The sequence below is a fragment of the Papaver somniferum genome, chromosome 8 (genome assembly GCF_003573695.1).
Source record: "Papaver somniferum cultivar HN1 chromosome 8, ASM357369v1, whole genome shotgun sequence".
Taxonomy (NCBI): Eukaryota; Viridiplantae; Streptophyta; class Magnoliopsida; order Ranunculales; family Papaveraceae; genus Papaver; species Papaver somniferum.
In genome coordinates, this window is record NC_039365.1 from 21,678,033 (window position 1) to 21,750,121 (window position 72,089).

Consider the following 72,089-nt stretch of genomic DNA (forward strand, 5'->3'; position numbering starts at 1 on the left):
TACATCACACAAGAAACTAAACTAGAGTTACAAAAACTCTAGTAGCAAATTCTTCAGATCTTCACACCCAAATTCTCTTCTTTCGTTCTCAAATTTTCCATCAATGGCTGTTTCTGAATTTCAACTCATTGGTCCTCCATCAATCCACCGCCAAACTATACCATCTCCTCCATCACCAAACAAAACACAAACTCAACAGTACCTGCTGCAGCTTTCATAGACCTAATGGTTTCAAACTTCAACAATCTAAGCACAAATTCTGCACCTCATCATCTCAGAGGATTCACAGAGAATGGATCAGCAACATATGTTTCAAGTGATAATCCGTCACTTGATTTCTTCTTCCATGGAAACACGATCCATTAACAGCTTTGAAGTTGATATGTAATTTGAGAGGTGTTAGAGGTACTGGCAAATCAGATAAAGAAGGGTTTTATGCTTCTGCGTTATGGCTTAATAAGAATCATCCTAAAACCCTAGCTGTTAATCTGAAAAGCATGGCTGATTTTGGGTATTTCAAAGATTTACAGATTCTATTCAGATTACACGAAGGGATTCACATCCGAACAGAACGAAATAATGAATGGAGGGTTGAGAAGTATCGTTATCCAGTTGATCCAGAGACTGGGAAACGTACTTATAAGAAGAATCAACTTCTGACGATGTGAAACCGGTGCCGGAGTATTCAGATTCTGAAGATGAATATGAGGAGGAAGAAAAGCCAAAGAAGAAGCAGCAGAATAAGAAGGATAAGGGGATAGAGGTATCAAAAAGATCACTCGAGAGGTATAACAATGACGCGGAGTATAGAAACTTGCATGATAGAGTTTCTGAGATTTTTGCCGAGTTTTTGATCTCTGATTTGAAGCATTTGAACTCTGGTGAAACTGGAAAGATTACTTTAGCTTCTAAATGGTGTCCGTCTTTAGATTCGTCTTTCGATAAGGCTACTCTCTTATGTGAAAGTATTGCTAGAAGAATTTTTCCCCGCAGCTCATGTCCGGAGTATGAAGGTGTTGAGGAAGGCCATTATGCTTACAGGATTCGTGATAGGCTGAGGCGGGAGTATTTGGTTCCGCTCCATAAAGTGTTGGAATTGCCTGAAGTCTATATGAGTAGTAAAATGTGGGAGTCGTTGCCTTATAACCGTGTTTCTTCTGTTGCTATGAAGAAGTATAAGAGATTTTTCGAAGCACATGATGAAGAAAGGTTCAATCAGTATTTAGAGAGTGTTCAGAAAGGAGAGACAAAGATTGCTGCTGGTGCATTGTTGCCTCATGAGATCATTGCTTCTTCGTATGAAGAGAAGTATAAATATGGTGATTGTAATGTTGCAGAGCTGCAATGGAGACTGTTAAAACTTTGGTAATTCTTTTCTTATTTCATTCATGATACTTTCATAGATATTTATACAATACGGATTGAAGACTCAAAACTTTCCTAAGACACTGATTTGAGACTTTCCTTATAAGTCTCACAATCATGACTTACATAAACAATCCTTTCCTAATATATTACCACTTACCTTCTCAGTCTCAAGTTCGTGACTGATATGGGCAATACTTTCCATAGACTGACCACTACGGTCTTGGAAAGTATTACCATTCCTAAGATACACTTTCCTTAATACCCCCCCTCAAGACGGAGCATGCAGGTCACAAATGCCCATCTTGGACAAAAGACCTTGAAACTGAACTCGGCCTAATGATTTGGTGAAGATATCCGCCAACTGTAACCCCGTGGGCGTATACGAGGGAGAAATAATTTTCTGTACTATCGCATCCCTGATGAGATGACAATCCACTTCTATATGTTTAGTTCTTTCGTGAAATACGGGATTCTGAGCAATATACAATGCCGACTGACTATCACAAAGAAGACTCATTCCCTGTGTATGACGAATTCCCAAATCACCTAGTAATTGCTTCAACCACTTCAATTCACAAGTAGCTGCAGCCATAGATCTGTATTCTGCTTCAGCTGAACTCCGAGAAACTGTGTACTGCTTTTTGTCTTCCAAGACACTGGTGAATCTCCAAGAAGCACAAACCATCCTGTCAACGATCGTCTAGTCAAAGGACAGCTTGCCCAATCTGAATCACACCATCCTTTTAAACTTAAACTACTATCAGAGCGCAACAAAATTCCTTGCCCAGGATTCTTTTTCAAATATCTAACTACCCGAAGTGCAGCTTCCCAATGTTCTTGTCTTGGATGCTGCATAAACTGTGACAAAATATGCACAGAATAAGCTAGATCTGGTCTAGTCACAGCCAGATAAATCAATCTTCCGATCAATCGTCGATACCTTTCTGCATCACTCAACAACGGCCCTGTTGCTAAAGCCAAACGATGATTAGTTTCCATTGGAAACTCTGCTGGTTTTGCTCCTAATAACCCCGTCTCCATAATAATGTCTAATGCATATTTCCGTTGACAAACATAAATGCCTTGTTTACTGCGAGCTATCTCCAAGCCCAGAAAATATTTTAATTTTCCCAAATCTTTCATCTTGAAACACTGTCCCAAGTATGTTTTAAATTTATTTAGCTCCACTATATTATCTCCTGCAACAATCAAATCATCCACATACACCAAAACATTAAGTTGCACCTTTCCTTTTATCATAGTGAAGAGAGAATAGTCTGAATAAGATTGCCGAAAACCATAATTCTTCAAAGCTGTTGATAGTTTCGCAAACCAACAACGTGGATCCTGTTTCAAACCATACAATGATTTCTTCATTCTACATACCATATTAGGATTGCCTTTCGCAAATCCAGGTGGTATTTTCATATACACCTCTTCCTCCAAATCTCCATGTAGAAACGCATTGTGTACATCCATCTGATGTACTTCCCAATTTTTAACAGCTGCAACAGCTAGAAAAGTGCGCACTGTTGTCATTTTTGCTACCGGTGCGAAGGTCTCTTTGTAGTCTAAGCCTTCCACCTGATGATTTCCAAAGATCACCAATCTTGCTTTTAAGCGAACCAAATTCCCATTTTCATCATACTTCTCTGTATATATCCATTTACTTCCTAGTGCTCTCTTGCCCTCCGGCAATTCTTGCAAAACCCAGGTATCTTGTTCTTCTAGTGCTCGTATTTCTTCTTCCATTGCTTTCCGCCATCCTGGATGTCTCATTGCTTCTTTAAAATGGCGAGGTGCTGAACTCGCAGTTATAGCTGCAAGAAATTTCTTATATGGTGTAGAAAATTTTTCACAACTAACATAATATGTCAAAGGATACGGCGTACCTGAGGAGGATGATTGTGATGTATGAAGATGAGATGGACCATTTTCTCTAGTGGTGTGCGTCACAAAACCCTTAAGCCTACTCGATGGAATTTTCATACGCTTTCCTTTACCCATATCACCTTCTACTGCAACACTATTGCCCGGACTGACTGCTTCAGCAGATCTCTCTTGGACTGTTACACGTTCTTCTTCCGTCGCAGTCATATCTTGAACTATTACACCATCTCCGTTTGTCGCAGTTGCATCAGGTATGCCTACAGCGTCTCCTGCTGTTGCTGTTCTGCCTACAGCGTCTCCTGCTGTTGCTGTTACACTTGGTACTGCCACACTCTCACTCGCTGTCGCTGTTGCTGTTACCTCTTCATCATCACTCCAGTCAAATGTTGGATGCAACTGAGCAGTCTCAGCTGATACACCAATCCCCTCGGTCTCAATATAATGACCAGGCTGATCACTCTCGGTGCGTGGTGCAACTGTTGGCTTCTGCACCACAGACGTTGCATTCTTATATGGGAAACTATTCTCACAAAACTGGACATCTCTTGACACTAAGAATTTCCTTTCATCCAAGTCATATACTTGCCATGCCTTTTTACCAAATGGATATCCAAGAAAAACACACCGCCTTCCTCTACTTGCAAATTTATCCCCTTTGTTATTTTGATCATGCACATAACACAGGCATCCAAACACTTTCAACTGATTATACGGAGGTTGCTTTCCAAACAATATTTCATACGGTGTTTTATTTTCCAGAATAGGTGTAGGAGTACGATTAATCAAATACGCAGCTGTCAATGCGCATTCTCCCCAAGACCGTATTGGCAAGTTGGCTTGAAATCTTAAAGCCCTTGCCACATTCAATATATGTTGATGCTTTCTCTCCACTCTTCCATTTCTAGGTTTATCTCCCCACCATTCAGGGTATCCAATAAGCTGAAAACAACCTTCATCCGAGTGTCCTTGTCTGCTACAGTGCTTGCAATATTTATTTGGATCATAAGTGTTATTGAGAGGACGTTGATCAGATTGTACCTTGAACGCCATCACATTGTCATGAACTTCCGGTGTGATAATTATACCTGGACAATCACTTGATCCTAGGTGATATACTGGATTCTTCTTTTGCGTATCATATTCTATATTCTTGTCTTTGCTTGATTCTCCATCACCACCCATTCTTCTTTTTTTTTTTTTTTTTTCAATCAACTGGCTCGTGATGCCATGTTAAAACTTTGGTAATTCTTTTCTTATTTCATTCATGATACTTTCATAGATATTTATACAATACGGATTGAAGACTCAAAACTTTCCTAAGACACTGATTTGAGACTTTCCTTATAAGTCTCACAATCATGACTTACATAAACAATCCTTTCCTAATATATTACCACTTACCTTCTCAGTCTCAAGTTCGTGACTGATATGGGCAATACTTTCCATAGACTGACCACTACGGTCTTGGAAAGTATTACGACATTCCTAAGATAACACTTTCCTTAATAGAGACGGATGGTAGATGATATGTCTAAGATCGGAAAGCTAAGTGATTGTCTTGCTATTGCGGATGTGTCTGGCAGCATGAGAGGGACTCCAATGGATGTCGCTGTAGCTCTTGGTTTGTTGGTGTCGGAGACAAGTCAAGAACCATGGAAAGGAAAACTTATCACCTTCAGCAATGATCCTCAATTCCACACGATTGAAGGTGACAATCTGAGATCGAAAACAGAATTCATCAAAAGAATGGATTGGGGATATTCAACAGATTTTCAGAAGGTGTTTGACCAAATATTGCAAGTGGCTGTTGATGGCAAATTGAAGGAAGACCAGATGATAAAGCGGCTTTTTGTGTTCAGCGATATGGAGTTCAACCAGGCTTCAAAAAAGGGTTGCTACAGTTGGCTCGATCAGTCGAGCCCGGCTTCAGCTGAGGAATGGGAGACTGATCTACCAGGTGATACAGGATAAGTTTAGGGAGAAGGGATACATGAATGTGCCGGAGATTGTGTTTTGGAACCTTCGAGACTCTGAATCAACTCCTGTGTTGGGTCAACAGAAAGGTGTGGCAATGCTTAGTGGGTATTCGAAGAATTTAATGACTCTTTTCCTTGAGGGTGATCTTGGTGAATTGACACCCATTAGAGTGATGGAAAAGGCAATCTCTGGGGAGGAATACAGTAAACTAGTTGTAGTTGATTGATTCTTGAAAGCAAATATGCTCTGTAGGATTTTTATATTCTCTGATTTTAAGTTATCGAATTTTGCAGTTTTCCAACGAATGTCAATTTAAATCAACTTCTACAATTGAATCTACAATTTCATTAGATGAGATGAGAACGATTTTTTCTTATTCCAATATAATATATATATATATATTAAGTAACTTGCAGACCTTGGTGCTTTCCCATGGCTAAAATCAATCTTATTCCCCCTTCTTGGTGTAAATCCCTTCCTCATATTGCTAAGTCAGAGTATGGAGCCATTGCTTCCGAGATGCAATTTTCACTAAACTTGCCTCTATGTTTAATGTCTATTAAGAATCCAATCCTGCGTACCTAGTTCAGTGCAAGTGCAGATGTGACAACTTAGGATTATCCCACTAAATGAGTCAGAGAGTGCAAGTGATGTGACAACTACCAGAGGACCCTTAGGATTATCCTACACAATCCCTTCCTCGTATAGCTAAATCAGAGTGGGGAGCTTGAGTTTACCAAGCCATTGCTTGACAGACAAAATTAGTCTGTCATCTGTCTCAATGCAATTTTCAATAAACTTGCATCAATGCAATTTTCACTAAACTTGCAACATCTGTAACACCTCCGTTTTTAATGTCTATTAAGAATCCAAATCATGTGTATCTAGTTCGCTGCAAGTGCAGATGTGGCAACTACCAGAGGACCCTTGCATAAGAATTAACAAAGGGATGAATAGATGCAGCGGGAATGTAACTTGCAGACCTTGCACAAATGGCTAAATACTTCGGAATCAATCTTATTCCCCCTTCTGTGTGTAAATCCCTTCCTCTGACTACCCGATCCCTTCCTCGTATTGCTAAATCAGAGTAGGGGGCTTGAGTCTACCCATTGTTTGAGAGACAAACGATTCGCCCGTAATGCAATTTTCACTAAACTCGCAACATCTGTAACACCTCCATGTTTTAACGTCTTTAGTGTCTATTAATCCTGGGTATCTAGTCCAGTGCAGATGTGGCAACTACCAGAGGACCCTAAGGATTATCCCGCTAATGCAGCAATCCTATATGAGTAATCAGAGAAACATATTTTAACAGCCTACCAAATAAAAAAATATGTATGTACCACTACTTTAAATACCATGACCTATATGATCTGGGGACAAATACCATGACTTATGATCTGGGGACAGAAAGTGCAAGCTAAGCAGTCAAAATACTACCATAAGCTCCAAAGGCCTGTTAGGCGCCAAAAACAAATCAAGGTTAGCAAATAATGACTGCAGGAATAAAATACTAATCAATTTTTATCGAAAAAAAGTGTGACCAATAAACCCCATTCAAACAACAAAGCCTCTGAATTCAAATGGAGAGAGCTGAAAAGGACTGATTGAAACTACTAGCTGCAGGTCCATAATATTGCACATGACAGAAGGATAAGACAAGTAACCTAGGTGAAATGTGATTCCTCTATTTAAAACTTTACGACTGAGATACAATCTTTTTCAGTTTCTACGACTACTCTTTAAGTTTGTAAATAAACACATTCCATGTGTTATATCATTTCGACCTTCATGTTGGAAAGACAGAAATTCAATGATTTGAGCTCCCAGAAAACAGAACATGGTGAACACTTTCATCGAAATAACTAATCTGCTACAAGCACTACAACAAGACTTTGGTCATAAGGAATAACACAGAAATGAAAAATGTAAGTTAGCAGCCTAAAGTTATGCATCTCAGATCTTAAGGTAAGAAATATAAGTAACCCAGGTGAATTGTGATTCCTCCATTTAAAACTCTACTACTGAGATATCATCTTTTTTAGTTTGTACAACTACTACTCTTTCAGTTTGTTAATAAAAACATTCCATATGCTATATTGTTTCGACGTTCAAGTTGGAAAGACAGAAATTCTATGATTTGAGCTACCAGAATACTGTACTTTGTGAACACTTTCATCGAAATAACTAAACAACGTGCATAGGTTTGAACACACAATCTATTACCTTGCGTTCTCTATTTAACATAAGCAAAAAGTTTAATGAACTACAAAATAACTCTGCGATTAAACTCAATAGGAGAAGACTACCTAAATGAAAGCATACCATTTTGGTGATTTTCTTCCTGTAGCCACCCACCCCACTGGCTGTTTGTCTGTTAGAAACTGCTGAAATTCCTCGTAATTATCAAATTCACCAACTTCTCCTCCTTTAGGAATGAAGGTTTTTACTGAAATGATGTTTTCCACCTGTGCGTGCAGCTGGTAATCAATGCAGGGGCAATGAGGAACATCATCACCATCAGAACCAGGGTCCGTGGCCATCCCTTTCAACTTAGCCTTAAAGATATCACGGCGATCACGCCCAGTACAAGGGTTGGCGCCTTTTGCCACGTTATGATGGTTCATTCGCAAATTGTAGAATATAAGACATCCCCCATCAAACCAGTACAACATCACTTGATCAGAGAAACTGCACATACGTGTACGATGGGACCGATGGTCATTAGAACGCCTAGTTTTGTTAAAGTACCGATCAAAGGGATCTCGTAACAAACTGTCGAGCTCTACACCATCCTCCTTCAACCTAACATTGAAAGTCTCCTCCTCTATCCATATTTGGTCGACCTTGTCCTTCAATATAAACAAGTGAACCTTAAAATGATATTCTACTCTCTCTCCTATCCAAGTCTTTTCAGATCGTGCAACACAAGGATATCCTTTAAACTCCAGAAGATGATGACGAAGTTCATAACAATTATCCTCGGCTGTATCCAAGTTATGAATCAGAGAATTACATTCAGGTGGGAGCTGAATGAACTGAATTTTCTCTGTGCAGATGTCAAATGAGAGCAACATTTCCATCTCATCATCACCACCACTAGTATAATTACTTATCCTCCATAAAAGATCACCTCCACAAATGGTGGCTGATATATCATCATCATCTCCCCACATTGTTGTCACCATTTGACTTGGAAAAGGAGAACAACCTGGTGGTGGCAAGATATCACAAGTACTAGTAACAATCTTTCTCCATGTTCTAACTCCCAATGTAACAACCATACAAATAAACCCATGTTCACCCGCTGTTGTTGAAGTTGTATAGATGACTACAATCTTGTATACTTGCGACGATGAATCAAAACCAAAACCATGACACAAATACTTATACTCAAAAGATCCCCCACTCCCAATCTCAGGTGTTAAACAGGTGAGAGTAAGTGATTCCCTCTTAAGCGGATTAATGACAACCATTTCTTCAAAAGCATCTGAACTCTGACATTTTGTAAAACAAGCTAAACCATTACAATTACCAACTGGTTCAATCGATCCGAGTGATTGTACTTGCAATAACAATTCAAAAGTATAGAATACGCTGTTATCTTTTTGCAAATTGAAGAAGTAATTTCTAAGAATCCCATCATTAACATCTTCGTTTGGCACATTAAGAAGATTAAAACTCAAATTTCTCCTATTCTGATGATGCGCAAAGTGAGAGAGAGCAAATCCTGTGTCATTAACAATAGAATTGTACCAGAACTTACTGACAGAAGCGAATCGAGCAAGATCCTTGGCTGATAATCTGGTGAGAACGTTTTCGAGTATTACATCCCCAGGAAGGTATGGATGAGAAGCATCATCTGATTTGTCATCTTCATCGATCATCACGCTTTTCCTCTTGTTCGCCATCACTGTACAAATTTTCTGCAATTTGAGATGTGTCTGAACTAAGATGCTTAATCTGCCGGAAATTCGAGAGAGATGTAGTAAGAATCTATGAAATTGAAGAAAGATGAATGCCCTAATTTGACATCAAGAAATCAAGATCAAGAATTCGAGAGAGATGTAACAAAGCTTGAGGCTGAAATGAAGGTTTTGAAGAGATTTTATATATGGGCGCCTGATAGAAAGATACGAGCAGGCTTAATAGTAAAATCTCACCCCGAAAGCAACAGAGGGCTTGTTTGGATATCGGACTTCGAGGTCGTGGGTAGAGTGTGAGTATTAAAGGTTTATTTTGGAAATTCCAAACAAGAATTTGTTATCGAAGTCATGGTCAAACTCAAATGGGAGAAGATTTTATCAAGGTCAACTACCGGTTGCAATATTTTTATCAACGTCATTTATAAATTTTGAAGATTTTCCTAGTTGATAAAGTAGGAAATACCAATAGGTCCTAAAAATAATATATTAGGTTCACACATTGATCCATACTTAAAGGAACTAGGGTGTTATTTGTTGGAAACGAAGGAAGTTGTTCTTCAGTCATCTCATCAAGGAGCTTTTGCTGAATATCACTTGCATCGACTTCAATATAAGGATTTCCAACAGATAAGACAGGAAAAATATTATCAGAACCAGATCTTCCAACAGCTTCCATATCATCAGTCTCAATTCCTTCATTTACATCATCTGGTACTACTTGCATTCCTTCATCTACAGCAGCATCTTACATTCAAATTCCTCCAACAGCTTCCATATCATTAGCAGCATCTTGCATTCCAACATCTTCATTCATATTTCCTCCACCAACTTCCATGGCTTCATCCATTGGTTGATCCAATATAATGTTTATTTGATCACTCAACAATGAACTCTTGTTCTCATCAATGAAAAGAGTACGCATGAACTCTGATATTTGGTCTGCCATGAATTTGGCCATATTCCCACCTGTATCTAGCAATGCATCAACTTTTGTTTGCTTAGATGCCAAGTGTAAGACAAGGCATTTCATCTTTCTTTCAAAAAGTGTCTTTGAAGTTGTTGCTTCTGCAAGTGATTGCTCAAGGTCATCCTGCTTTAACAAAAGATTACTCATCTTCTCGGCATGCTTTGTTGTCAACTGTTTTATCTCTTGAGCATGTTTACCTCTCAGATTCTCTATCTCTTGAACATGTGTAGCTTTCAAACTTTCTATATGAGTGGTCATTTGAATGAATTCTTCCTCAAGCAACTCAGATTTTGTCTTGGCTTTTTGCTTTTGCAGTAGCTTGTTTTCAGCATCAATATATTCTTCCAAGAATTTTTTTGATAGTTGCACACACAAAATTCAAATAATCAGATATTATCAACATTTTTTAGAGTTCATTTCACAAAATGAATCCTCAATTGCATACTCATTAAACATTCATAGTAGGAATTCATTACAAGGAATGAACTACAACGTTAGAGGAATCGACATTAACAGTCAGAGTTCATTTTGTGGAATGAATTCCCAGTTTTATCTTAAAGTAGTGTAGTTTAAATATGTGAAAATGAATAGCAACACCATCTTAAACTAGTTTTTTACCTCTCCAAAATCATCAACATTCATTTCTAAGTGTTTGCAAATGGTATCGATAATCCACCTTGCAAACCTTGGACGGTAGTCTACTATTTTCTGCACCTTCCACATGGGTGTTAATTTCTTTGAATGCTCAGCAAACCAAGGCTGTAAAAAAAAGAACTACACTAGTCAGTTCTCAGCAACAATTCATCAAAACATCAAACATCAAAATGAAGAAACATAATTCGGAACAAGTATCTAACAGTTTTTCATCTTACCAACAAGTAAAGGTAACATCCTTCATAAGAACCTCTTCTCAAGCTTTCCATCAAATGCTTGTGTATGAGATGCAGCAAAGATATATACTTTATTTATTGACTCTAGGAAAGTTAGGTACTTGTTTTGGATGGAACCTCCATCACCAGTAGTAAGAAAAACAATAGACAAGACAAAGCTTTCAAACATGGTTACAAGACCTTCAATCGATCCTCTATTCTTAATCAACTCAATGATTTTATCTTTCAATCCTATGTTCTTTATATCAGAAAGTTTCCTTTTTGGTGGAACAAAATTGTGGGTTGTATATAACCTCCCACAAGTGTAGTCTGTCAGGTTTCTTGAGTCCAAGAAAGATTCTTCTATTCCACCTCCAGGGATACATGGTACTAATGACAACTCTTCATGTGAGGATCTTAGCAAATATGTTTCTCCTCTACTTTGAAAATGAACATATCATTATTTGTATCAGGAATGAACCAGTGTGCACTGCAGAGAACTTGGACAGCAGATGTTGACTTATTCCATTCAGTAGCAATAATGTCCTCTTCCAGAAATACTTTGGCTACATTCCCCAATGGACTCCCATACAAAGACTTTCTCTGTTCTTCATTCAAAGCCTCTTTTTCCTCTAGTGTTTTAATCTTATCATCAAGAGAAATGACTCCAACAAAGTTACACGTTATCTTTTTTTCTACATTTTTTTTAAAAGAAAAAAAAAAAGATTAATGGTTAATTTCATAAATATTAGTTGATAAAAGAAGATAAAGTGTATCTTGAGAAGGACCAATACTTCAGTTAATTCTACTGGGTGAACTCTCAAGCAGTTCGAAGTTCATTCAATAGATTTCAAAGAAGAACCAACACAAGACTGAATCTAGATAATGGACTTCATTATAAAAATGAAGTTCATTCTATATAATGAACTATAAAATCTAGATCTATAATTTTTTTAGACTTCATTCTAAAGAATGAAGTCCATCAAACATCAAAGAAGAAATATGTTTCATTGTACAAAATGAACTTAGTCAAAGAAAGACTTATTATTCATCAAACATCAAACAGATATACACCTTCATTCTAAAGAATGAACTCTGACAATATATATGTGTTTTACAACTTCATTCAACAAAATGAACTCCGACAAGATATACCCTACCTATATAACTGAATATAACTGAAGTCAACATGCAGATAGCAGAAATCATGATGAATATGCATTCATATGAACATTCAATATCAAAAATCAACTTCTATTACTTCGAATTAGGGATTTTTATACGTTTCGCTGGTTTCTTTGCTTTTGATTTCTTTGAAACTGGTTCTTCTTCAACTTGATTAACACCTTCAAATACAACTAATTAGTTGTTTGTTTCTTAAACTTCTTCGTTTGTAGATGATTTTACTATTATTTTCCTCCTCGATCTCCTCATTGTAGGGCTTTGATTTCATAAATTTTTCTATGGTTTTGTTTTCTGATTTTGAAGATTGATTCGTTTTCGATTGCAAAGATTTCGACTGGTATTATCAAGATCCTTACTGTTTTTGGTGGATTTGAGTTGATTCTGTTCGTTCTATGGGTTCTTGAAGAGAAGTAGACGAAGTCGTTTTCTTCTGAAAATGGAAAATAAAAAGACTGAATGAGAGAGAGAGAGATAACGCATTTTTAGGCGAGTTATTGTGTTTATGGCGGTAAAAGTTAGAGAAGGGTATTATTGTCTATTTGGTATTTTTAAATAATTATGGACCAAATGGAAAAGATGATTTCTAAAAGAAAAAAAATGATGTGGGCCCGGACATAAATGGACCAAATGATATTTTTATCGTTGATAAAAGACAATGGTATACCGATCAGGCAATAGGGAACCCATAAGAACTAGATCCCTGAAGGCCGATATATACACCAACCCAGCAATTTTATGTGCCAGTTGTTTGAGGGTGATAACAGTTTCTGCTGGTTTCGGTAATTTCGTGTGATGTGGGTGAGAAACAAGTCTAAACCCTAAACAATGTACTGCAAGGGAGTACTTTAGATTCGAGAGATCAATCTGTACAAGTCCGGCCTAAACCAAGAAATTGCCGTTCCAGACTTGCTTCGGTCACAAAGTGGAGGAGAAGGGTAAGTTTTGGGGAGGGAAGCGAATAGAGTGTTGAGACCATGATAGTTGATTCTGGAAAATTATTTTTTTGACGACTTGTATCAGAAAGTGGAAATCTAACAGATGGAAAACTAGCAACTGTTTTCTGAGTGTTGTATGCTCCTGACCAGAACTTGTTGTTCGGTGGAAATAGGTAAAACCTATTTATACAAGTCGAAGTGAAACGTACTCTGGTCTCGTAAGAAATGGAAACGGATGAGTAAGTGGGAGGAGGTGGTAACCGGTAACGCCTGGAATTGATGTTCCATAATGAAGGAAAGCGTTTCACCATTACTCCCTGTATTTAGTAACCGCCTCATCCTTATGACACTATCTTGTAACGGGCGTAGTGTACGCCGCACGCTATAAACCGCCAAACCAATACCCCAATGAGCATCCCCCATTTTGTGACATGTGTTGATGTCTCGGGTGTTTTTGTGGAAAACATGTAGCATGTTGCTGCTATTTGGCAAGTTGGTCTTGGGAGACTTGTCGGCTCAGTGGTGACCTTCGATGGTCGAGATTTTGCATCTTGAAAGGAATGGTAGCCGTTTATTATTGGAACCCTTCGTTTGGTAGCTAGCAGCATGAAATCATGGCCGGCATGGCTTTAACATGGTTAGGCATGGCCAAGCTAGGATTTTGGCATAGTTTAGGTGCGGCCAAAAAACTAGGGTTTTGGCATTGTTTGGGTGCGACCAAAATTTGGGATTGGCGCCAGTATAAAGGTGGCCATGTGTTAGCTGGTAACTTTGGACGGCTAAGATCTGCATCTTAGATGGAAAGGTGGACGTCGATTATAGCAACCCTTCATTTTGGAAGCCAACGTCGTGAAGGAAAGGCTGGCATGGTTTCGGCACAGTGGTGTGGTTGGCATGGTTGGCATGCCTTGTCGCGGAGATGTGGCTGGAACAGCATGCCATTGGCACATGTGGCATGGTTGGCATGCCTTGGCGTGGAGATGTGGCTGGCACGGCATGCCATTGGCACCTGTGGCATGGTTGGCATGCCTTGGCGTGTAGATGTGGCTGGCACGGCATGTCATTGGCACATGTGGAATGGTTGGCATGCCTAGGCGCGGAGAGGTTGCACGGCATGCCATTGGCACATGTGGTGCAGCATGGTCAGCATACCTTGGGTGGCGAACTTGGACGGTTGAGATCTTCATCTCAGATGGAAAGGTGGCCGTTGATTGTTGCAACCCTTTGTTTTGGCAGCCAGCGGCATTTAGCGGGGCCGGCATGGCTTTGGAATGGAAACGTGGCCAAGTTAGGATTTTGGCATAGTTAGGCGCGGCCAAAAACTAGGGTTGGGCATTATTTTTGGACACGGCCAGAATTAGGGCTTGGCGTTGGGCCAAAGGTTACCACGTGTTTGCTGGCGACCTTGGACGGCTAAGATCTGCATCTCAGATGGAAGGGTGGTCGTTGATTGTTGCAACCCTTCGTTTTGGCAGCCAGCAGCATATAGCGGGGCCGACATGGCTTTGGCATGAAAATGTGGCCAAGCTAGGATTTTTGGCATAGTTAGGCGCGGCCAAAAACTAGGGTTTGGCATTAGTTTTGGGCGCGGCCAAAATTAGGGCTTGGCGTTGGGCCAAAGGTTACCACGCGTTAGCTGGAGACCTTGGACGGCTAAGACCTGCATCTCAGATGGAAGGGTGGTCGTTGATTGTTGCAACCCTTCGTTTTGGCAGCCAGTGGCATATAGCGGGGCCAGCATGGATTTGGCATTGAATCGTGGCTGACATGGTTTGTCATTGGCACGGTGGCGCGACTGGCATGGTTGGCATGCCTTGGCGCGGAGATGTGGCTGGCACGACATGCTATTGGCACATGTGGTGCGGCTGGCATGGTTGGCATGCCTTGGCGCGGAGACGTGGATGGCATGGTTTTCCATTGGCACGGTGGTGTAGCTGGCATGGTTTTCCATTGGAATGGTGGTGTGGCTAGCATGGTTGGCATGCCTTGGCGCGGTGGTGTCGCTGGCATGGTTGGCATGCCTTGGCGCGGAGACGTGGCTGGAATGGTTTGCCATTGGCACGGTGGTGCGGCTGGCATGCCTTAGCGCGGAGACGTGGCTGGTATGGTTTTCCATTTGCACAGTGGTGGGGCTGGCATGGTTGGTATGCCTTGGAGCGGAGACGTGGCTGGCATGGTTTTCCATTGGCACGGTGGTGCGGATGGCATGGTTGGCATTCCTTGGCGCGGAGACGTGGCTGGCATGGTTTTCCATTGGCACGGTGGTGCGGCTGGCATGGTTGGCATGCCTTGGCGTGGAGACGTGGCTGGCATGGTTTGCAATTGGCACGGTGGTGCGGCTGGCATGGTTGACATGCCTTGGCGCGGAGATGTGGCTGGCACGGCATGCCATTGGCACATGTGGCATGAGAATTAGGATTTGGCATAGATGATGTCGGTCAATGCTAAGGGTTCTTCCGTGGAACATGACACATGTATATAAAAAAAAGGTACCCTGGTAATTATTACGTAGGCATGCTGATTGATTCAATAAATGCGCTAATGATCAAAGTGACGTCATGTCAGATATGCGGTTTTACGATTTTAACCCTAAGCTAAAAACCACCATTCACATTAAGTCCCCTTCTTAGCTCGGAACAGGAGCATTGTTGCGAGGTAAGCATAAGATGGTGACAGGCCAGGACAAAATCGAAATGGCAAGTCATGAAAAAATGGTTAGGAAGACCCGGCTAACCTTTTTCGAGAGGTAAGGAGAATTCGTGATTCTTGTGTTGGCGGCCTTGTGTAAATTCTACTCGTGGTGTTGTTGGCTAGACCGTGAAGTGGTGAGATATAGACTGTCGACTTGGCTTGGTCCCACGTCATCTGTGCTGGGCTAGGGACTTCGGAGGTGATGTCTTAGCGAGTTGTTGGTGTTGCTCGGCTCGGAATAGGATCCGTCAGCGTATTATTGTCCTGGAATGGAGTTTCCAGCGTAGTGATGGCTTGGAATGGAGTCGCCAGCGTAGTATTGGCTTGGAATGGAGCAGCCAGGTGTAGTATCGGTTCGGAAAAGTGTCGTTAGCGTAGACCTGGCATGGGCGCTGGCTCGGTGTGGCGTGGGCGCTGGCACGACCTGGTGTGGGCGTTGACTGCTCGGCACGGTGTTGGGTTGGCATGGCGGAGATTGTTGGCACCGTGCGGCTTGCTATTGCGGGTCCGGTTGCCTCTTTTCTTATATAGCTCGGGTAGGAAGTCTCTTCTTTATTCAAATTCCGAAAGTGTTATGTTCATAAAAGGGGGCGTTACTCCTTCTCCTCATATTACATTGCCAGTTTTTTGGTTTCAATTCTCGGTGCTGGCGGCAGAGAAGCAACAACGCGGGTGAGTGTGTCTTAAACATGCAATTCTACGTTTTCTCACCAAACCCTAATTATCTCGCATGGCCAGGCATGAGTCATTTCCTCATATTCGCTGGTAGAATAGGGTTTGAATTAAAATATGATGTCACGCCTTAATTCGCGACTATTAGGAGGATTTCCTTTTCCGGAATTCATCGCTCTGTTGGATATAAGAGATGATATTGAAGCTTTCATTCGCACAGGCCGTCCTGAAATCGTGCTCATCCTCTCTTCTTGTGATTTTTCCTGGTTTCCCATTTTGTCTTCTTTCTTATGTAAGTTGCTAGTGTAGACAGGGTGAAAACTTGCCCCCCTCTCTAGTTTTGTAGCGCATAATGGGATCTTCCAGGGACAGCCGTGCCTCTAACTCTTCGGAGAGAAACTTTGGAATCGGTGAAAACCAGTTTTCTTCTCATGAGGAGGCATTGGATAGAATTGAATCTCTGTTCCGTGAAGCTGGCGAAATTATTCGTGACATACCTTCTACCTATCTAGGTGAAGTATGGGTGCGTGTTCAAATATTCTTGGCTTTGGTGAACATGGAGGAGGAATGGGAAGGTGACGAAGCATTCCAGTGCATTGAGAGGCTTCAGTGCAACAAAACTTCTTCACGGCCCACTGCTAGGGAGGGAAAGTTTTCTTCTCAGTTGAAACGGTGGAGGACTGAGTTTGTGAAACTTTTAGGGGAAAATCAACGTAGCTTCCCTGTCCGGTACGGTGTCATAATCCTTGATTCTAATGTAGATGAATCGGGAAATCCTCCTCGAAAGATCGTTGAGAAGACTTCCGAGAAAGATGATGATGTTGCGGTTGGTGAAACTGAAACAGCTTTCCGAGTAGACAACGAAACTGTTGTCGGTGACATTGGGGGAGTCATGGTGGCATATGCTGGGTCGGTTGTTGAAGCGGATATCGGGAAAGAGAAGGATGTTGTTGCTGCTGAAACGGCTTCCGGGTGGGATGTTGAGGTTGCTATTGCTGATGCGGCTTTCGGATGGAATCTTTATTGCCCGAGAGATTGTTGGGGAAAGTGCTTGAAAGATTCTGACCAAGGCATTGGCAATTCTCGCATTAGCTTTCGATGACTAGCTTCTCCTTTTTATTGTTTTTATTTGTTTCTTAGTCGTCCTGATGCTTTGCAGACTCATTTTTACCTTCTTTGTATTCGTGGCGAAGTTAGGGTTTCTCCAATTAGCATCCCGCTTGCGGTTTCCATCTTTGAATAAAACTTCTCATTTGAAAGACCCAAATCTTTCATTAAAATGGGTTGTTCGACTTTCCATGTCTATATATTTTTCCCTTCATAGCTTTGAATAATTGAATAAGGTATTTCTAGTTGTGATCTGATGGTTAATGGTTTCTCAATGATTTGGGGTTTATTTGGTATATGTTTTTTTTTTTTTTTTGAGATTCGGAAGACTCATTTGGAAGGAAAGGTATGCCTTAAATGAAAAATGAAACCCTAATGAAGAATGCAAGTGGTGCATTCATCTCGGGGGGATACAAATATTGAGTGGAAAGAGAAATTGCTGAAGAAATACTAAAGGGAGAGTGTTGGAAGAGAAAGTAGTACATCGTTTTAGGGATTGAAAGGCTTGAGCCATCGCGAGTGAACTATCACACCCTCCATCTTTTATGTGTTGACGAGCTTGCAGTAACCACCCAGAAGGACGTCTGCCACCAGATATGGCTCGTCTTCTTTTTCTTTGGGTAAATCGGTCCGAACAGTTATCTTCACCGTCATATTTCCGACTTGAAACGAGGTCGCTTTGACCACCATATCTTCGATTTGAAACGAGTTCGGGTGTTGTGTAACCGCTTGAATCTTGGTCTCATCAGTTTCGACGGCAGCTTCCAAATTCTTGGAGAAGCGCTTGAATGGCCCAGCGCCCCACTCACATATCTTGACAGCGTCCGTGCCGGTAATCGCGCTGAGTCCCCATGACGGGATAAGATAAGAAATGACTGGTTTTAGAGAAGTTCGTTTGGCCAAACTTACTTGCGTTTGGAATCTATGAGTTAGCGCCAACGGGTTTTATCCAGGTGACCGAGTTCCGTTGGTAAATCGTTGATACGGCAGCAGGTGGGACAGCTTGTTGGAGATTCTTTCGGGTGTTGACATCGGCAGAGGGGATGTTCCCAGTTTCTCCTTGTTGTCGAGGACCCACAAATTCCCCAAGATCATGTCGCAACTTAGTTCTTTGACAATGTGTAACTTGTTATGCGTTATAGTGTCTCCCATCTTGATTTCGAGGTTAATGTAGCCGTACGCGTTCAAGGCTTCCCCTTCCGGGTTCTTAATCACGGACGGGGAATGGGTAGCCCCTTGTTTCAAAAATCCCGCAACTTTCAGAGTCTTGAAGGTAACAATGTTGAAGTCAGAGGCCGCGTGGATTAGTGTTTTACCGAATTCAATGCCTCTTAAAGTGGAGGAGAAGGGTTGGTTTTGGGGAGGGAAGCGAAGAGAGTGTTGAGACAAGGATAGTTGATTCTGGAAGAGTACTGGTTTGACGACTTGTATCAGAAAGTGTAAAGCTAACAGATGGAAAGCTAGCAACTTTTTTCTGAGTGTTGTATGCTCCTGACCAGAACTTGTTGTTCGGTGGAAATAGGTAAGACCTATTTATACAAGTCGAAGTGAAACATACTCTGGTCTCGTAAGAAATGGAAACGAATGAGTAAATGGGAGGAGGTGGTAACCGGTAACGCCTGGAATTGATGTTCCATAATGAAGGAAAGCGTTTCACCATTACTCCTTGTATTTACTAACCGCCTCATCCTTATGACACTATCTTGTAACGGGCGTAGTGTACGCCGCATGTTGTAAACCGCTAAACCAATACCCCAATGAGCATCCCCCAGTTTGTGACATGTGTTGATGTCTCGGGTGTTTTTGTGGAAAACATGTAACATGTTGCTGCTATTTGGCAGACTTGCCGGCTCGGTGGTGACCTTCGACGGTCGAGATTTTGCATCTTGAGAGGAAGGGTAGTCGTTGATTATTGCAACCCTTAGTTTGGTAGCCAGCAGCATGAAAGCATGGCCGGCATGGCCAAGCTAGGATTTTGGCATAGTTTAGGGGCGGCCACAAAACTAGGGTTTTGGCATTGTTTGGGCGCGACCAAAATTTGGGATTGGCGTCGTTCTAAAGGTGTCCATGCGTTAGCTGGTAACCTTGGACGGCTAAGATCTGCATCTTAGATGGAAAGGTGGACGTTGATTGTTGCAACCCTTCGTTTTGACAGCCAAGGTCGTGAAGGAAAGGCTGGCATGGTTTCGGCACAGTGGTGTGGTTGGCATGGTTGGCATGCCTTGACGCGGAGATGTGGCTGGCACGGCATTCCATTGGAATACGTGGCATCGTTGGAATGCCTTGGCGTGAAGATGTGGCTGGAACGGCATGCCATTGGCACATGTGGCATGGTTTGCATGCCTTGGCGCAGAGAGGTTGCACGGCATGCCAGTGGCACATGTGGTGCGGCATGGTTAACATACCTTGGGTGGCGAACTTGGACGGTTGAGATCTGCATCTCAGATGGAAAGGCGGCCGTTGATTGTTGCAACCTTTGGTTTTGGCAGCCAGCGGCATGTAGCGGGGCCGGCATGGCTTTGGCATGGAAACCTGGCCAAGCTAGGATTTTGGCATAGTTAGGCGCGGCCAAAAACTAGGGTTTGGCATTAGTTTTAGGCGCGACCAAAATTAGGGCTTGGCGTTGGGCCAAAGGTTACCACGTGTTAGATGGCGACCTTGGACAGCTAAGATCTGCGTCTCAGATGGAAGGTTGGTCGTTGATCGTTTCAACCCTTCGTTTTGGCAGCCAGCAGCATGTAGCGGGGCCGGCATGGCTTTTCCATGGAAACGTGGTCAAGCTAGGATTTTGGCATGGTTAGGCGCGGCCAAAAACTAGGGTTTGGCATTAGTTTTGGGCGCGGCCAAAATTAGGGCTTGGAGTTGGGCCAAAGGTTACCATGCGTTGGCTGACGACCTTGGACGGCTAAGACCTGCATCTCATATGGAAGGGTGGCCGTTGATTGTTGCAACCCTTCATTTTGGCAGACAGTGGCATATAGCGGGGTCGGCATGGCTTTGACATTGAATCGCGGCTGGCATGGTTAGCATGCCTTGGAGCAGAGATGTGGCTGGAACGGCATGCTATTGGCACATGTGGTGCGGCTGGCATGGTTGACATGCCTTGGCGCGGAGACGTGGCTATCATGGTTTTCCATTGGCACGGCGGTGTGGATGGAATGGTTTGACATTGGCACGGTGGTGCGGCTGGCATGGTTGGCATGCCTTGGCACGGAGACGTGGCTGGCATGGTTTGCTATTGGCACGGTGGTGTGGCTGGCATGTTGGCATGCCTTGGCGCGGAGACGTGGCTGGCATGGTTTGCGATTGGCACGGTGGTGCGGCTGGCATGTTTGGCATTCCTTGGCGCGGAGACGTAGCTGGCATGGTTTTCCATTGGCACGGTGGTGCAGCTAGCATGGTTGGTATTCCTTGGATCGGAGAGGTGGCTGGCATGGTTTGCCATTGGCACGGTGGTGCAACTGGCATGGTTGGCATGCCTTGGCGCGGAGACATCGCTGGCATGGTTTCCTATTGGCACGGTGGTGCGGCTGGCATGGTTGGCATGCCTTGGCGCGGAGATGTGGCTGGCACGGCATGCCATTGGCACATGTGGCATGGTTTGCATGCCTTGGCGCAGAGAGGTTTCACGGCATGCCATTGGCACATGTGGTGCGGCATGGTTAGCATACCTTTCGAACTTGGACGGTTGAGATCTGCATCTCAGATGGAAAGGTGACCGTTGATTGTTGCAACCCTTCGTTTCGGCAGCCAACGGCATGTAGCGGGGCCGGCATGGCTTTGGCATGGAAACGTGGCCAAGCTAGGATTTTGGCATAGTTAGGCACGGCCAAAAACTAGGGTTTGGCATTAGTTTTGGGCGAGGCCAAAATTAGGGCTTGGCATTAGTTTTGGGCGAGGACAAAATTAGGGCTTGAAGTTGGGCCAAATGTTACCACGTGTTACCTGGCGACCTTGGACAGCTAAGATCTGCGTCTCATATGGAAGGGTGGTCGTTGATTGTTGCAACCCTTTGTTTTGGCAGCCAGCGGCATGTAGCGGGGTCGGCATTGTTTTGGCATGGAATCGTGTCCAAGTTAGGATTTTGGCATAGTTAGGCGCGGCCAAAAACTAGGGTTTGGCATTAGTTTTGGGCGCGTCCAAAATTAGGGCTTGGTGTTGGGCCAAAGGTTACCACGCGTTAGCTGGTGACCTTGGACGGCTAAGATCTGCATCTCAGATGGAAAGGTGGTCGTTGATTGTTGCAACCCTTCGTTTTGGCATCCAGCAGCATATAGTGGGGTCGGCATGGAATCGTGGCTGGCATGGTTTTCCATTGGCACGGTGGCTCGACTGGCATGGTTGGCATGCCTTGGCACAGAGATGCTTTTGGCACGGCATACTATTGACACATATGGTGCGGCTGGCATGGTTGGCATGCCTAGGCGCGGAGACGTGGCTGGCATGGTTTTCCATTGGCACGGCGGTGTGGCTGGCATGGTTTGCCATTGGCACGGTGGTGCGGCTGGCATGGTTGGAATGCCTTGGCGCGGAGACGTGTATGGCATGGTTTTCCATTGGCACGATGGTGCGGCTGGCATGGTTGGCATGCCTTGGCGCGGAGACGTGGCTGGCATGGTTTTCCATTGGCACGGTGGTGCAGCTGGCATGGTTGGTTTTCCTTGGCGCGGAGACGTGGCTGGCATGGTTTGCCATTGGCACGGTGGTGCGGCTGGCATGGTTGGCATGCCTTAGCGCGGAGATGTGGCTGGCACGGCATGCCATTGGCACATGTGGCATGAGAATTAGGTTTTGGCATAGATGATGTCGGTCAATGCTAAGGGTTCTTCTGTGGAACATGACACATGTATATAAAAAAAAGGTACCCTGGTAATTCTTACGTAGGCATGCTGATTGATTCAATAAATGCGACATCATGTCAGATGTGCGGTTTTACGATTTTAACCCTAAGCTAAAAATCACCATCAACACCTGTTTTACAGACAACAACTGCTAAAGAGCTCAAAGAAATAAAAATATCTGAAAATTATGACATAAAATTCAGAAATTCTGACTTCTGAAATAGACAACGCTTCCATCCAAGCTTCCTTAAGATCATTCAGCTACAAACTGAATGCTACCTTTCTAGACAACCATTTTAAGAAGAAACTTATCTATAACAAGTTCAGCTGCAAATGGGTGCTAGCTGATCTTGTAAGTTGGATTCTCCCAATTTATCCATTTTATTTGAAAATACTTATAGTAACACATGTTTATCAGGACAAAATATTTAGATATTATTTTTTACAATTTATTTTAGTGTAAATAACTAGTTAGGGTGAAAGCTAAGAATTTCAGCAAACATATGAGTAATTAAAAAACAACACATATAAAGACTATAATAGAAAAAACATAAACTTTATACACTTGACCACCTTGAGGTTAAGCATGGGGTTTTATCCAAAAGGACAAAGTATTTAGATATTATTTTTTATAAGATATTTTAGTATAAATAACTAGTTAGGGTGAAAGCTAAGCAGTTCAATAAACATATGTGAATAATTAAAAAACAACACGTATAAAGATTCTAATCGAAAAAAACACACACTCTATACACTTGACCACCTTTTGATTAGGTGTGGGGTTTTATCCAAAAGGCCTCGGTGTTATGTAGGGAGAATGCCTTGCTTATATATCACCAACACAATAATCCTAATATAATAATCCGCAAAAAGAACAAAAACACAACCCACATATAAAACCTAACAACAAAACATTACCAAAAACCAGTACCACCAAGATCCACTACAACATATTATACAAAAACCTTGGGAGAGAAACCATCTGGGATTGACACAAACCTATTATGGAGAACCCTTACAGAGAAACAACAAAAAGATACAAAAATCTCCACAAAGAAGACCAACACAGAGAAGACCCATGAAAACAAAAATCCCCATATACATGCAAAAAAAAAAAAAATCAAAACCCACATAAAAACCTTTTGAGAGAAACCATCAACACAAAAGATTTCACAATACATCAAAACTTTATCAAAGAAACACCAACACAAAGAAGACCCATGAAAACAAAACAAAAAAAAACCCAAAAAATCAAAACCCACATATAAACCCTGAAACAGATGCATCAAAACTGAGATTATCATAAGAAAATCTAGAGAAAAAAAACAGATATAAATCGATTTGATTTTTATTCAAAACCCATACATACCTGCTCTGTGTTATTCACTGGAGGGACTATTTGTTGGAACTATAATTCAAATATTAGATTTAGGATAATTCTGTTTGATCTTTGAATATTTTGAAATTTGAATAATTGTTTGTTAAGTGTCCCAGTCTTTAGGAAAATACTAAAAACATTTAAATGTGTGACTTAATTCCTACAAATTAGGATTTTGTTAGTAGTGGGATAATGAGAGTATTCTTGGGTTTTGAGTTACTTCCTATATAAAGGTTAGTTTTCTATTGTAAAATATGCAGAAAGATTATCAATGTAGTTTTTATATTTTTGAGTGTTTCAATCTCTTTCTCACTCCTCTATGTGCTATTGTGGAAATCCCACATGGTATCAGAGCTAGGGAAGAGTTACAAGAAACTTCTTTTTAGAAAAGAAAAAAAAACAATGATTTGGTTTATCTAGTGAAAAAATGGTGATTTTCAGAAGGAAAATTGTTATGAAAAAGGGGTTCTCATTTTTGTTTATTGTGAGTGCAAAAATTAAATTTGAGAGAATAAAAAAGATTATAATAAGGGTTAAGATGCATATATTTTTAATGTTGAGAACGGGAAGAAGGGGATGAATTAGAAAATCAAATTTGAGGATGTATAATAGGAAAAGAGATAGATTGGGTGAGAAGGAATACTTTAGACTTCAAAGATGAGATGAAACAATATGTGTATAGTTTATGAATCAGTAGATAGAAAGGAAAATTTTGAAGGACAATTCACGGTGTGGTTATGGTGATGAAGTTAGAAAAATAATGGATTATCATGATTCATGAGTTGAAGATGGAAACATGTTATATTGAATAAATGTGATCTTTATAAATGTTCTAATATGTTATTTATGGAGTGGGTAATTGGTAAATCTAGAAGAAAAATTAGAAACAACCATGTTTTTCATGTTATGATGTTTATGATTTTTTGCGAAATATTGTGCTCACTGGCCAATGTGTAGAGGCTTGGTTAGGAACCTTACAGTAAGAATTAGACATATCCCTTTAAACATAAATTGTAGTTCATTATGTGTTGATTATGTGGATGTTAAATTTGTCCAGTTCCTTTAAAAAACGAGTGAGATATCCATATTTTAAAATGACCCGTCGAAACTGAAACTGTGAATAAACATTCATGAGTGTTCATAAATTTGAGAAATATTAGATAGCTTCAAGAGAGATTCAGGAAATATTCAGTAGGCAAATGTTGTATACAATGTTCCAGAGATTCTAAAGAGCCAAGACTTTTTCCTTTTAGAGTTGTCGTGAATAACATAAAGACATTGGAAGTTGACCCCTTGCGCTGTTTTTAAGTGTCTTGACTTGGAGAAATTTCAGAAAATGAAGAAGAAGATGACCGAGTCAGATGTCTGACTGTACAACTTCACTTTTCTAGATTCATCAGGAGGCGGTCGTTCATGTATACTGTCACTATCAACGCAATATATGAGGAGGTGGAACTAGAATAACATTCTTTCATGAATGTTATATTACGATGTTTGCTGATTGCTGGGTGAATAATTTGATGTGTGTTTGTGTGATTTCCCCGCGAGGAGTGACTGCCACAACTCCTTGCTAAGTCTTATTCAACACGGGAAGTGTAAATATTATATAACATGGGAAGTGCAATATATATATCAAGCGCATAAAGCGCGATAGTATTACTTTTTATTTTCATATCCTAATTTATGTCATTAATAGACCATATGAGGCAACAATATATCGTGGTATGAAAATACGAGGTTACTCGAATACACCACAATCTTTTATTTATCAACCTATAATCCCTTTACCAAGTACATACTTCGGTAAAGGGATATGGACAGACTCGGTACATATTTCGAGTGATCATCTATGTATATGAGATCGAGAAAATACAACAACAAGATCACTTGTGTGATATAGATTCAATATCGAGACGATATGACAAGGAAGTGATCACTTGATAATAGGCTCGGTAATAATCGAAACTCTATAGGATCAATATCAACTATTACGGATTAACGTACAAGAGCAGTGTACTTTAATTATAATAAAACAATTATAATGTGGAATAATAAAGTAAATGGCACAACAAGATTTTGTAATGCAGAAAAACCCCGGGACCTGGTCCAGTTTTGAATACTCTCAGAATTAAGCCACCATACAAAATATAATACTAATTTCGTATAGTTGAGACCAAGTAGACTACTCCTAGATACTTAATTTCCTCAGTATCCTGCTCCTTCGACTTCTAGAGTCACGCACGTGAATCACCAATCATTTAGATCGTATTCCAATCAGTAAAGGATAAAGCTGTTTGGTAACCACTCTATTCAATCTTGGTAATATGATATTATGAGTCATTGGCAAAGGCTCTTCTGTTTAATCTAATAAACTCCTTTGTCTGGTTAGATCAATCTATCTTTTAATTGTCGAAATAATCAAACTATAGATTCTCAATCAATTAATATATATATATATATATATATATATATATATATATATATATATCAAAGAGAAACTATAAGGTGATGCTGATCTCACGCAACTAATCAGTCAATTGTCTATCAAAGATAAACATGATTCTAGTTGATCCCATTCGATCAAGGTTTGTGCACACAATTCACAAGATACGAAAACTAATAAGAAAAACTCCATCGTCTTCAAATCTTCGTTTGTCTTCAATAATAACCTGCACAACACCACTTGAAACCTCTTGTGATCAATCACACATAGAATAAAGTTTGTTAACAATGGATTATCACAAGATGACTTTAGATCCGAAGATGGTTCTAAAGATCCCATCAATACTTTGATCTAGTTTGAGTGAACCTTATATCAGAAGAGATGACTCTCAAGAATAAACAAACTAGGTGCAATCAAAGTTTCAACAACCGTTAGTCAATCAAATTAATAATCGAAAACTACAATAACAATGCCACCAACGGTACTCGTAGAGCTTCTTGATCTCACACAAGTTTTTAAACGAGCGGTCGTAAGAGATTTCACCTAATTAGGATACTTTCCTCTCCAGATGGACGGCTCCACCAGAAACAACAAGATTGAAGTTTTCCTGGCTCTTAAGATAATTTGCAATAAATGCAAACTCAAGTATTTATACACCAAGGTTGTTTGGACAACAAGTAAATTCCAAATATTCTCAAAATATTCACATTAAAGTACCTAATTTCGGTTTTCCTATTTCTACATAAATGCCAAACCATATTTCTGAAAACTCTCATAGAAAACTTCTATTATTAGTCTAGCATATTAACTAATTATATATTCGAGAGGATATGCTTTAATTGCTGGTAATTAAAACATATATAATGAAAATCATAATTAAATGCTTTTCATTTTTTCTGACAAAGGATAACCTTAAGTATCAAGGAATATCTTTGAACAATTAATGATAAGATTTATGTACATATTCAAATAATGTTGACATCTAGAAGCTTCTCATCTCAGCAAACCCGGAACCCTAATTCACACACATTATGAAGAAAAATGTGAATCATGGAAACTTGGTTTTTCTCATAGAACCGATTGTGTCATCACTCAAAAATATGTTGTGACCAGTTATACCTTGATCCAATAGGATGTAATCTGTTACACTTTGCTCCACAAAGTAGCTTGTGACCTGTTACACCTTGCTTCCCGAATTAGCTTGTGATCGGTTACACCTTGCTTCCCAAAGGTAGCTTGTAACCTATTACAACTAACTTCCCAATTCATCTTGTTACCTATATACCTTGAATCCCAAAGTAACTTGTGACCGCTTACAACTTGCATTCCAATATAACTTGTGATCGGTTACACCTTGATTTCTAATGTACCTCGTGACCGGTTACAACTAGCTAGATTATATAGGCTATAACCGGTTATACCAAAAATCTCAACAAGTTAAGATAGGTTTACCTTTTCATCTTATATTGGTCATTCAAAAGATATTCAAATAAAGAACCTGACCAATCATGATTTCCTTTCGATTATGAAATAAGATCATATATGTACTTTCTTTATACAAATGTTATAAAACATTATTTCCTAGGGTGAAATCACACATATACATACATAATCAAACAAATATATACAATAGATTATGTCGATGTCGTAATTACAAAGTTCAAAATATAAGCGTTATACTTTGTAATTCAATAAATTCCTTGATACTTTGATCATAATGTCGTGACTAAGTCTAACCACTAGAGTATTATTTATATACATCTCCGCATGTTATGTTTTCAATATACCCGACTTGAAAGATACGTTAGGAATAGAAACAAGATCAAGTCAATATTACTAACCTCAAGAGGAAGGATGATGTCGTCGTTGTAGTCGTTACTTCTTCCCTTTCTTCAGGTATTCGGAGCAATACTTGTATGTCTCAACATTCCTAGAGTTTCTAGTCTAACCTAAACCAAGTTGACTCTACTATTTAATCAAGCGACTCTAGATGAGTTTTGATACTACAATATGAAAACAAAACTTGACATACCAACGCTTGGTGGGTTCCACCGAGCTGTGCTCTAACAAGGTATTTGGGGAATTTACTCTCATGCATGTTATGTACGATGATATGTTTGATTACTATTCTTTATAATGGTGAAGCATATTAGTGGTTACTTTAGAGTTATTTATTTCCATTGGGCACCATTTTGGGATGATGTGCTCACTAGTTCCCACTTCGGTTTCAGTAGTCAGAAGAAATGGTGCGCATGAAGATATCTGTTTTCATAGCTTAAAGATTTACTGAATCTAGAGATATTTTGTATCTTTATTATTATATTCTTTCTATGTGCTGTAAAACAACACATCATTATATTCATATCCTATGAGAGGTTTTCATTTATTAGAATCAGAGAGTTTTGGGTTGTTTTAATTTAATTTATGTAATTATGATTCTTAAGATCGATAATCTAGATTTGATGCTTCAATTAGGTTGCAATCCTTTTAGCTATGCATGTTATTAGTTTTGGGTGTCAGAAGGTGGTACCATAGCTTACTATTAGATCTTACATGGGAAATGATAGATAATTAGATAAGTTTATAACCGGGTGGGGTTGTAAGATAAATCTTAATCATTAAAAACAATCAAGAACAAAAAATTTATGAATTGATTTGGTTGATTTGCTTGTTTTTTGTTTTATGTGTGTATATTATTTTATAAACTATAGGTTGAAACCAATTACATTATAGTTCAGAAATTTCAATAGAGAACTAGTGATTTATTAGTCTCAATTATTTAACACTTAGCAATCCAGCATTGGAGAATAATGAGGCTTGTAGTACTTATGTGTTCTTTGATACTTCTTACGTAGGTAGGCATTGTCAGGAATCATGGACCTAGACACGGGAAATGCAAAATATGACTTAATTGGCAGCCTAAAGTTATGCTTCTCAACCAATATGACAACACCAGCTTGCCCTGATATAAAAACAGTAGATCTTTAAACCAAGGAATATAATTAAATGCTCATATTTTCTAGTTTCCAAGACTACTCTTATATTAACTTGGTAATAAACATATATCATATAGTATAGTGCTTCAACCATCAATTTAGAAAGACAGGAATTCAAAAAAGAACAATTTAAAAAGACTACTGTTATTTTCAGCTTCTAGAAAACAGAACACTGTGAACATATTCTTCAAAAAAAAAAACAATAAGAATAGACTTGAAACAGGTTTTAGCATAACGTTCAATAATTTGCGTGTCTATTCAATATACGCAAAAATTCTAAGAAAATTAAATTAAAAAAAAAACTTGCAATATAACTTAAATAGGAGAAAATGACCTACATGAAAACATATCATATTGTTGTTTTTTTCCATGTGTCTGTTACAAACTGTTTAAATTCATCGTAACAATCACAATCACCAATTTCTCCTTCAAGAATGAAGGTTTTCAGCGGTATGATGTTTTCCACTTGCGCGTGCAGATGATACTCAATGCAAGGGTAATGAATATCAACATAATCAGCTTCAGGAAAAAAGTTATCATGATCATAACCACCAACGTGGGGCTTAGTGTCTTGGGTTATCCCCATCATCTTAGCCTCAAAAATATCCCGATTTTGCTCGATAAAAAAGCAGTTTCCTTTTACCACGTTATGATATTTCATTTGCAAGTTGTAGAATTTAAGACATTCCCCGTATAACCAATACAATATCACCTGATCAGATAACTTGATTATACATGTAGGATATGTACTAATATTAGTACCAAAATTCCAGTCAATGTGGAAGGGATCTCATAATTCATCTTTACAATCCTCGTTCATTCTATCATCGAAAGCCCCCTCCTATACCCATATTTTCTTGAACTTGTCCTTCAATACATACAAATTAAATGAACCTTAAAATGATAATAACAAAATCTAGTAGTGTTTATTGTTAGATCATTGCTCGGTTGAACCCACCAAGTGTTGGTATGTCAAGTTTGGTTCATATTTTAGTATCAAAACCCAATCAGAGTCACTTGATTAAATATACTAGATACAACTTCATTTATATTAGAATAGAAAGTCTAGGAATGTTAATACATACAAGTATTACCTTGAAGACCTAAAGATCGTGAAGACGTATCGAAACCAATGGAAGTATTATGATTTTAATCTTTTCTGATTGAAAACTAATTTAATTCTGATCTTAGTTTGTCGTGTCAAAGCATAAGGTACGACTTTTGTGTTAGTTAATCGTTTATCCTGTTAAGAAAAGTTTGATTTAATTCCCAATATTTTGCTTCACGAAATATGGTGCAATTGATATATTTTCATTATGATTGTATGGATTGGTTATTGTGTTTCAATTGCTCAGCTTAAGAAAAACTATGTCAATTCTATTTTTGACTTTTTGAATTGGTATCTTTTTTGTTGTTTGGTACCAAGTGTTTTTGCTTAACGAAATAGGGATCATATGTTTTAGTCTCTTGGATTCCTGATAAGAGTAACTAAGTTGAATCTGTTCCTAGTTCAGGCTTGTCAAATATAAGATTCGTTTATTCAAGCCTAGTCGATTCCTTGATAAGAAAAACTAGTTAACTAACCTAGTTTTTGTCTTATCTAAAAGAAGGTCTAAGTTATTCTATGAATAATTAGAACCTGATAAGAGAAATTGAGTTAATTCTGATCTTTTTTGAGTCTTATCGAATAATGTGATTTGAAAATGCGGGGGTCTAACAACCACACCCAACAATTCGTTTGCAATTTGAGAGGACTTACTACAATACACTTTCTAGAGAATCAACTAGACAGTCAGACCCAATCTAGAGTAAAGTATATCAAAGAGCTTAATATCTCTAACTCTTAATTCAATCCGCAATCAGCAAATAGAAACTTACGAGCCTGATTGAATATAAGAGGAGTTACTTGAACGGTACCAAAGACCAATTTTCAAGTATCAATTAATGTAAATCAAAAACCAAAGGTTGGATATTCTAATTGATTGATCTTAACGCACAACCTGTGATATTTCAATTATATAACACAATATAATGCGGAAAATAAATAACACAGAAACCAGAATTTTGTTAACGAGGAAACCGTAAATGCAGAAAAACCCCGGGACCTAGTCCAGATTGAACACCATATTGTATTAAGCCGCTACAGACTTTGGCCTACTACCAATTAACTTCGGACTGGACTGTAGTTGAACCCTAATAAATCTCACACTGATTCAAGGTACATTTGTGTTCCTTACGTCTCTGATCCCAGCAGGATACTACGCACTTGATTCCCTTAGTTGATCTCACCCACAACCAAGAGTTGTTACGACCCAAAGTCGAAGACTTGATAAACAAATCTGTCTCACACAGAAAATTCTATAGATTGAATAAATATGTCTCCCACAGAAATACCCAAGAGTTTTTGTTCTGTATTTTGATAAATCAAGGTGAACAAGAACCAATTGATAAACCGGACTTATATTCCCGAAGAACGGCCTAGTATTATCAATCACCTCACAATAATCTTAATCGACTAGCGAAACAAGATACTTTGGAATCACAAACGGTGAGACGAAGATGTTTGTGATTAATTTTATCTTTCCTATCGGAGAAATTAATCTCGAGTCAATTATTTCAATACGATAGAATCGGGCAAGATCATAAAATGCAACTACAAAGAAAATAGTTGGTAACACGCGACCACAATCCCAATGAAGTCTTTGAAGTCGTTAACCTACAAGGTCTCGATAGAAACCTAAGGTTAAAGGAGAATTGACTCTAGTTATGCAACTAGTAACACACATGAGGTGTGGGGATTATGTTTCCCAGTTGCTAGAGTTCTCCTTTGTATAGTTTTCAAATCAGGGTTTGCAATCCAAGTTACCTTGGTAACAAAGCATTAAATATTCACCGTTAGATGAAAAACCTGATTCAACCAAGCTAATATCTTTCGACCGTTAGATAGAACTTAACTTGCTACACACAAATGAAATGTACCCTCATTTGGGTTTATGTAACCGTACCCAAACGTATACACCATGTTGGTTCACAAATAGTTAACCGAGGTTAGCCATATGATTACTCAACCTTATTCATCTTAACCATAACTAGTTCAAATGACTCAAATGAAACTAGTTAAGGAGTTGTTCAATTGCTATATTCTCATAGAATTATACAAGACCACAATTGAAGCAAAATCAGTTTGATTCACTCGAATCAATCATGAACATTATAGCCACGGTTTGGAAAGATTGCATTCCTTATTATATAAATGTTTATGTTCATGTTTAAAATCGGTTTTAGAACTTTGACCTTCAAGTATGCAAACGTGTACAAATACTTGAAATACCCGGACTAAGATTGGGTTACGCCAGTATGCAAACGGGTACGCGAACTTCAAATCCCAGCAGAAATTCTCGGACGTGAACCTATACGCCAATACGCAAACGGGTACACATACTTAGGTTCTCGGATTTCTCAAACCAACAGGTACGCAAACGGGTGCACATACTATGGTTCCCGGACATGGATTACATATGTGCAAAAGTGCACAACATGACATATCCAATAATGGTTAAGTGTTCCAAGCTCTTATTTCAATCGTTGAAACTTTCTTAGAGGATGAAAATAGTCGTTTTCACACACTATTAGTATCAAAGCAATTTTCAAGTTATTGAAATAATCATTACGAAACATTCCAAGACAACACCAAATGATTGTATCACACAACCCATGTAAGATGTTACTCGGAAATTTTCACATGATATAAGATGAACTTGGTCGAAGCGAAAGCTTTCCAACACATATTTCGAGAAATATGTAAGCGAGATAAACTCAGCTCGAAATCTCAAATGTGTATATAGAAAACTATATCGTAATACGACTTATGTCTCAATATAGGAGATAGAGTAGAAATAGACTTTCAAAGTGATAAATGAGTTTAAGTCTCCACATACATTTTGTCGATGAAGTTCCAGAAGCTCCCCTTAGTAGTTCTTCGTCTTCAAATGATGAACGCCGTGAAAACTAAGCTCAACTACACAATCTATGTCCTAGTCCGAGACATCTATAAATAGACTAGTAATCAAGACTTATAGTTTTGATCACTAACATTGACAAACATGCTTGAGATAGCAACGCATGCGAGTTCGACCGAGTAGTGCTCTAATACGATTGTACATGCATAATAGGTTCGGTTGTAACTAAGTAATATTGGTTGATCAATCAGACTAAGGGAAAATTGCTTCAAGCAATTGTATCCTTGATAACATACTAAAGCAAAGATTACTTAGATAGTTTCGGTTTTAGTGGTGGTTATCTTAAATGGTATGTGAAACCTTCGTGCTTAACTCTTATAGGTTGTACAAGTCTTATGGATTTGTAAGACCCTTTTGGTTTGCTCTTATGTTTATTCGTTTCTTTGTCATTTTTGTGACAAAAAGGAGGAGAAATATATAGAATAAATAAGTGACTTATGATCACTAGAAAATGATATATGTGCTTAAATCGTTATATTTTACGAAAAAGTAAAGCACAGATTAAGGAGAAGAAACATCATTCACCTCATAGTCCAATAGATCAATGCCACGTACTTTGATTTCCTCAAGTTCAGAACCTTTTTGGATGGGAAGATAGGTGTAACGCGAAGTATCTTAACAAAGTAAGTATAGCTTCTAATTGGCTATTTCTTCAATGGGTGCAACATTGAGCACCGTGTCTTCTTTAAGACGATAGTACATCTCGTTTTGATGCACCTGTGAAACACCAAATTCTCACCTTCCACCGAAACATCAAATTCAAAGTCAGAGTTTAAACTTTTAATAAAACCAAACTGACATTAACAGTCCATCACTGTTAATTCTCATTCCTTCCCAAGCACTATGATGCCCCGTTTCCTATTCCTTATTTGTAGTGAAAAATTCAAATTGGCAACCACTATGGTCTCCTATATCCCTATAAAAATAGAGAAATTTCTTCCCTTCCCTATTAGGTGAATTACATTTGATCCGGGTAGTAGAGAAGAAAAATGAGACGGATATTCAGTTTCCGTCAAAATTTCTGCTTTACGGAAATTCAATATCCGTAAAGCAGTTGAAACGGATACTGAGTTTCCGTAACATATTTGACGGTAACTGAGTTCCCGTATTTAGTTTTTTTAATTTTACCTTAAAACTTTCTTTTTTCATTCCTTTTTTTTACTTAAACCTTTTTTTTACCTGTTATATCTCCCTTTTTACTTTAAATTATCTTTATTTACCTAAACAAATATATTTCAACAGGAAAAAAAATTAGGAGATAAAAAACGAAAATTCAGTTTCTGTATAACACTATCACACAATAACTGAGTTTTCGTATCATGTAAAAAAGGGATAAAAAAGCACCATAATGGAGCTGCCTTGTGACCTGCATCCCTTCCCTTTATCTGAGTGATAGGGAAGGGAAACCATATTGCTTGGCGTTAGTTTAAACTCGTAGGTCTAGGTAGTAGGCCTTTCAGTCAGCTAGCTGCTTCCGGCTTTTTTTTTTGGTGTTTAGCAGGCACATGGTACTGGTTACCTCTAACGTGTTGTTGTGGTTCCGAATATCACTTTCTCTTAAAATCTCACTTCGAAAGCAACGTAGGGCTTGTTTGGATACCGGACATCGAGGTCTTGCATAGAGCGTGTGTGTTACAGGTTTACTTTGCAAAATCCAAACAAGAATTTTGTTTTAAAATGTCACTGTCTCCTCATGGGTCCAACGGAGATAGATATGTCGTGGATGAGACAGGAGGACTGACCAAAAAAACTCAAATATAAGAATATTTTATCGGTCAAATATCAGTTGCAAAATTTTCATCAAGGCAATTTACAAATTTTGAAGATTTTCCTAGTCGATAAAAGAGAATGGTATACCGATCAGGCTGTAGGGAACCCATAAGAACTAGATCCCTGAAGGCCAACAGATACACCAACCGAGCAAATTTATTTGCCAGTTTTACAGACAACGGACTTTTCTGGGAAGACAAGCAACAACTGCTAAAGAACACAAAATTAGAAATATCTGAAAATGACATCAAATAAACAAGGGTTCCAACCAAGCTTCGTCTAGACCATTCAGCTACAAATTGAATGTTACATATCTAGAGACAACCATTTAAGAAAGAAAAAACAAAACTCAGCTATCACAAGTTCAGCTACAAATGGGTGCCACTTGTCTAGCTGATTTTGTAAGCTGAAACCAACCCTGGGCTTTCAAACAGATTTACATCTTCACTTACTAAGCGGCCAAATATTTCATTTACTTAAGCAGGCAATTACATTACCAACAAATTTTCTGAAACTGAAAGAAGTACGAGTAATACATATGATTCAAAATTCAAATTTTCTAAAACTGAAAGAAGTACGAGTAATACATATGATTCAAAATTCTATGCAAGTCGTCTAATAAGCAGATACACAATATCAGTTACCAGGTCATTTTTATTCACCAGAACTTCATGTGCTATTCCTCTTTTTGATTTCAATAATTTATTACTCCAATGCGCCACCACCTTGAGATTTCTGACGCTTCATGTTTTGATGGATGGGCTCTTTCACCTGCAACCACCATTATAACTGAATAAGTATGATTATAGAAATGAACGGAAAAAAGAATCAGGATTAATATGATTTTAATTAGTTAACACAAGTGCCTAGTAAAGACCTTACAAGTTACAACAAGGGAATTTAAGTTGGAAAGTAATATGCTAAACAATGAGGATTTTTATTAGATTGGGATAGAATATATACCATGCTAGTTTTCCTGCAGCGACTGGGACGACTACAGAAGGTATCATCACCCTCACGACAGTTAGTGAATACTCTCCCATCCACACCATTTCGCTTACCGCTCCCTGGTATACCACTCTCCCTTGACACGGCAGGCTGCATATCAAAACATAGGACACATAAAGTTAGAAAGGTGTTTGTATTAGAAGAGCTATAATATATAATCAAAACAGGAAACAGGCAGAGAAGGAGTTAAACCTCATTTCTGCGAATGGGTGTGTTGTTTCCAAGTTGCTCCTGAATTCTAGACGATCCATTCTGCTGAGTGTCAACTGATCTTTCTCGAGTTCTAGTAAGATCAGAACCAACAGAGTGGAGACCACCGCAGGTTGATATGTTTTGAGGTTCACTTATCTCCATTGCCTGGTTAATTCAAGAAAATACGTTATGAAATGTCTAATTAAACCACAGAATCAAGAACAAAGCAAAATCGTAATATGACTTATTATTACCGATAACTTGATCTCCAAAACATTCTTGACCTCAAGTAGCTTCTTGTCAGTCAATTCAGATCGAATGACACGTTTACCTGGGGAAAAGTACATACGATTATCATACTGAAACTTGCATTCTCAGTACTTAACTTTACAATTACATGCTTAATTGAGAAAACTGAGTAATCCTGGTTCAAGAAGTTGATTATGTTACCTAATCTTGGTTTGCTCTTGGCATCCACATATCCATCACAAGCCATCCTATCGAGCAGTTTACGCACAGTTGCCTGATTTGCCTCTCCTTCCAGCTTACTTTGAAGTTTAGATATTGTGACATAATCTAGAGGAAGGACATGATACAGAGCCTATATTTGAAATACAATAAGATTAGACATCACAGTAGAAGGACTAAGGTGAGGAAGGCTTGGGTTCTAAACTATGCCTAATCTAACTTGATAGATGAACTACTGAGTCACTATGACGAGGTGCCTTTGATTTACACAGAAAGCCAACTCACCTTCAAGTACAAGTAGTCCTCATCATTCCCTCGCTGAACTTCCTCATCAACTTGGTTCACTTGTACATCCATCTCTTCCTTCACGACAATCGCCTGATAGGGTTTCTCAGGTAGTTTGGTTAGTGATCACATAAGCTTTAGACAATGATGATGACCATGACAATTAGATATTGGAGGCAAATACGAACTGAAAGAGAATTAACCTTCAGCTTGCTGATGGAGTAAGAATCCTTTCCAGTTCTTGACAGTATATTTTGGTTTACAAGTTTATCCATGATTTCTGGGGAAATAAAAAGAATTAATGTTCTGAAATTGAAAGAAAACTGCTTTCTGCCAATGCTTCAACTGTACATACGGATTCAAGTTCTTTGCTCACCTTCAGTCAGAGCCTGCAAAATGAGAACAAGTTGAAACCCTTAAATTAGTCCTTTACACCAAATTACTGGAGAATCAGACAGAGAATTAACATTTTCTAACTTAGCGACCACATAGTGCACTTAGATGAGTTGATTCTACTACTTACCACTGATATGTCCGGGAAGCTAGAGAGAACATCAGTCAGTTCAACATTGTCAATGTGGCGAGAGCTAATCCAGTCTCTTACACGTGTTAACTGATGCTCGTCCTCTTCCGCATCCTGTGTATCATCTGTAATAGATTTAAACCATTAAGTCAAGGTGATTTTTTACTAAAGTTAAGCCACTGTAACTATATTAGGCCTTTGCTGTTAGTAATTCAAAACACCTAACCTACCTTCGTGATCCGTCATGCCATTGTTTTCACGTGATCGGGCTTTATCTGTCATCACAAGTATTAGGTTTTAAAGTGGCGAAGATGAAATGGAACAGGACAGGGATGAGGAAAAGCCTAAAATGGGAGATAATTACCTACAGGAGCTACAACGTACCCATCGTCATCATTTGCTGAATGGCTCATCTGACAAAACATTTCAGAGTTTTTAAATTCTATTCTCGAGCTTCAACCATGTTTCCCAACAATTTGAATGAAAATAGAGGCTGTAACATGACAAATAAGTTACGATATAAGTGTACCTCGCTATCTGAATCTGAAGGATCAGTTGTTGGTGTTGAACCAACACCCAAGCTGATTTCCTCATCATCTTCCATGTCATTGTTTTCATTTTGACATGGATCCAGAATGCTTTTGACCTGCAAAGTTCCAAACTTGATTACTCAAATTGAACTTGAAAGATCCAAAAAAAAAACCTCAGGTTTCACTCATGCACAATTCGGTATTACCAATTTACCTTGAGAGCTAGTACGAAATGTTTGCTATTAACATTTCCGATTTCCATTTTGAGAGGGTTCTTCAACCATGGATGGTTAGCTTCTTGTTCTGAGCAGCCTCTGAAGAATGGAGGCTCATACTCTATAGGCTGCAGGTTTTCCAAAATATAACTCGAACGTTAGAACAGTACTTCCATTCAAGAGTCAAAACATTTACAAACTATTAATCTAATGAACAAGTATATTGACAGTACAAATACTTTTGTTCATGCATCCAACACCCCTGGGGACAGACTCGGGATGAGAAGACAATACATAGAAGAGTCAGACGAAGATAATCAAGGGGAATTCAGTTTCAGAAGGAATCTGTAAAAATTTAGTTACAGCAGAACATAGATAATCTAGCCCATGCTTACCCCCTACCACACTTTTGTGCAGTTGTTTGCATATATTAGGCCACAAATTGTGTAATTTTACTTCAGTTGGACACTGACAACTGATAGGGTTCTACAATGGTGCAAATACGGACTAGAAGCAATATTTAGATAAAACCAGGTAAAAAACAAACAAAAAGAATCAACAGCAGATGTAAACAAGGCCAAGAAACTCACAGTCACATCCTCATAATAAAGAACCTTCATCAAGATTGTACGCTGAAAGATATAAGAAAAAATGAACTTACAGACATGCAACTTATTTGATCACCTAATAAAACTTCCATATGAAGATCTTAATGAATCTGCATACCTCTTCTGGCATACGGTCCAGCGTTCGCATCAATTGAACCAGAGTTCGGACCATTTTACAAGCAGAACTCCTGCCAAAACCAAGTAAAAAGTGTTTAAACACAGTCAGGCAGTCAGCAAACTAACCCACTGGATTTCAAACCATAAAGAGCAAAAAACAAAGCCAAAATCTAACAACCTCAAATGCTCGCTATTATACCTCATTTGGTTTGGTGTAATGTCTGTATTGCCATTAGACTTGAATGTTGCTCCTTGTTTCTTATTTCCAGTACGACTTATGTTCATCATCACCTCTTCACTGTCAGAATTCGAATAGCTAAATGAAACTGCACAACACAATCCATTCATGTATGAGTACAAACTTCATTTATCAATCTCCATCCAGAATTCAAAGCTACTTTAAGAGCACAGAATGTAAAATCCAACTCTAACTTATCAACGACAAAATATAGCTTATCAAATGCAAGAAGAAGTGAGATTTAACATACAAGCATATTCTTCTATCATAGGTCCATCAATAGCTTCAGATATGCAGAACAGAAGTGTCTTAAGGTATTTCTTCTGTAATGCATCATAAACACCTGAAAGACCACAAAAAAAAAGGTAATCTTTCTTGCAACTAAGGTATTTGTACAAATCTCTTGTGTGTGTTCTAAGTGACACCTTATACCTTTTTCCATCCAGTCAATAAGTCTTCTGGATTCAGCATCTATAGGCATGAGCTTCTTGATCTTCATCTCTATTACAAATCACGGTAACTAAGTTCATCACATACATTAAAAGACAAATTCAAATAGAAATAAAGTACTAAAAAAAATTATCCGTAAAGAAATTCTGAGAGTTTGAAGTAAATCTGACAAGAAGCTTTAATTTACCTAAAGCAGGAACTGATTTATCATTGAAGTAATTTTCAGGGAAAAGCCCTCTGATGTAGCTGATGTTGGATATCGCAATGCGAAGCAGGTTTCTCGTCTGTTTAGGGAGATTCAAATCAAAATTAATAAACAACAACAAAAAAACGGCTAGGTAATATCACCCTAAAATATCTAATATACAAGGAATTTGAGCAGAAAATCGATTAAAAAAAAATCGTCTTAGAATCAACGAAGCAATTCCTCGTAGATTTCTGTTTGATTTCACGGAAACCAAAAAGCGCTAAAAACCTAACTAGATCTGACGAAATAAAATTCCAATGATAATATCTTAAACATGGAGGAAAAAAACACTGTAATCACTTCACCGATTCTAGATCTTCAATCTTGATCTAAAATAATACTTAAGAATAACAAAAGTGGAACATATAATCATGTTTTCACAACGATTTCAGCTAGAAATACTTCATTTCTGAGAAATTAGTTCAGAGATCTAAGAAACTAGTTCAAGGAAACGAAGATAAATCGCAAAATATTACCAGTAATAGAGAATCCTGTTCTGTAATTTCTGCTTCCTTGAGTTTCTGTGCTACAACCTGAATCCAAAAGTAGATCAGAGATCGAATTAGCAGATCGATGATGAAGAAGAAGAAGAACTGAACAAAGATGAAGAAAAACACAGAAGAAAAGTTTCTAGGGTTTCACCATTTCTTAGGAAAAGTTTGAAATTCCAAATTCAAAATTTGAAATCTGAAATTTGTAGAGAGAGAAATGGCGGGATAAAACTGAGAGAAAGTGTTGCTTCACTGCTATTTATAGACAAAAGTAAAATGAAAATGAAAATTTCGTGAATCAGTCGGTATTGTAGGTTCAGAATACACGTGACACTCACTCGAGTGAAGATTGGGGAGATCGGGAGGTGGGACCTTTGAGTTCGCCAGCTCAGCTGATCAAGTAAGCTTCAAAGAAGCAGGATTACTTGACGTCTGACGGAAAGGCATAACCGACCGCCTCCACAGGCGCCAATGAGTGGAAGCGTATAACTAGATGCAAGTTTTAGTCCATTTAGTAAAAATTAGTCCCAAAAGGTTTTGCCGCGTGTGGTTCCTGATAAAATCATGCCTCTTTGCAGGTTTATACAATTGCACATTTGCACTTGACAGTATGGTGATAGTTTTACTCCCTAGAAAACGAATTGGATTATATTGAACTTCAATTTGGCTTCCTATTAGTAGTTTAGTACTTTGTTTGGCAGTGATATAGTCAATTTATGGCACTCAAACATCACTGTCAAATAAATGTATCAAATTGGTAACTGTCAAAGTCAAACTAACCAGGGTCAATACAAAACTGGGATTGATGCTAGGCGCCCATGCCAGATGAACTTTGGGACTCTGCCTGACAAGCTAAACCTCCTCCTGGGATTCAGAAAATCTTTTATTAGACATGGTCATCAAGTTTTGACACTTGATACACCCTTGACAAACTGAAATAGCCAAATAGGTACTTTCTGTTTTTTACTTCTGGTGGAAACATTCAATAATTTTGCAGAAAAAAAACAAAAAACTTTTACCTACACAATCTGTATAATTTTTGGTAAAAAAAACTCAGCATCTGAAGTGTAACTTGCTTAGCAGACAATTGAAATGGCTGCTGCTATCTGCTATAATAACAGACAATTGACTTTATTACTAAATAACACAGAAATGCATCTTAACCATGACAACACCAACTTGCCGAGATTTAAACACAGTAGATCCCGAAAGTAAGGAATATGATTAGAGATGATTCCTCCCTTTAACACATTATGACTGAGTATCATAATTTTCAGTTTCCAAGACTACTCTTACGTTTGTAAATAAACACATTCCATATAGTAATATTGCTTCAACCTTCAAGTTAGAAGGACAGAAATTCTATAAGTTGAGCTCCCAGAAAGCAGAACAATGTGAACATTTTCTTCAAAATAACTAATCAAAACAGGTTTTGCCATACCATCTAGTAACTTTCATTGTCTTTTCAATTTACGCAAAAATCCTAATGAAATAAAAATAACCTGCGATATAACTTAAATAGGAGAAAACGACCTACATGAGAACATACCATATTGCTGTTTTTCTTCCTGTGTCCGTTACAAACTGTTGAAATTCATCGTAACATTCGAATTCACCAACTTCTCCTCCTTCAGGAATGAAGGTTTTCAGCGAAATGATGTTTTCCACTTGCGCGTGCAGCTGATAATCAATGCGGGGGCAATGAATATCACCATAACCATCTACAGGAAAAAGGATATCAAGATCATAACCATCAATCTCAGGTTCTGTGTCTGGGGTGATCCCTACCATCTTAGCTTCAAAAATATCACGATTTTGCTCAATACAGGAGCGGTTTCCTTTCACCACGTTATAGTGTTTCATTCGCAAATTGTAGAATATAAGACATCCCCCGTCAAACCAATACAATATCACCTGATCAGAGAAACCGAGTATACATGTAGGATGGGTACTAATATTATTACCGAAACTGAAGTCAAAGTACCGACTGAAGGGATCTTGAAATTCATATTTGCATTCCTCCTTCAATCTAACATCGAAAGTCTCATCCTCTACCCATATTTGCTGGAACCTGTCCTTCAGTATATACAAATGAACCTTAAAACGAAAATAACGAAATTCAGTGTACTCATTGTCAGGAATTACTCTCTCAGTTATCATTATCTTCTCAGAACGCGCAACACAAGGATATCCTTTAAACTCCAGAAGATGATGACCAATCTCTAAACAATCATTCATATTCATTGCTGGGACCAGAGAAGTACATTCAGTTGGGAGTTGAATGAACTGAATTTTCTCATCATGAATGTCGAACAAGAGCAACATTTCAGTCTCATAACCATCATTAGCAGTATTGGTTATCCTCCATAAAAGATCACCTGCACAAATAGTGGCTGATCTATGAGTGTCTTTCCACATTCTTGTCACCATTTGACTTGGAAAAGGAGAACAACCTGGCGGTGGTGAGATTTCAGAAGTACTAATAACTATTTTTCTCCACGATGTAACTCCCAAAGTGACCACCATGCAAATAAAACCCTGACCACTATCTGCTGTTGAAGTGGTATAAATAACTACAACCTTATACTCTTGTGACGACGAATCAAACCCAAAACCATGACACAGATATTCTAATGATCCCCCTGCTCCCCCAATTTCAGGAGTTTAACAAGTGAAGATAAGGGTCTCACCCCGAACCAGATTAGTGATAAAAATCTCTTCAAAACCATCTGAACTCGGACGTTTAATATAAGTTAAACCATTACAATTACCTACTGGTTCAATCGAGTGTAGTGAATGTACTTGTGATAATAATTCAAAATTATAAAAATGATTATTATCATCATTATCCTTTTCTAAATTGAAAAAGTAGTTTCTTATCATATAAGCAGGATCCCCTTCGTTTGTCACATTAAGGAGATTAAAACATAATTTTCTATTATTCTCATGATGAACAAAGTGAGACATAGCAAATCCACTGTCATTTTCAATTGAATTGTACCATAACTTATTGACGGTATTCAATCCAGAGAGATCCCGAGCTGATAATCTGGTGGCAATATTTTCCAGTACCAATTCCTCAGGAAGATACGGAGGAGAAACATCATCTGTTTGGTTTTGTATGTGTCTTTTCTTCTGCCCTTCATCATTCATCACACTGTTCATCTTCTGAGTACTAAATCTTAACCTAAAGGTTTTCAGCAGATAGTTTATATATAGCTAACCTAATTCATAAGCTACCAGAAATTGCAGAGGAATATAATAAACGAGGGTTTATACAATCGGAAAAGAAACGAATGCCCTAAATTGAAAAATTAGGGCACAAAGGAAGCTTACTGTACCTTAATGAAACCCATTCCGAAGGATCAATCTTCAACTACAAAACAAAGGAAAAGTCTTGATCGTCTATAATCGAAGAGAAATTATTGCGGCAACGGGGATAAAAGAAGATTATATCTCGTGCGGATGAATTGGAGATGACATGAAATGAGAGTTGTACGGATTATGGACGCATGTTAGAGAGTTATAGCTCATGACAGGCTCAGTGGGCTGAGGTTAGTCACATGGTTTGGCATGTACGAGTCTGGCTTTTGCCTTCCCTATGTGTTGACCATAGACTGTTAAGGGACAACTTATAAATGGATTCTGTAGTTTTCTATTTTTCTAAGGTAAGAGGAAAAAATTATTAAAGAAATTACTGGCTTATTACAAATGTCAAATCCTTCTCCAGTTCATAAGTAATGATATCTAGAGAGGAATCCCAAACTAAAATAGAAAAGATCAGAATGGTTTAAGTTTACTCTAGCAAACTTAGCAAGATAGTCTACAGCTAAGTTGACAGTTCTTTTCTTATGACTACATTTCCATACTTGAAAGAACACTAGTTTATTAAAACAATCCGACATACTATTAGATGTAGTCCAACCAATTGTCTATAATCATTTCTCTAGTTTGACTTGAATTGATGGAAGCATTGAAAGAACTCCTGAAAGCAAATTATTCTAAACTCCCATTTCAATCATTGAAACATTCTTGGAAGACGGGAATAGCTGTCTCACACAAACTATTAGCTTCAAAGCAATTTTCAAGTGATCGAATGATCAATACGAAACATTCCGAGTCTACATCAAATGACTGTCTCACACAAATCATGTAAGATATTACCAGGAGATTTTCACATGATCATCTTTTGACTTTCTTCAAGAATAAAGATGAACTTGGTTAAAGCGAAAGCTGACCAACACATATTTCGAGAAATATGTGAGCGAGTTAAACTCAGCTCAAAATATTAAATGTGTATAAAGTAAAGTCTATATAGCTATACGACTTTTGTCTCAATATGAGATAGAATAAAAATAGACTTCTGAGTGGTAGATGAGTTCAAGTCTCCACATACCTTTTGTTGATGAAGTTCCACAAGCTCCCCTTAGTAGTTCTTCTCTTCAATTGATGTATGTCGTGAAGTCTAAAGCTCAACTACACATTCTATCCTAATCTGAGGCATAGTTATAAATAGACTAGAAATCAAGACTTATAGTTTTGGCAACTAAACTTGACAAACAAGCTTGAGATATCAACGCTGGCGAGTTCGACCAAGCAGTGCTCTAATAATCTCCCCCTTTGTCAATTTTAGTGACAAAACTATCAATACATATGGATTACAAAATAAATAAACTTTGTAGTTTCTCATCCAAATGCTTGATTTTCTTGGAATTCTTCAACATTACTCGAAATCTTCGTTACTTCCAAGTATGCCAGTGATTCGGAACGTGTTCAACTCAACATCATAGTTGTTGAAGATCAGTAACCATAACAACAAGAAAATAGTTATTCTCAATAATTGTTATACAATGTCATGGTATTATTACACATCATCAAAGTTCAATTGTATCACAAATTTGACAATAATACTACGGTGATATGTACCACTCCCTCTTAGTCAATACTTCATCTCATAATGAAAACCACTCCGCCTTACATAATGATTCGTAAACCATATGTATTTATAGTGTGACTACATAATAATTCTCCCCCTTTTTGTCAATATAAATTGGCAAATGTACGAAAACTAGCGGGGTCATAATGAAATTCTCATAGAGATACTTCATGACTAAAAGAAAACATATCAACTTTGTTTCGATGATTTCACATAGTCGAAACTTAGTGTATTCATCAAGGAGTATATAAAGATACATGATAACTCCTACAATATTCCACAGTCGCACTCCCCACAAAGATTTGGCAAGTAAGCACAAGTTCAAATAAGAACTCTCCCCCATTAAATGTCATTCCCGGAAGAACAACAAGAGCGACCTTACTTTTACAAGAAAAGAAGGATTTCTTTGGACATTAACAAATTACATGAAACATGAATTTGTATCCAGAGTACTCAATTAAATTAAAAAAAAAAAGGAACCTCAATGATTAATTTAATCGGAAATTCTCAACATAAGAGAATTTACGGAGCCATACGGTACTTTCACATAGAAGTGGATCAAGGAAAGATCAATACTGCGGAATATTCAAAGATTCATTCTATTTTTCATCAATATTTGCATAATGATAACATATACTTAATCTTTGCAATTCAAAAGTTCATTCTATTTTTCATCACTATTTGCATAATGACACAATAGACTTAACTTTTGACATATATGGGACAATCATAGTTCACGGACGTAAACACACATATCCCATAACATTACCTTGCAATATATAAAACCAATAAAGATTAATACTGCAAAATCATCTTCCAAATAAACTTTAGAATTTAAATAAATAAATTTGAAAACGCTGCAAGATGAAAATCGTTGGCAATAGCTATGTGTAATCACAATATATGCTATTTCAAACCCTAGTTATCCTTCTTAAGACACAAGAATAAATTCTCATAAGAAGTTTCCTAGACAAAACTTTAGACATAACCAGCAACGAGAAATCGAACAAAAATAATTTCATCAGTTGTTTTTTTCATTTCAAGCTTTAGAAACTCAAGATTCTTTGTCGCAATTTCAAGTTGTTCACGAACAACCCCAAAATCTCGAAGAAGATTTCCCACCAATTGAAATGACATCTGAACTGGAAGTTTTTTTTCATGATCTGCATGAAATCAGTTTATGATAACAGAGTTCCCATGAAACTCGAAAAATTTTCTTTGTTCAACTTTTCTTTCTTTTTGCATCCATCCATTGTGCACACCATAAAATCTCAAGAAAGCTTGAAGTTACGGAACGAGTATATATCAGAAGATAAATTTCATGATATATATATATATATATATATATATATATATATATATATATATATATATGAGATTTTCATAGGGAACTAGGGTTACTCTTTTGCTTTCGGTAAGGGTCGAGTGCACATACGTTCGTGGTTATGAACCAGGTTCAAAACCAGGGAACCAATGGAGCCTCTTTTTAGAAGTATGTTTTGATAAAGCAAATTTTAACATATGACAGAACATCTTAGCTCAGAAAAACAAAAAGAGCACAAGGACATTGTTGAAAGTCAACAAATTAACTGTCATTAAGGGAAAACAAAATGAAGATTTCCAAAGTAAACAACAAAGAGAATATTCTCAAGAGTTATTGATCGTTTATATTACATTGTAATAGATAATTGGAGCAGGGCTCAACCGTAAGATGATTACAATTTGTTTTTAAACTTAAACCAAAATACACAACAAAGACCACTTTGTCAAGAAGAAGGTAGCTTCTTGAGAATTATGTGTATCCTCACATGGTCTCAAAGAGAATGCACACTTGTAAGCAGTCAAGTTGTAATTTAACGAGCATATAGCTCATCAAAGGTATTGACGTATTCCTTTTTCCTTTCTTGAGAATCATCAGGAAAATCAATAAAATTATTCTCAAGAGAATTAACAAGAGGAGAACAAGAGTTACATGAAGCAGCTTCCTTCCTTGCCTTCTTAATGTTGCGCTTGAGTTTATTTATACTGGTTTTTAGTTTCGAAACATGACCCTTGATATGAATATACTCAGGAACTATTGACTCTTTTGATCGAATACTTCCTTTAGTTACGGAAGAAAAATTTGAAGAAGTTTTCTTACTCATTGGATCAACAAGGCGGTCATTTATCTGTATAACACAATTTTTTTTACAATTGTAGAAATCCTTTGTGTTATCTTTACAGGAAAGACTTAGCTCATCACAGCGCTTTTCTTGTCTGTGAGTTGGACATTTAAGACCAGAAATATGAAAGACGGGTTTGATAACTTCCTTAGACATCCAAATAAGAATGTTATGAAGTTTTTCATTCCGCAAACGAAAATGACATCTCTTCTCAAGATTGTTAAAGCAATCTCGGTCGAACTTGCATGCGTTGCTATCTCAAGCATGTTTGTCAATGTTAGTGATCAAAACTATAAGTCTTGATTTCTAGCCTATTTATAGATGTCTCAGACTAGGACATAGATTGTGTAGTTGAGCTTAGTTTTCACGGAGTTCATCATTTGAGGACGAAGAACTACTAAGGGGAGCTTGTGGAACTTCTTCGACAAAAGGTATATGGAGACTTGAACTCATCTATCACTTGGAAAATCTATTTCTACTATCTCCTATATTGAGAAATAAGTCGTGTTACGATATAGTTTTCTCTATACACATTTGAGATTTCGAGCTGAGTATATCCCGCTTACATATTTCTCGAAATATGTGTTGGTAAGCTTTCGCTTCGACCAAGTTCATATTATATCATGAGAAAATTTCCGAGTAACATCTTACATGGTTTGTGTGATACAATCATTTTATGTAGGCTTGGAATGTTTCGATAATGATTATTTCAATATCTTGAAAATTGCTTTGATGCTAATAGTGTGTGAAAACGGCTATTATCATTATAGAAGAATGTTTCAATGATTGAAATAAAGAGTTTAGAATCTTGTAACCATCTTTGGATATAAGCATAGTGTGTTATCACATTAGTGTATAAGTCCAAAACCGGGAACCTAAAGTATGCATACTTGTGTGTATACAAAAAGGTTGTAGGAGACTGGGTAAGTATGCGTACCCGTACGCCTACTGGCGGAAGTTCGCGGCGTGAATTCCTGCTGAGTTTGAAAACCAAAACCAAAATCATCCGGTTACCTAAAGTAAGCGTACCCGTACGCATACTGGCGGAAAGTTCACGTCCGTGAATTTCTGCTGAGTTTGAAAACCAAAACCAAACTCAAATCCGGTTACTTAAGTACGCATACCCGTACGCATACTTAAGTGTGTTACTTTTCTAAAATCGGTTGTACATGAACCTAAACGTTTATCAATAATGTTAGAGAATTGCTCGGTCGAACTCGCATGCGTTGGTATCTCAAGCATGTTGGTCAATATTAGTGATCAAAACTATAAGTCTTGATTTCTAGTCTACTATAGCTAAGTATCGGACTGGGATAGAAAGTATAGTTGAGCTCAAGAACTTCATGGAGAATCATCATACAAGACTAAGAACTACTCAAGGAACTGGTGGAACTTCATCGACAAAAAGGTATGTGGAGACTTGAACTTATCTATTACTCAAAAGTCTATTTATCTCTTATTTTGAGACAAAAGTCGTTTTGCTATATAGACTTTGATTATACACATTTGCTATTACGAGTCGAGTTTATCTCGCCTATATATTTATCGAAATATGTGTTGGTAAGCTTTCGATTTAGCCAAATTCATCTTTACCAAGTGACGAAAGTCATGTTATGTTTTAATCACTTTGAAAATTGCTCTGACGAAAAATGGTTTGTGAATAACAACTATATAACGTCCTCTGAGAATGTTTCAATGATTGAAATGAGAGTTTAGATTATATAACCATTGATGGATATAAGCATTTTTGTGGAAACACATATATGCATAAGTCCTTATTCCTTGAACCGAAGTTTGCGAACTTTGTTGATCAAGAGAACCGGAATAGTGGCGTGAGCTAAGTCCGCGAACCCAGTCCGCGAATTGCGGAAGTTCTCGACCCGAGAAAATCTGCTGGAGTTTGTGAACTCCTTCCGGGAACTTAAGTCCGCGAACCCAGTCCGCGAACTTGAGTTGGTTATATCTAAAAACGATTGTTTGTGAACTTATTCATATTGACTAAGGAATTCTAATTACAAACCGTGTCTATATAGTTCATGAACCGATTCGAGTGAATCAAATCGTGTTTGCTTCAATTGTGTCTTGTGTAGTACATAAGATTTCCTTGTAATTGAAAAACTCTCTAACTAGTTCATTTGAGTCATTTGGACTAGTTATCGTGAAGAAGAAGATGGTTGATATGAAAGTGCTCACATGGCTAACAATTTTGTTAACTATTGTCGAACCCAACAAATGTTCATGTTTGGGTACGGTTACATAAACCCAAAATAGTACATTTCATTTGTGAGCAACAAGCTAAGTTTTCGATCTAACGGTTGAAAGATATTAGCTTGAATATAATCAGGTTTTCATCTAACGGTGAATATTGAATGTTTTGTTACTAAGCTAACATTGATTGCAAACCCTGATTTGAAAGACTATATAAGGGAGAACTCTAGCAACTGGGAAACCTAATCCCCACACTTTACGTGTGATACTAGTTATGTAAGCTAGAGTTGATTCTCCTTTAACCTTTGGTTTTCTTTTCTCAAACCGGGTTAACGACTTAAAGACTTCATTGGGATTCTGAAGCCAAACCGATACTACTTTCTCGTAGTTGTGTGATCTGATCTTGCTGTTTCTATCGTACGATTACAATCGCAAAGATTTGCTTGAGATTGATATCTCCGATAGGCAAGATATAAAAGTAATCACAAACATCTTCGTCTCATCGTTTATGATTCCGCAATATCTTCTTTCGCCGCGTCGATTAAGATTATTGTGAGGTCATTATAATACTAGGCTGTTCTTCGGGAATATAAGTCCGGGTTATTGATTGGTTCTTGTTCACCTTGATTTATCAAAAGACGGAACAAAAACTCTTGGGTATTACTGTGGAAGACAGATTTATTAAATCCTATATAATTTTCTGTGTGATACAGATTTGTTTATCAAGTCTTCGACTTTGGGTCGTAGCAACTCTTAGTTGTGGGTGAGATCAGCTAAGGGAATCAAGTGTGTAGTATCCTTCTGGGATCAGAGACGTAGGAGCATAACTGTACCTTGGATCAGTGTGAGATTGATTGGGTTTCAAATACAGTCCAGACCGAAGTTAGTTTTTAGTAGGCTAGTGTCTGTATCGGCTTAATACAGTGTGTGTGTTCAATCTGGACTAGGTCCCGGGTTTTTTTTTGCATTTGCGGTTTCCTCATTAACAAAATTCTGGTGTCTGTGTTATTTTTATTCCGCATTATATATTGTCATATAATTGAAATATCACAGGTTGTGCGTTGTTCAATCAATTCGAATATCCGACCTTTTGGTTGTTGATTTAAATTGATTGACACTTGGATATTGGTCTTTGGTACCATCCAAGTTATCTCTCTAGTATTTTATAAAGACTCGCAGATTTATATTTACTTGAGTATAGATAAAATTGAGAGATGGAGATATTAACTCCTTTGATCTAGTTTTTATCTAGATTGAGTCTGACTGTCTAGTTGATTCTCTAGAAAGTATATTGGAGTTTGTCCATACAGATTGTTAATTGAAATATTGGGTGTGGTTTTTATACCCCCGCTTTTTCAATTGGTATTAGAGCAGGCAAACACGTTCAAGACCTTATAAGTCTGTGTTTATAGCGATCTGACTCTATGGACAGAGGTGTTATCTCAATAAACGTACCACCAGTCTTCGATGACTCTAATTACTTATGGTGGAAAATTTTTATGCGAGTTTTTCTTCAAGCACGTGATTTTCAATCATGGGTATATGTTGTTAATGGTTATAATGCTCCCGTCGTGGCAGTTGGAGATGTAAACGTTCCCAAGGACATTGGTGAATATATCTCTGCCGGGATAAATGCTGCAAAGCAAAATTCCGACGGTTTGAATGCCATTATACATGCCATTACCCCAAATCTTCAGCACCATGTGTCAAATTGCACTAAGTCTAAAGAAGATTGGATATCTTAGAAACTGTATTTGAAGGAAATACCAGTGAAAAGGAAGCTAGGCTTCAAAACCTTAATTCCGATTGGGAAAACCTTCGTATGGCAGATGAAGAAACATTTGATGAGTTTAATCACAAAGTGTCTGAAATTGTTAATGCATCTTTTGCATTGGGTAAGACTATTCTTGAAAAGGACATTGTGATGAAAATTCTCAGATCGCTGCCATCTAGATACGATTCTAAGAAGCATGCCATCGTTGAGGGAAATAACCTAGATAATCTCTCCAGAAATACACTGGTTGGGAAGCTTAAGATCGTTGATCATGAGCATTCTTCCAAATCTAAGGATGTTGTGTTCAAACCACTAAAGGACACTAAATTACTTGATAAAAGTAAAAAAGTGTATATCTCTGAAGACGATCACTCTGAGACTGATTCATCAGATGAAGATATTGACAAATCGGTCTCGATGATCACAAGACAGTTTAGGGATCTTCTACTGAAGAGAAGTAAACGGTTTTCCAGAGATAAGCCTAAGGCATCAGTCAAACCTCATAATCGTGTTCCTCCTAAAAACAGGGATATTGATGAAACTGATGACGAGGATATGCCTCAGTGCTTTAAGTGTAAAGGATTTGGTCATTTTGCAAACGAGTTCCCAAATCATAAGAAATACACTGGGAACAAAGGTCTTGCTGCAACTCTTGATGAAATGTCTGACAGCTATGAGTCTAATAAAGACGAGAAATCAAGTGTTGCACTTCTCGGTGAAAATATTGATTTTGATAACTGTAGCAATACATACATCAATCTCGATATTCTTTCAGAAGAAAACTCAACCAATCTAGAAGAAAAAATTGACCCATTATTTGGAAACTCTGTTTGTCATGTTTCAGGATCCACTATGTGTCTAGCTGCGTACACATTTAAGATGCCTGAATATTATCCAAGATTGACGTGTTCTTTTTGTTCTCAAAAGGGTCATGAACTTTCAAAGTGTTACAAGTACAAACACCAATTGAGGCACGTCAACAAACTTCAACGAAGAGCAAATAAATTAGCAAATAAGCTTAAACTTGCCCAGAAGACTACTGAGGTATGTAAGATTTTATCTTCGTCTAAGAAGTTAGTTTCCAAAGACAAACAAGACCATTAGAGAAGAAAGTATGGTCGAGTCGTTTTGATAGACAGAGGTCTGTGGATTCCTCTCAAGAGGCTCTCAAGAGGAAAATGGTGGACAAATTGTTGTTCACCGTAACGCAAATTGATTGTGTTGATTGATAAATCCTATCTCATGTGCCTGATCAAAAGAGACAAGATTGTGTACCTCCCAGGCTTTAAGAGAAGTTTGTTTTTCTTCTTTTCTTAGTTTTGTGTCTATCAATCAAGGAGGGTTATTATCCAAAATTCTGCTCTTTGTAGATTTGAGATTTGGTCGTGTAATAACCTATTTAAGGGTTTCGAAACCCTACATTCTTTTTTCCTTCCTTAAAACCTCTTTTTATCTCAAGACTACTTGTTGAGTTTAAATTGTGATTTCCTCTCACAAACCCATACGTCTATGGATACTCCAAGCATGATGTCTTCTGATGGAAAAGATGTTAATATGATGGTTAATCCATCAATCATGAAGTAAAAAGAGAAATCTCCATTGCCTCCTACCTTGAAGAAAAAAGAAGGAATGTGAGGAAGCCAAGAGCCGTTCCTTCAAATTCTCAGAAGTTTTCTGACGTTCTTGAAGTAGTGAAGGAGATGCGAAAGGAGATTCAAAAAATAAAGGCTTTTGTGTATAAGACTCATGATATTCAGAAGGCCCTGGTTCGATATCAGTCAAGAAGGTTTATTGATATTAACTCCTATCTTAATGAACCTTATGTCCCAATGGTTGTTGACGACAAGGAGTTCGGGGATGATAAAGAATTCTTCAAAGGTATTATTTCCTAGTAAATCTTCTATTTTACTGTTTTATTTAGAAGACTAACTAGAGTTTGGAATATCCATGATTTTGATTACATATAGCTATGTCCAACGTTTTCATCTTCATGTTATTATGTTTATTTTTTTAAATTCTAAAAAAATGTTTGGAAGATGACTTTTGCAGTATTAATCTTTATGGTTTTATATATTGTCATTTTTTATGGGATATGTGTGTTTGCGTCCGTGAACTGTGATTATCCCATACTTTTCCAAAAGTAAAGTCTTTCGTAAGTCGATATGCATGTATTGATAAAAGAATAAATGGACTTTTCAGAAATACAAAAGTTAAGCCTATTATGTCAATTATTGATGGAAGATAGGTTAAAATCTTTTGTTTACAAGGATTATGTCTATTGTATGTTGTTATGCAAATAGTGATGGAAAATAGAATGAGTCCTTGATTAATCCACGGTATTAGGTCGATCTCCGATCCACAATTTTTGTGTATATACTGTGTTGATCCATAAAGTGTCTTATGTTGAGCTCTATCGACTGATGTTAGAGCATTGCTCGGTCGAACTCGCATGCGTTTCTATCTCAAGCATGTTTGTCAATGTTAGTGATCAAAACTATAAGTCTTGATTTCTAGTCTACTATAGCTAAGGTCTAGGACTAGGATAGAAAGTGTAGTTGAGCTCAAGAACTCCATGGCAATCATCATACAAGACTAAGGACTACTCACGGAACTGGTGGATCTTCATTGACTAAAAGGTATGTGGAGACTTGAACTTATCTATCACTCAAAAGTCTATTTATCTCCTATCTTGAGACAAAAGTCGTTTTGCTATATAGACTTAGATTATACAGATTTGGTATTTCGAGCCGAATTTATCCTGCCTATCTATTTCTCGAAATATGTGTTGGTAAGCTCTCGCTTTAGCCAAGTTCATCTTTACCTAGTGAAGAAAGTCATGTTATGTTTCAATCACTTTGAAAATTGCTCTGACGAAAAATGGTTTGTGAATAACAACTATATAACGTCCTCTGAGAATGTTTCAATGATTGAAATGAGAGTTTAGATTATATAACCATTGGAGGATATAAGCATTGTTGTGGAAACACATATATGTATAATTCCTTATTACTTGAACCAAGGTTTGCGAACTTTGTTGATCAAGTAAACCAGATTAGTGCGTGAGCTAAGTCCGCGAAAAGGCGAAGTTCTCAAACCCGAGAATTTTTGCTGGAGTTTGTGAAATCCATCCGGGAACTTAAGTCCGCGAAATTGAGTAGGTTGTATCTAAAAACGATGTCTGTGAACTTATTCATATTAATTAAGAATGCAATTGCAAACCGTGGCTATATAGTTTATGAACCGATTCAAGTGAATCAAGTCGTTTTTGCTTCAATTATGTCTTGTGTAATACATGAGATTTCCTTGCAATTGAACAACTCTCTAACTAGTTCATTTGAGTCATTTGAACTAGTTATGGTGAGGAATAATATGGTTGATATGAAAGTGATCATATGGATAACCATTTGGTTAACTATTGTTAAACCAACTAATGTACAAGTTTGGTTACCGCTACACAAGCCTAGAAACGTGTATTTCATTTGTGTATAACAAGTTATGTTTTCGATCTAACGTTTGATAAATATTAGCTTGAATCTAATCAGGTTTTCATCTAACGGTGAATATTGAATGCTTTGTTACCAAGCTAACATTGATTGCAAACCCTGATTTGAAAGACTATATAAGGGAGAACTCGAGCAACTGGGAAACCTAATCCCCACACATTCTGTGTGATACCAGCTGTGCTAAGCTAGAGTCGATTCTCCTTTAACCTCTGGTTTTCTTTTCTCAAACCGGGTTAACGACTTAAAGACTTCACTGGGATTGTGAAGCCAGACCGATACTACTTTATCGTAGTTGTGTGATATGATCTTGCTGTTTCTATCGTACGAGTACAATTATAATAATTGGCTTGAGATTTCTATCTCTGATAGGCGAGATTAAAAGTAATCACAAACATCTTCGTCTCATCGTTTGTGATTCCACAATATCTTTTTTCGCTGCGTCGATTAAGACTATTGTGAGGTGATTGATAATACTAATATAAGTACGGATTATCAATTGGTTCATGTTCACCTTGATTTATCAAAAGACGCAACAAAACTTGTAGGTATATTCGTGGGAGACGGATTTATCTATTACCATAGATTTTTCTGTGTGATACAGATTTGTTTATTAAAGTCTTCGACTTTGGGTCGTAGAAACTCTTAGTTGTGGGTGAGATCAGCTAAGGGAATCAAGTATGTAGTATCCTGCTGGGATCAAAGACGTAGGAGCATAACTGTACCTTAGATCAGTGTGAGATTAGTTGGGGTTAAACTACAGTCCAGACCGAAGTTAGTTTGGAGTAGGCTAGTGTTTGTAGCGGCTTAATAGAATGCATGTTCAATCTGGACTAGGTCCCGGGGTTTTTCTGCATTTGCGGTTTCCTCGTTAACAAAATTCTGGTGTCTGTGTTATTTCTTTTCTGCATTATATTTTGTTATATAATTGAAATATCATAGGTTGTGTGTTGTTCAATCAATTAGAATATTCGACCTTTTGGTTGTTGATTTAAATTGATTGACACTTGGATTCTGGTCTTTGGTACCATCCAAGTTATCTCTCTAGTATTTTATAAAGACTCGCAGATTTCTATTTGCTTGAGTATATATCAAATCGAGATATAAACTCTTTGATATACTTTTTATCTAGATTGAGTTTGATTGTCTAGTTGATTCTTTAGAAATTATATTGGAGTTTTCCATACAGATTGCTAAGCGAAATATTGGGTGTGGTTGTTAGACCCCCGCTTTTTCAATTGGTATCAGAGCAGGCAAACACGTTTAAGACCTTAAAATTATGTGTTTGTAGTGATCTGACTCTATGGACACAGGTGATATCTCAATAAACGTACCACCAGTCTTTGATGGCTCTAATTACTTATGGTGGAAAATTGCTATGCGAGCTTTTCTTCAAGCACGAGATTTTCAATCATGGGTATATGTTGTTAATAGCTATAATGCTCCCGTCGTGGAAGTTGGAGATGTAAACGTTCCCAAGGACATTGGTGAATACACCCCTGCCGAGACAAATGCTGCAAAGCAAAATTCCGACGGTTTGAATGTCATTTTACATGCCATTACCCCAAATCTTCAGCACCATGTGTCAAACTGCACTAAGTCTAAAGAAGCTTGGGATATCTTAGAAACCGTATTTGAAGGAAATACCAGTGAAAAGGAAGCTAGGGTTCAAAACCTTAATTCCGATTGGGAAAACCTTCGTTTGGCAGTTGAAAAAAATTTGATGAGTTTAATCACAAAGTGTCTAAAATTGTTAATGCATCTTTTGCATTGGGTAAGACTATTCCTGAAAAGACATTGTGATGAAAATTCTCAGATCGCTTTCATCTAGATACGACTCTAAGAAGCATGCCATCGTTGAGGGGAATAACCTTTATACTCTTTCCAGAAGTACTCTTGTTGGAAAGCTTAAAATTTTCGATCTCGAACTTAAACAAAGAGATAAAATTCAATTGTTTAGCAACCATGTTGCTACATCTGATAAAAGGTCTCGTCGTCCGAAATTGATTGATGAAAGAGATGAGAATTGTTTTATTTCTACTCTATCACTGTTTATACAACAGCTTAAGAAAGTTCTTAGACAAAGTAAAAGAAAGTCTCAAAAGAGAGCTCAATCAATCAATAAAAAGGATAAGAAAGTTCAAACAAACTATGCCAGCAAAAATAGTTTCAAGTGCTATAAAAGTGTCATTGATACTCCTAAAGATCCTGACACAGAGGTTTGTGAGCTAACTAAATCATGGATGGTTACTCTCTACTATTGTCCCGAGGATGAAATCTATGAATGTTCTCTTAACCTCTTTGCTCACAATCACATTTGCCATCCTAACAGTTCTGACTATTCCAAGATTAACAATCATACCTCCTCTGAAGTGTTTCTACTAGAAAAGGAAACCTGGTTTAAAAGGATTGAAGATCTGGAATGTCAACGACTTAATTAAAACTAGAGGTTGACAAACGCAACTGTGGTTCTTATGAAATATGTCAGACCTCTTTGATTGAGTCTGTTAAACACAATCAGCAAGTGTCACCTGACCCTATATCATTCTCAAGTCACTCTGACAAAAAGGATGATATGGAAGATCATAAGAACCTGCCAAGCATGTTGGTCGACTTGTGTGATGATCAGGATGATCTTAAAGATGTTAGCATAAGAGATCGAAAGGAGTTCTTTTATACAAAGCCAAGCTTGCAGAGGAGGAAAAAGAAATCTTCTAGGAAACCTTCATTGTGTTCAAAAAGGATTTCCAAAGCACTGCACAGTTTGCAAAAATCAACAATCAAGTTGTTCAAAACTATGCTTAAAATGGGAAAGGATGACGTGCGTAACTCTTCTTCCCTAAAAACAATACAGAAACAAGGAACAACAATACTTCATCCCCTTATAAGAAACCTCCAAATCCTGCATTGGATTGGAATAATTACATTCTGTAATTATTAATGTAATGATTCCTGTCTATCTCTCTTAAGACAATAATCATATTTCTCAAGAGGGTTGTGATGAAAGTTTTGTGCTTCTAAGGTTGTTTTAATTCTGTTTTTTGTATCCTAAAACCGTGTTTGTTTAATGAACGGCTCCTTATGGGGATAATAAAATTCTGTTAGGGTTTTGGTGAAGGGTCTTTGTTGGAAATTCATTCCTATCTTCATTTCCTTTAAAAGATGAATATTTCTCCCTAGTATGAACATTTCATTTATCTCTTCTATCATGTCTTCTTTAAGTCTTTCTAGCAAAGAAAGCGATGTTTGGACTGTTCTTTTTCCCTCTAAGAAGATTCGCTTTGATTCTTCTGACAATGAGATGTGCTCTGACAAACGGGATTCCACCTCTGTTGTGAACTCATATGTTTCTCTTTTTGATAATATCTATTTAACCATGAATCTTGTCTTGAAAAAAAACCGGGCTCTGAAAAGTGATCTCGAAGTGTCTTCCAAGAAACTTGAAGAAAAGATGGATAGTTTTGAATCAAGGATTGATCTGATCGTAGATGAGCTTGAGGAATATAGAGAATATGAGAAGAGTATTCAAAGTAAGTGAAATGCTTTATAGGAGTTTTATTTTCCTAGTAAATCTTCTATTTTTCTTATTTTATTTAGAAGAATAACTAGAGTTTGGAATAGCCACGATTGTGATTACACATAGCTATGTCCAACATTGTCATCTTCATGTTTTTAGGTTTATCTGTTTAAATTCTAAAACTGTTTGAAAGATGATTTTTGCAGTATTAATCTTTATGGGTTTATATATTGAAATATTGTTATGGGATATGTGTGTTTACGTCCGTGAACTTGATTGTCCGGTACTTTGTCAAATGTAAAGTCGTTCATGATTTGTTATGCATGTATTGATGAAAGAATGAATTGACATTTGACAAATACAAAATTTAAGCCTATTATGTCAATTTTTTGATGGAAGATAAGTTAAAATCTTTTGTGTTCAAGGATTATGTCTATTGAATGTCATTGTGCAAATGGTGATGGAAAATAGAATGAGTCCTTGCTTATTCCACGATATAAGGTCGATCTCCGATCCACAATTTTTGTGTACATAATGTGTTGTTCCATAAGGTGTCTTATGTTGAGCTCTATCGACTGAGTCATTGTTTTCACATAGTTGTTGTTCCATGAGATAATTTGTGTCGAGCATGACCAATTAAATTGATTACTTTTGTGATTGGTTTAGTTGTGTATTTCGATTAGATTAATTATGGGTTTTCTTGTGATTAATCTAATTGAGTGTTTTTAAGTCTCCATAAGTTTACTTATGTTGAGCATGTTTGATTAAATTAATCATGGGATCTCTTATGGTTAATTTAATTGAATATTTGGATTCAAATTCATACTCGTATGTAATTTGTTATGTCCAAAGAAATCCTTCTTTTCTCTTTGAAATTAAGTTCGCTCTTGTTGTTATTTCGGGAATGACATTTTATGGGGGAGAGTTCTTAATTGAACTTGTGCTTAATTTCCAAATCTTTGTGGGGAGTGCGGCTGTGGAATATTATAGGGGTTATCTTGTATCTTTATAGACTCCTTGATGAATGCATTTAGCTTCGGCTTTATGATTGCATCTAAATAAGATGATATATGCTTTCTTTTGGTCATGAAATGTCTCTTTCGGAAATTTCATTAGGATCCCGTTCTTGTACCTTTGCCAATTTTATTGACAAAAAGGGGGAGAATTAATATGTAGTTCACACTACAAATACATATGGTTTTCGGATCATTATGTAAAGGGGAGCGGTTTCCATGTGAGATGGAGTATTGACTAACGGGGAGTGACATATCACCATAGTATTGGTGTTAAAGTTGTGATACAATTGAACTTTGACGCTGTGTAATGATACTATGACACTGTATAACAATGATTGAGAACTCTTGTTTTCTCGTTGTTATAGCTACGGATTTTCAACAACGATGATGCTAAACTTACAACCTTTGGGATCATTGGAGTACTTGGAAGTGACGAAATTTCGAGTAATGTTGAAGATTAGGCATGTGGAATAGGAGCTACAAAAGTTTATTTATATATTTTTTTGTATTCCATATGTATTGATAGTTTTGTAACTAAAATTGACAAAGGGGGATATTGTTAGAGCATTGATCGGTCTAACTCGCATGCGTTGCTATATCAAGCATGTTTGTCAACGTTAGTGATCAAAACTATAAGTCTTGATTTCTAGTCTACTATAGCTAAAGTCTAGGACTAGGATAAAAAGTGTAGTTGAGCTCAAGAACTCCATGGCAATCATCATACAAGACGAAGGACTACTCAAGGAAATGGTGGATCTTCATCGACTAAAAGGTATGTGGAGACTTGAACTTATCTATCACTCAAAAGTATATTTATCTCCTATATTGAGACAAAAGTCGTTTTGCTATATAGACTTAGATTATACACATTTGGTATTTCGAGCCGAGTTTATCTCGCCTATCTATTTCTCGAAATATGTGTTGGTAAGATTTCGCTTTAGCCAAGTTCATCTTTACCTAGTGAAGAAAGTCATGTTATGTTTCAATCACTTTGAAAATTGTTTTAACGAAAAATGGTTTGTGAATAACAACTATATAACGTCCTCTGAGAATGTTTCAATGATTGAAATGAGAGTTTAGATTATATAACCATTGGAGGATATAAACATTATTGTGGAAACACATATATGTATAAGTCCTTATTACTTAAACCAAAGTTTGCGAACTTGTTGATCAAGTGAACCGGAGTAGTGCGTCAGCTAAGTCCGCGAACCTAGTCCGCGAACTGGCAAAGTTCTCAAACCCGAGAATTTTTGGTGGATTTTGTGAAATCCATCCGGGAACTTAAGTCCGCGAACCCAGTCCGCGAACTTGAGTAGGTTATATCTAAAAACGATGTCTGTGAACTTATTCATATTAACTAAGGAATGCAATTGCAAACCGTGGCTATATATATTATGAACCGATTCAAGTGAATCAAATCGTTTTTGCTTCAATTGTGTCTTGTGTAGTACATGAGATTTCCTTGCAATTGAACAACTCTCTAACTAGTTCATTTGAATCATTTGAACTAGTTATGGTGAAGAAGAATGTGATTGATATGAAAGTGATCATATGGCTAACCATTTGGTTAACTATTGTTGAACCAACTAATGTACAAGTTTAGGTACGGTTACACAATCCTAGAAACGTGCATTTCATTTGTGTATAACAAGCTATGTTTTCGATCTAATGGTTTATAAATATTAGCTTGAATCTAATCAGGTTTTCATTTAACGGTGAATATTGAATTCTTTGTTACCAAGCTAACATTGATTGCAAACCCTGATTTGAAAGACTATGTAAGGGAGAACTCTAGCAACTGGGAAACCTAATCCCCACACATTCTGTGTGATACTAGTTGTGCTAAGCTAGAGTCGATTCTCCTTTAACCTCTGGTTTTCTTTTCTCAAACCAGGTTAACGACTTAAAGACTTCATTGGGATTGTGAAGCCAGACCGATACTACTTTATCGTAGTTGTGTGATTTGATCTTGCTATTTCTATCGTACAAATACAATTGTAATAATTGGCTTGAGATTTCTATCTCCGATAGGCAAGATAAAAAGTAATCACAAACATCTTCGTCTCATCGTTTGTGATTCCACAATATCTTTTTTCGTTGCGTCGATTAAGACTATTGTGAGGTGATTGATAATACTAAGTTGTTCTTCGGGAATATAAGTCCGGATTATCAATTGGTCCCTGTTCACCTTGATTTATCAAAAGGCGGAACAAAACTAGTAGGTATATTCGTGGGAGACGGATTTATCTATTACCATAGACTTTTCTGGGTGATACATATTTGTTTATTAAAGTCTTCGACTTTGGGTCGTAGCAACTCTTAGTTGTGTGTGAGATCAGCTAAGGGAATCAAGTACGTAGTATCCTGCTGGGATCAGATACATAGGAGCATAATTGTACCTTGGATCAGTGAGAGATTGGTTGGGGTTCAACTACAGTCCAGACCGAAGTTAGTTTGGAGTAGGCTAGTGTCTGTAGCGGCTTAATACAGTGTATGTTCAATCTGGACTAGGTCCCGGGGTTTTTCTGTATTTGCGGTTTCCTCGTTAACAAAATACTGGTGTCTGTGTTATTTATTTTCCGCATTATATTTTGTTATATAATTGAAATATCATAGGTTGTGCATTGTTCAATCAATTAGAATATCCGAACTTTTGGTTGTTGATTTAAATTGATTGACACTTGGATATTGGTCTTTGATACCATCCAAGTTATCTATCTAGTATTTGATAAAGACTCGCAGATTTCTATTTGCTTGAGTATAGATCAAATCGAGAGATTGAGATATTAACTCCTTTGATATACTTTTTATCTAGATTGAGTCTGACTGTCTAGTTGATTCTCTAGAAAGTATATTAGGGTTTGTCCATACAGATTGCTGATCGAAATATTGGGTGTGGTTGTTATACCCCCGCTTTTTCAAATAAGGAATGCAATATTTGAAAACTGTGGCTATTAATGTTCATGCATTGATTCGAGTGAATTAAACCTGTTAGAGCATAGCTCGGTTGAACCCACCACGCGTTGGTATGTCAAGTTTGGTTGTCATATTTTAGTGAATCAAAACTCATTTTAAGAGTTGCTTGATTACGTACTAGAGTCAACTTCGTATAGGTTAGCTTGAAAGTATTAGGATGTGAGACATTACAACAAGTATTGCGAAGACTTGAAGAAGTAATAAGCTACAACGAAAACATCATCCTTCCGCTTGAGGTTAGTGATAATTGACTTGAACTGTTTCATTCCCTAACATATCTTTCAAGTCGTGCATATTGAAAACAAAATTGCGAATCATGAACGTTCTAGATAGACAAAATATTAAGAAATACAATATGAAGTTTATTGCTTAACCATTAAACTTTGTAGATAAGACATCGATATAATCTTTTAAATGCTATTGTGATTATGTATGGGTATGAGGTGAGGATTTCATCCTAGGAAACAATGTTTTACATGTGTTTTAAGGAAGTAAGTTCATAAACTTGTTTATGAATCGAAAAGGAAATCGCCAAGCGTTATTGGTATTGTTATTCATTGCATCTCTTGTGAACAACCAATATGTGTGATTTAATATAACCACTCATGACTTATTTGTGTTCTTGGTAAAACTATTCACAAAGGCCTGACTTATGTATTGGTATGACTTTTATTAGTGAAACCAATCTTAAGTAATCACATGAGATGGTATGATCGAGTTTGTGATTTGTGTATGACCGAATCTGGATAAAGAGGAACCGATCCTAGTAAGAGGTGCAACACATCACAAAGGGGAATCGATCCTTGTATGAGGTGCAACAAGTTTTTAGCAGAAAGGGGAACCGATCCTATGGACATGTGCAACACGTTTTTAGGCAAAGGGAAACCGATCCTATGGACATGTGAAACACATATAAGTTAGATACCATATATATATGGGGAACCGATCCTAGTACCTAGTCAACCGAATTTTGGAAATCTAGTGTGACTATGCACAATACTCACATGGAGGTAGAACCGAAACTTGTTTTGGTATAACCGTTAAACCCATGATTTGTGGTTGAGTGTTCTTGATCAATCACATAGTTCTTGAAAGTCATATGAACCAATTCTAAACTTGTTTGGAAGTGTGGCAAATCGTTTTCAAGGTTGTAAGTACGAAAGAGGACTTACAAAGTAAGGATGTCGACATACTTTCAACACGTACAATAATGTTCATCTTTTATTGTTCAAAGTTATTCCTTAATAGCTAAAGGAAGAAAATCCCAGGATCGAAATATAAATAAGTTAAGAATCTTTTATTTAAGGTTTTTAATTTTATTTTAGGAAAACGAGAATTAGTAATGTGCATCTACTAGTTAAAGATTTTCCAAAGAGATTTTCGATCAATATTTTGGACAGAGCATTTCCAGGAATTATGGAAACCGAATTTGGAATATATTGCATATCTTGAGAATTTTTTCGGTTTTGGAAATTCCTTGGTGTCCAAACTTCCTTGTCTATAAATACTTGAAGTTTGCATTTCTAGCAAACTAATCCTTCGTGACAGTAAACTTCCTCGGTTGTGTTGTTACTGGTGTAGCCGCCTATTCGGGGAGGAGACTAACCTAATTAGGCGAAATCTCTTACGTCCGCTCAGTTTAAAGTCTTCTTTGGGATTGAGAAGCTCTATTAGTACCGTTGGTGGGAAACTAGATAATTGCGGTTTATCTTGTGTTTTCGATTGATTTGATTGACTAACGGTGGTTGAACTTTGATTTGCACCTAGTTTGTTTATGCTTGAGAATCTTCTCTTCTGATATAAGATTCACTCAAACTAGATCGAATTTTCGACAGGGATCTTTAGACTATTTTTTAGTTCTAAAGACGATCTTGTGATAATCCATTGTTAATAGACTCCGTTTTGTGCGTGATTGATCACAAGAGATTCAAGTTTTTGTGTGCAGGTGTTTATTGAATATCTAAGAAGATTTGAAGACAAAGAAGATATTGAAGATTTCTGATTTGGGTTTCATAATCTTTGGTGTGCACAATACTTGTTTTGTTATAAGAGGATCCAACTATAATCGGTTTATCCTTGTGGTAGATTGGATTGATTAGTTGTGTAGATCGGCATCAATACAATTCTTTATGATTAAAAGTATTGATTGAAAAATCTTAACAATTACCTTTGGTAGTTGAGAATAAGATAGATCTAAGAACCCGACGAAGGAGTTTATTTGAGATAAACAGAAGAGCCTTTTTCGAACTCACATCACTTGTTGAAGAGGGTTGATACCAAACAGATTTTTTGTTCCTTTACTGTTTGGAATACGAACCAAAGGAATTGTTCCAAGTACGTGATTTATTCATAAGTTGGAGGCATGGGAATACAGACGGAACTAGGTTAACTATGGGTTTAGTTGCTTGGTCTCAACTATACGAAGTTGGTTTAATTTTGTGTAACGGCTTAATCCCGAGAGTATTCAATTCTGGAAACAAGGTTCTGGGGTTTTTCTGCATTTGCGGTTTCCTCGTTAACAAAATCTTGCTGTTTCATTTACTTTTATTTTCCGCATTATAATTATTTTATTATAATTAAAGTAAATTACACAAATGTTAATTACTATTTACTTGATAAGCAATCCTGTTGTGTTTGGTTAAGTCCAAGCCTTTTATCAAGTAAACATACTTCCTTGTTGTATTGTCTCGATCTCGTATCCATAGACGATCACACGAAGTGTGAACCGATTAGTTGCATTGTCTCGACTCAGTCCATAGAAAATCACTTTCGGAGAAATGACTTATAGGTAGGAAAAGTTTTAGCTTGAGGTATATTTGGGTACCCTCGCCTTTTCAATTGGTATCAAAGCATGCAAACACGAAAAGATATAACAATTTGTGTTTGGTGCGATCCAACCTATAAGAAATCTAATCTATGTCTGATTCAGTCTACGTGATTTCAAGATTAGATGACTCAAAATTGTTTGAATAAATGTCAAACAATGAAATTGTTGAGTCGCTTCGATCCAAAGAATTTTGGACATTCGACGAATGTCGCTTATACCTTAACCTCACTGAAGATGCTTCTAGCAAAATCGACGGAATATATGAATTTGCGGAAATGGAAAAGCAACTCTTTGACTTAATAAATGAGATTAATATATACGAACAAAAGGAAGATGAGTCACTATCTAAAACACTCAAGATCCTTGAAGACTCTAGTAGAGTTCAAAATGAGGTTGATGAGTTCCTCAAAGAAAACTAATAACTTTAAAGGAAATCATCTCATGAATTATACCTCAGAGGAATCTGATATTCTTCAAGATGACTTTCTCGATAATTCTTCAGAAGAATTCTCTCTCGAAGATTACAATGACTCAGATATGATTTGTGAGTCAACTGGACTTAACTTGTCCAGTGAAATTTTGTTGACTGATAACCTCATGTCAACGCCTAGCTTGTCCAAAGTGTCAAAATTGAGACAACTTGTTATTGATCAAAGGACCGATCTTTGGCTATCCCTTATCAAGGTTCGGTATGTGGTGTTTGATCCTATTTGGATCCGGATCCATATCCAAATACAAAATATAATTGGTGATAAAAACAAAGAAAGATGAGACTATCTCTTTCTCTATCATCTTCGGTTTCAAATGAACCTCTACTGCATGCAAGGGTTCGAAAGCTTCTCACTTGTGATTTTTGCATATTCGATTCAAGTGGAAATATTTGGTTCAATCAACCCTAAGTTGCAACAAGAACAAAGGGTTTGTCTCAAATCGCTCCAATTCAACTCAAACAAAGAGAATCAACACTCAACAAGGCATTTCGATCGTAAGTGGTTTTTCACTCTCTTTGTTGATTCAATGGCTAACAGGGGTATAAGAAATTTCAATGTTGGAGAAAGCTCGACTAGGAATAATATGCTCTACACAACTAGGAATATTAATTATGAAACATGCCTAGTCTCACCTGTGATGTTAGTCCTCAAAACTATTTTGTAAATGATGAATGTCTTATGAAATTCGGTTCAATTAAAGAACCCATCATGGAAATGTTATTTGTCAAAGTTTCGGATACGAAATATATGAACTTTGTGAAGCATCGTGAATGGGGTACCATTCATGAAAGTTTGTTCAAGGCTACTCCGGACCTTGTGAAGATGTTTTATGCCAATATGCATGAAATGAACTTTGAAGGATGTACCTTTCGTACTATGATTGGTACAAGATCGTTTGAAGTCAACAAACAAGTAATTTCGGAATTGATTCTCTATCCCTACATGAATACCTTCTTTCCATGTTCGGATGAAAGGTACAGAGTCGACAACAATACTATCTCTTCAGCAATTGGTGGAGCATGGTCAGGTAACTCCCTTCTTATTCACAATGTTGAATTTCGTCTCAAAGTCTTTGGAAAACTAGCTTGTGCAAACTTGTGTTCTAGCAATATGCATAAGACAAAATGGACTAGAGATTTTGCTGAACTTGTATACCATCTTGTCAGAGGAGTCAAAATTTTTGATTTTTGTGGGCTAATGATCAGACAAATGATCACAATTCGAAGGGGTAAAAGAAGAACTCTTGGATTTGCTTGTTTGATTACAAGAATATGCATCTCTTTTGGGATTGTCTGGCCAAACGTCAGGGGAAAGATTCCAAAGAAATTAGGAGAAGAAATTCTCAATAGAATGAGAGGACAAGTCTTCAATGCTCCTCCTCCTATAAGAGTTGAAGCGGATCCACAAACTCTTATGAGACGACTGCAGAGGAAGAATGATTGCATAATATAACTAATTGATCATTCTACAAACATCTATCCATATCGTACTGAAGTTTTGAGCGGCATCTCAGAAAAGTATCAAGATACTTCTTCGGAAGAGGATACTGACTTGGACATCTCGGATTAGGTCCTACAACTATTATTGTATAATATTATGTATATTATTGTGAGTTTGGTAAAAAATTCTTTAAAGGTTGTATGCCTAGTAAGAAACCTTGTGTAACAGTAAGGTGGTTTAAGTTTTTAATGCGAGTTTATGAACTTGTTTTGGTTTAAATATGCCATTGAGAATCATTGTTATGTATGTTTATGGGATGTTTGATTTCAGTTTTATTACCTTGATATTCGATCTCATAATGTTGTGAACCCTTATGGTTTGGGTGACTTTTTGATTTAGCAGGATTAAGTTCTAGCCCATGTTGGTAGGATTTATCAAAGGATCATGAGGGGTTCTGGTAGAAACAATATGTGAAAAAGTCACAATATGTTGAATCGGTTTTGGTTTATCATAAAAGCATATGTGTTTCGGTGGTTTTCAAATTTTGTTTGCAATAGTTAAAAACCGGTTTTCAACCTTTCTCTAGTAAGGTTGGTTGTTTTTATTCTTCTGTTTTGCATAAGGATGACAATATAATGATAATTCGACATTAATTCTCCCTAGAAGAAGATGCAAACATATTGGAGAAGTGGATGCGAAATTTGAGGTAACAATTTTGTTAGTTAATTGTTTTCCTGTTTAAGAAAAGCCTGATTTTTATTTCATATATTTATTGCTTTTGCTTAACAAAATTTCGGTACAATTGATTTTTATTCCATTATGTGTGTATGGATGTGTGTGTGATTCAATTGGTTCCGGTTAAGAAAAACTATTGTTATCTTGCTTTATTGTGTGGTATCAATTATTTAAGCTTCCAAAGTTTCGGTGCAATTGCGGTGCTTTAATGTCTATGTTGTTTCAATTGCTTCCAGTAGAGGTGAATAATTATGCAAGTTGATTTATTTAGTTTGTATGAATTGTTTATGGCTTAACGAAAGAAAAAGTTTACAGGATGGGTTGTTTCGTCCCATTCGATTCCGGATAAGAGAAACTAATTTTATCTTAGTTAGACTTATCAAAGTGGAGGTTTCGGTTATTCAAGTATAATCAAATGGCTTAATAAGAAATACTAGTTAACAAACCTAGTACTTGGCTTGTTTAAAAGTGAAAGGTCTAAGTTATATGGATAATTAGAGCCTGATGAGAAAAATAGAGTTATCTTTATTTGGTCTTATCGAACGAAGCGGTTGTATTTGTACAATCGGTTTAGCAAAGGGACTAAGGTGCTTAGTTGATTTTTGGTTCGGGAAATTATTTCCTTGATAAAATATCAAAACAAATTACTTTGTAGTTTCAGTTTTGATATTGGTTATCAAAAATGGTGTGTGGAACCCTCGTGCTTAACTCTATAGGTTTGCAAGTCTATTTTGAGATTTGTAAGATTCTTTTCGGTTTGTCCTTTATTTTTTCGTTTCTTTGTCATTTTGTGACAAAAAGGGGTAGAAATATATGGATTTAACAAGTGATACTGGCATTGATTTTATATTGATTGGTATCACTAAGGGAAATGACAATTGTGTTTAAACGTTTATCTAACAAAAGAATGAAAGTATAGACTAAGAGGGAGTAGCATATCATATTAATTGGTATAACAAAGACGTGCGGATTGATAAGATCTACCTATCTCACCTTTAAGGGGAGTATTAGCTTTGTTATTATAATGTCAACAACGACATTTAAGGATTGAATGTATACAGGTTATTGTGTTGTTGAATTCGGGAATCAAGTGTATGTGTAATGAATTCTTGTAATTTGTTTATCCATATGATTGTAAGAGTTTTGTCACTAAAATTGAAAAAGTGGGAGATTGTTAGAGCATAGCTCGGTTGAATCCACCAAGCGTTGATATGTCAAGTTTGGTTGTCATATTTTAGTGAATCAAAACTCATTTTAAGAGTCGCTTGATTATGTACTAGAGTCAACTTCGTATAAGTTAGCTTGAAAGTATTAGGATATGAGACATTACAAGTATTTCGAAGACTTGAAGAAGTGAAGAAGTAAGAAGCTACAACAACAACATCATCCTTCCACTTGAGGTTAGTGATATTTGACTTGAACTGTTTCATTCCGTAACGTATCTTTCAAGTCGTGCATATTGAAAACAAAACTGCGAAGCATGAACACTCTAGATAGACATAGTATTAAGGAATACAATATGAAGTTTATTGCTTAACCATTAAACTTTGTAGATAAGACATCGACATAATCGTTTAAATGCTATTGTGATTATGTGTGGGTATGAGGTGAGGATTTCATCCTAGGAAACAATATTTTACATGTGTTTTAAGGAAGTAAGTTACCAATATGTGTGATTTAGTATAGCCGCTCATGACTTGTTTGTATTCTGGTAAAACTATTCACAAAGGCCTGACTTATGTATTGGTATGACTTTTATTAGTGAAACCAATCTTAAGTAATCACCTGAGATGGTATGATCGAGTTTGTGATTTGTGTATGACCGAATATGGATAAAGGGGAATCGATCCTAGTAAGAGGTGAAACACATCACAAAGGGGAATCGATCCTTGTATGAGTTGCAGCAAATTTTTAGCAGAAAGGGGAACCGATCCAATGGACATGTGCAACACGTTTTTAGGCAAAGGGGAACGGATCCTATGGACATGTGCAACACATATAAGTTCGATACCATATATATGTGGGGAACCGATCCTAGTACCTAGTCAACCAAATTTTGGAAAGCTAGTGTGACTATGCACAATACTCACATGGAGGTAGAACCGAAACTTGTTTTGGTATAACCGTTAAACCCATGATTTGTGGTTGAGTGTTCTTGACCAATCACATACTTCTTGAAAGTCAGATGAACTAATTCCAAACTTGTTTGGAAGTGTGGCAAATCGGTTTCAAGGTTGTAAGTATGAAAGAGGACTTACAAAGTAAGGATGTCGACATACTTTGAACACGTACAATAATGTTTATCTTTTATTGTTCAAAGTTATTCCTTAATAGCTAAAGGAAGAAAATCCCAGAATCGAAATATAAATAAGTTAATAATCTTTTATTTAAGGTTGTTAATTTAGTTTTAGGAAAACGAGAATTCGTAATGTGCATTTACTAGTTAAAGATTTTCCAAAGAGATTTTCGGTCAATATTTTGGACAGAGCATTTCCAAGAATTATGGAAACCGAATTTGGAATATATTGCATATCTTGAGAATTTTTTCGGTTTTGGAAATTCCTTGGTGTCCAAACTTCCTTGTCTATAAATACTTGAAGTTTGCATTTCTAGCAAACTAATTCTTCGTGACAACAAACTTCCTCGGTTGTGTTGTTACTGGTGTAGCCGCCTATTCGGAGAGGAGAGTAACCTAATTAGGCGAAATCTCTTACGGCCGCTCAGTTTAAAGTCTTCTTTGGGATTGAGAAGCTCTATTAGTACCGTTGGTTGGAAACTAGATAATTGCGGTTTATCTTGTGTTTTCGATTGATTTGATTGACTAACGGTGGTTGAACTTTGATTGCACCTAGTTTGTTTATGCTTGAGAATCTTCTCTTCTGATATAAGATTCACTCAAACTAGATCGAAGTTTCGACAGGGATCTTTAGACTATTTTTTAGTTCTAAAGACGATCTTGTGATAATCCATTGTTAATAGACTCTGTTCTGTGCGTGATTGATCACAAGAGATTCAAGTTTGGTTGTCATATTTTAGTGAATCAAAACTCATTTTAAGAGTCGTTTAATTACGTACTAGAGTCAACTTCGTATAGGTTAGCTTGAAAGTATTAGGATGTGAGACATTACAACAAGTATTGCGAAGACTTGAAGAAGTAAGAAGCTACAACGAAAACATCATCCTTCCGCTTGAGGTTAGTGATAATTGACTTGAACTGTTTCATTCCCTAACATATCTTTCAAGTCATGCATATTGAAAACAAAACTGCGAATCATGAACGTTCTAGATAGACATAGTATTAAGAAATACAATATGAAGTTTATTGCTTAACCATTAAACTTTGTAGATAAGACATCGATATAATCGTTTAAATGCTATTGTGATTATGTATGGGTATGAGGTGAGTATTTCATCCTAGGAAACAATGTTTTACATGTGTTTTAAGGAAGTAAGTTCATAAAATTGTTTATGAATCGAAAAGGAAATCGCCAAGCGTTATTGGTATTGTTATTCATTGCATCTCTTGTGAACAACCAATATGTGTGATTTAGAATAACCACTCATGACTTGTTTGTGTTCTTGTTAAAACTATTCACAAAGGCATGACTTATGTATTGGTATGACTTTTATTAGTGAAACCAATCTTAAGTAATCACATGAGATGGTATGATCGAGTTTGTGATTTGTGTATGACCGAATCTGGATAAAGGAGAACCGATCCTAGTAAGAGGTGCAACACATCACAAAGGGGAATCGATCCTTGTATGAGGTGCAACAAGTTTTTAGCAGAAAGGGGAACCAATCCTATGGACATGTGCAACACGTTTTTAGGCAAAGGGAAACCGATCCTATGGACATGTGCAACACATATAAGTTAGATACCATATATATATGGGGAACCGATCCTAGTACCTAGTCAACCGAATTTTGGAAAGCTAGAGTGACTATGCACAGTACTCACATGGAGGTAGAACCGAAACTTGTTTTGGTATAACCATTAAACCCATGATTTGTGGTTGAGTGTTCTTGATCAATCACATAGTTCTTGAAAGTCATATGAACCAATTCTAAACTTGTTTGGAAGTGTGGCAAATCGTT

At 37.2% G+C, this 72,089-nt stretch overlaps 1 protein-coding gene and 1 pseudogene across 5 annotated transcripts; one reads left to right on the forward strand and one right to left on the reverse strand.

Moving 5' to 3' along the window:
- Positions 1–225: 225 nt before the first annotated feature.
- Positions 226–5,461, forward strand: LOC113305248 (annotated as a pseudogene).
- Positions 5,462–35,402: 29,941 nt separating this feature from the next.
- LOC113304485 (meiosis-specific protein ASY1-like) lies at positions 35,403–43,894 on the reverse strand. Of its 5 annotated transcripts, none has more exons than XM_026553610.1 (22): positions 43,748–43,894; positions 41,956–42,784; positions 40,392–40,448; positions 39,856–39,952; positions 39,651–39,719; positions 39,469–39,561; positions 39,180–39,306; positions 38,982–39,051; positions 38,846–38,887; positions 38,255–38,383; positions 38,040–38,156; positions 37,875–37,923; positions 37,741–37,785; positions 37,511–37,635; positions 37,364–37,376; positions 37,191–37,267; positions 36,988–37,080; positions 36,685–36,835; positions 36,489–36,565; positions 36,235–36,399; positions 35,998–36,132; positions 35,403–35,805 (listed from the first exon to the last, which is right to left on the reverse strand). In XM_026553610.1, the coding sequence occupies exons 2-22, from the start codon at positions 41,956–41,958 to the stop codon at positions 35,740–35,742; spliced, it is 1,800 nt and encodes a 599-aa protein (XP_026409395.1). In that variant the 5' UTR covers positions 41,959–42,784; positions 43,748–43,894; the 3' UTR covers positions 35,403–35,739. The 5 variants fall into 5 exon arrangements, with proteins under 5 accessions (XP_026409395.1, XP_026409396.1, XP_026409397.1 ...); XM_026553613.1 differs by adding an exon at positions 41,187–41,270 and having other exon boundaries at positions 35,405–35,805; positions 41,956–43,894; XM_026553611.1 differs by lacking the exons at positions 41,956–42,784; positions 43,748–43,894 and adding an exon at positions 40,558–40,699.
- Positions 43,895–72,089: the final 28,195 nt, after the last annotated feature.

Coding starts and splice junctions, on each gene's coding strand:
- LOC113304485 (XM_026553610.1), bottom strand. Junction 39,953..40,391: donor AACAGGATTCTCTATTACTG/GTAATATTTTGC, acceptor CTCCCTAAACAG/ACGAGAAACCTGCTTCGCAT. Junction 37,786..37,874: donor GTACGTTGTAGCTCCTGTAG/GTAATTATCTCC, acceptor TTGTGATGACAG/ATAAAGCCCGATCACGTGAA.